At 39.4% G+C, this 72,089-nt stretch overlaps 1 non-coding gene and 1 pseudogene across 1 annotated transcript; both read right to left on the reverse strand.

Annotated features, from left to right (window-relative positions):
* Nucleotides 1-10,013: 10,013 nt before the first annotated feature.
* Nucleotides 10,014-10,208, reverse strand: LOC123462388. Its single transcript, XR_006638217.1, has one exon. It is a non-coding gene; the product is annotated as a U2 spliceosomal RNA (small nuclear RNA).
* A 17,554-nt stretch (nt 10,209-27,762) lies between these two features.
* LOC101609412 lies at nt 27,763-28,977 on the reverse strand (annotated as a pseudogene).
* Nucleotides 28,978-72,089: the final 43,112 nt, after the last annotated feature.

Raw genomic sequence — 72,089 nt, forward strand, 5'->3', positions numbered from 1 at the left:
ACACACTGTGACAATGATATAACTGAGAGACCAAGGAGAAGTAGTGTGCTACATCTGGCTTCTGTGACCTCGCTTAGTGGCTGGACAGTGGTGCTGCCATTTAAAATCAGACAGCCATTGTGACTCAGATGAGGAAGTAGCTGACTAACGTGCTATTTTTGCTTCTATATCCATGCTTGCTTAGCTATAGCCCCCACCCCCAATTCCTGGGAAGCCTCTACCCAAGGACATTCCAGAGATACCTAGCCACAAAGGCCCTGGCCTCTTATAAAAGATAGGTTCTGCAAACAGCTCTTGCAAAAGATAGGTTCTGCAAACAAGTTACTGACCAAAGATAAGTAGGCTGGAGTTCCCACACGTGCCCTCTCTGAAATTCCCATGCTCATCCTCTTAGAACCAATAATTTTAAAAGTTGCAATATGATGTAATCTTGGTGATCTTTTTTTCTATATAAACCCCTTCTCTCTGAGGGGTGGGGCTCTCTCCCTCACTACCGCTGTGCCGGACTGTGTGGATAGAGCCCAGGCCTAGGCTTGCAATAAAGAAACGTGCTGCTTTTACATTTGAGTGTCTTGGCTTCTGTGGCAGTTCTCTGGGTGACTCCTGGGTGACCAGGGGTCTTGGCTCCTGGTCACGGGTCTTGGCACAACAATAACTATGAGTGAAATATTATGGATCTTGCAGTGTTTTCTTTCTACCACCTTAGAATTTGCTTAGTGATTCCATGTCTTTCTGTATTTTTTTCTCCTGATTACTCATATTTCTCTTCCAAATCTGTACTCAGACTTATTTATACTCTTATTTAAATAACCAATAATAAATTAAGGTGATACATTCAAAAGCTTCATACTTTTTTAAATAAAAGAATTACTTTCAATGCAGAGGAAAAATTTTAATCATAGACACATATAGTTGCCAGTGCTTTTCTAATTACTACCTACAGATAAATCCATTCAATTTTCACAGTAGCATAATTATGTCAGTTTTAGAGATGAGGAAACCAAAGCACAAAGAACTTAAGGGCCTTTTCAAAAGTCACTAAGCCTGTAAATGGTGGGGCTGAGATTTGAGCTGGGCAACTTGGCTTCAGTATTTAGAGTCTCATAACAACATTATGCCATTAATACTGCCATTGAGCTATGTCTTCCAAATGTTGCTCCTTCTATAAAGTATCATGGTCTAAAAATTTTCAGATAGGCTTTCCTTTCAAACTCAAAGCAAGCCTTTCACAGCACTGAAACCCATGGTGATTCTTCTGTCTTTGCTGCATGCCCTCTTCTGGCTGGGCATTGGGTCTCTGGCCCTTTTTAGAGTTTATCTTTAGAAGCAATTTGACCAGAAGAACAAGAGTTCTTCCTGGTGGAAGTTTTAGCTAATTACTGTGCCAGTAATTAAGCCATTGTTTTCAGCTCCACACTGACCCTCTATAATTGGTATTGCTGGGATTGGAATTCTGCCAAATGTTCTTCATTGTTGACTGATTTCCTGTTAGAATCTGCCAGAGGGGGGTCGTTTGATGTTATGATCAGCATTACCCTTGCAATGTAATTTTGTCTGGTATCCAGACACAAAATATAAGGAGGCTGACCAGGCATGTGGAAGGGTAAGAGAATGCTTCCTAAAATTCTGCTTCATCTCCCTGCCTGAAAAACTATTAATAATTTCATGTTTATTCTTAGTCTTTTCTAAAATGTATTTGCTGTAACTTTAACTAAATTGCTGAACAATTATGTATTCTGCTGTTCATTTGATGTTATAAGTATTCTGGCAAGTTGCAAAAATATTTTTATGAATGTATATTAGTAACTCTCTGAATTTGTCACATATTTTGTGTACAGATAGACCCCAATGGTTTGTTTATTTGATAATTTTGACTTTACAATGATGTGAAAGCAATACACATTTATTCAGTATCAGATTTTGAATTTATTACTTTTCTAAGATAGCAATATACTACCACAGTTAGTGCAGTCAACAGCAGCTCCTAGTCAGTCACAAAAATGTAAGGGTAATCAACTGATATTTTACAGTGTCCTATTCTGCTAAGCTGTGATGTTCTGTAAATTAGGCACATAAAGAATATTTTTCTTTTTCTTTTTTCTTTTTTCAAGGTAGGGGTTCACTCTGGCCCAGGCTGACCTGGAATTCACTATGTAGTCTCATGGTGGCTTTGATCTCATGGTGATCCTCCTACCTCTGCCTCCTAAGTGCTGGGATTAAAGGTGTGTGCCACCACACCCAGCTCACATTTTTCAATTTACAATATTAGCATGGGTTTATCAGGACATCACTTCCTTTTAAGTGGAGGAGCTTCTGTAAACCTCATAAATACTGTTATACTCATTATTGTTGTGCCAAGACCCCTGACCAGGAGCCAAGTCCCCCGGTCACCCAGGAGTCACCCAGAGAACCCGGCCCATCAGGCTTTGCAAGCAAGGGCCTTGAACCACTGAGCAATCTCCCCAACCCCATGAAGTAACTTGTTCTGTTGAAATTAATTTCTCTGTTGACTTCCCAGTTTATTCTTAAAGATAAACATCTGTCCTTACCAGATTCTCTGTATTTAGAAATTATCACCCTGGGACAGACCAGGAGTCTTACAGAGAGGGATAGATAAAATCCTTTAGTAATTGATGTGATCATATTTGTAGTACTGTTCCTCAGAGGAAAAAAAAATTCATTTCAATCTCAGAAGTTAGTTTATTCACTAATGCTTCAGGATTGAGACCCTGTGTATAACATCAATGCAAAAATATGTTGTAAGAAACTCACATCTTGGCAAAGTTACTAAACAGGCCTATGGTTTCTAGTCCTGTTCTAATGCCTTCTGTCCCCAAGCATGCACCTATGGCATCATGGGGTGTGCCCTATGATCAACTAACTGAGGAGGAGAGGACAATGGCATGGTTTACAGATGGTTCAGCATGCTATGTAAGCACCTCCCAGAAGTGGACAGCTGCAGCATTACAACCCCTTTCTGGGACAACTCTGAAGGACTGTGATGAAGGGAAGTCTTCAAATGGGCAGAACTTTGGGCAATGCACATGATTGTGCATTTTGTTTGGAAAAGAAAATGGCCAGATGTGCAGTTATACACTGATTCATGGGCTGTGGCCTATGGTCTGGCTGGATGGTCTGGGACTTGGAAGGAGCCCAATTGCAAAATTGGTGAGAAGGACTTCCTCCTTCAGTTATTTCTTCCTGGAAGCAACCTCAGAGACCCACCAGAAAGGGATTTCTGTAGATTACTAAACAGATCAAGTTGACAACACCTTATCCATCACAGTACTGAAGACACACTGGTGAATAAAAGAGCTGTGTAGCTTTTTTTTTTCAAATACTTATTTGAGAGAGAAAGAAATGGGCACACCAGGGCCTTCTGCCATTGCAAACAAACTCCAGATGCATGTGCCACGTTGTGTGTATAGCTTTATGTGGGTACTGGGGAACTGACCCAGCCATCAAGTTTATAAGCAAATGCCTTTAACCACTGAGCCATCTCTCTAGCCCACAGATGTTGCTCTGATTCTTACAGTTGAGTAGAATATGCCTGGAAGCTATATTTGCTTTCTGGTAATGCAGATTGTTAAATATGAAAATAAGAAGGAATCTCATGGTATTCCAGTCCACATTCTGCAATGACACAGAGGAAAGCAGAGACAAGGCTCAGGTCAGATCAAGTCAATGGCAGATCTAGAGCAGAACCAGTGTTTCAGCTTCCTTGACTCTTGGGATCATTCCTGTTGATGCTAGATGCCTCCAGGCTGGTGAAGAGATGGGCCTGGAGCATAACACGGTGCCTCTGCGTGCCACTGGGTGCACCTTCTTACTCTTGGAGCCCCAGTTCACTTCTAAATCAGGTTGTGAGTGTGAAGCAGACATTGTGTGAACATTATTTCATTTTAAAACTCCAGTAAGGTACATTTGCATTACATTATCCTACAAATGCAAACATTTAGAATGCAAACTAGCCACACATGATTATTATTTTTTAAATAAATGAGCTTGCTTAATCGATAAGACATATATGCCAGCATTATAAATGATACATCTTTGTAATCATTCTGTATTGTTTCAGCTGGCTGGGAGAGAACTGCCAAGGCCTGGGAAGAATTAGCTTTCATGAATTATGCATCAGTCAGTGTAGTGCTGTCATTATTTATAGTGCTTCAGGTTAGTCATGGTGCTGGCTATTTGCCTTAATGAGGATGGGGATAATAACGTGGCAGTGTATTTATTTTATTAGTGTGAGCTACTGTTTACCTAAATAAAACTCATGGTATTTTTGGGAATATATATCTTTAAAAATAGTCATAGCTATGACACAGAAATATTTATTCTACTTTTGGGAGCTTAATATATGTATATAATGTGTTATATATATAATTTATAAGAAATATTTTAGCCTATAATAAGTATGGTTAGTCCAAAAGAGCTCTATTTATACTTAAGATGTTATGATGGGATTGAATAAATATTTCTAAGCCTGGTTTATCTTGGAATTTAAAAAATAGTACTTACAAGATAAACTATGACTAGGAAGATTAAGGTCTATGTTAGTTTTTTATCGCTATGATAAAAGACAGTTGATAACTTATAATGAGGAAAGGTTTATTTTTAGTTCTTGGTTTAAGTCACTGGTCACTTGTTGCTATTGCTTGGTCCTGTGACAGCATGGTTCATCATGACAGAAGTGTGTAGTGAAGGAAGATGTTCATCTCATGGGAAGTGAAACAGAGAAAGGATGTGGCCCAGGTCTCAATAGTTACTTCAGTGGTATGACCAACCCAGGATCTAAATTCTTTTATAACAAAATATTTATTTTATTTATTTGCAAGGAGAGAGAGAGAGAGAGGGAGGGAGGGAGAGGGAGAGAGGGAGAGGACAAACATATGGGCTGCCAGGACCTCCAGCCATTGGAAATGAACTCCAGATGCATACATAACTTTGTGTATCTGGCTTTGTGCAGGTAGTAGGGAATTGAACCCTTGTCGTTAGGCTTTGCAGGCAAACACCTTAACTGCTGAGCCATCTCTTCAGTCCACATTTGCCTTTCTGAACCTGGGTTATCACACTTAGTACAATGTTTTCCAGATCCATCCATTTCTCCGAAAATTTCACAATTTCATTTTTCTTTATAGCTGAATAAAACTCCATTCATCAGTTGAAAGGCATCTAGGCTGGATCCAATTTCCTAGCTATTGTGAATAGAGCATCAATAAACATGGATAAGCACATGTCTCTACAGTAATAAGTAGAATACTTAGGATATATGACAAGGAGTAGTATAGCTGGGTCATATGGTAAATCTACTTTTACCTGTCTCAGAAACCTCTACCTGGTGCCATCATATTTAAAACAATTTTTATTTATTTTTGACACTTTCTTTCTTTCTTTTTTTTTTTTTTTTTGGTTTTTCGAGGTAGGGTCTCACTCTGGCTCAGGCTGACCTGGAATTCACTATGTAGTCTCAGGATGGCCTTGAACTCTCGGTGATCCTCCTACCTCTGCCTCCCGAGTGCTGGGATTAAAGGCGTGCGCCACCACGCCCGGCTCATTTTCATTCTTGTATATAAAGTATTTTGATCTTATGTCCCTAAGTACCCTTACTTATCCTAGTAACACAATTATTCTTCCCTATTAATTTTCATCTTGCTTTCATGCCTTTTTTAACCCATTAGGGTTGTTTGCATGTTATAGGTGGAAGGTTATTTACCATTGAATGGGCAATTTACTAGTGGCTACACCACTAATGAACCCAACTCCCCTCTCCCAGCAACAATCAGCTATCATTAACTACATGGGAGGTATGGGGCCTCATGTACCCATCCCCCCATTCATGGTGAAGTATTGACATGCTCAATCTTGGCAGGGAGTTACAGTTGCCATGAATTCATGAATGTTACATCCATGTTGCATCCAGAAGACCGTATTTTGTAGCCCAATTTCGTGTTCTCATACTGTTATGTTCTTTCCAACTTGTCAGCCCCTAAAACAAAATAGACTATTCCCATTGCTCTTGCTTGCCAACTAAAACTAGATGGTAAGTCCCTATTGCTGAAGACACCAGGAGCTTTGGTTGCAGGATTCAAAGAAACAACTAGAACTGAGCTGGAAGCTTCCTTTTGGCTGGCTTTCTTTTTACCAGAAGGCCCGGTGAAAGCTGCTGAGGGAGAAAAGCCATCAATAGGTCTATGCAGAGGTGGGCCTTGGGTACTCCAATTCTGACATGCCAGGCAGGACCTGCCCATTGGTGCAATAGTGGCATAAATGTTATAGGTGTGTAGCAGTTACTTTTCTCATTGGGACATAATACCCCACCAAAAGCAGCTTATGGGAGAAAAGGGTTTATTTCTGCTTATAGTTTGACAAGGAGGTTTTATCATGGTGCAGAAAGCATGGCAAAACAGGCAGCCAGGGGCATCACATCTTGTCACAGCAGCAGTAAGGAAGTAATCTGAGCGAGTTAGCTCTGAACTCTCAGTTCAGACTAATAAACCTCAAGATCTTCACTCCCTGACAGTAATATCTCCTCCAGCAAGGCTCCACCTCCCAAAGGCTCTACAACCTTCTCAAGTTGCCACCAGTTGAGAAAAAGTATTAAAAACACATGAATGCCTTTAATTCCAACACTTGGGAGGCAGAGGTAGAAGGATCGCCATGAGTTCAAGTTCACCCAGAGACTACATAGGGAATTCCAAGTGAGCCTGGGCTAGAGCGAGACCCTGCCTTGAAAACCCCCCAAAAACCAAACCAAACCAAGCCAACCAATCAAACAAGCAAAAATGAGCCTGTGAGGGACATTTCATTTAAACCACCACAAGAAGTAATTAAGCACTTTCTAATTTGGATTTGAGGCCTGCTTCACTAGAATCATTTCCTGCCTGGTACTGTGAACCTAGACAAAAATTTAGATCCCTGGAAAGAATCTACTACTGTGATTATGCTAAATGGGCAGCTCATCAGACTGACTGCCTTCTAAATATTCATTGTTTGCATAGTTTAGTAATGCTTGAATCCTTGATCATAGAGGTTTCTCACTACAATGGGCAGTGGTTAATGCAGAGATGCATAGTTGGCAAAATTGCTGAGAATAAGTGACCACTGTGTTCTCAGCCTCAAACAGGACATTTAAACCACATTCTGCAAGGCTCATCTCAGGGATGAGGTATACATACATATACACATACATACAAACAAACAAACATACATATATACATATAAAGATTTTTATTTATTTATTTTTTAGAGGCAGAGAGATGAGGGGAGAGAGAGACAGTGAGAGTGAGAAGGGGAATGCCAGGACTTCTAGCCACTGCAAATGAACTCCAGACACATGCACCACCATGTGCATCTGGCTTATATGGGACCTGGAGCATCAAACCTGGATCCTTAGGCTTCACAGGCAAGTGCCTTAGCCACTAAGTCATCTCTCTATCCCATGTTTATATATTTTAAAGCCAAGTTACAAGTTCAACTGGGAGATTGGTCTGAGTTTTTGTCAGTCCTGCAGTTTCTTCTTGCCTGTGGTTGTAAACCGCTCTACCTTCTTTCGAGTCATATTCACCAGCTTAAACCATCAAACTGTGCTCAGAGCATAGTACAGGGAAACTTGCCTGTGTTTAAAGTGTAAGCCCTTGTTTCTTTGTGACACTCAGACAACAGGCACTGCTATAACCCATGTTTTTATTTTGGAGAAAATTCATACATTGGCTGCATAGAAGATTCATCATCTCAGACATATACTGGCCTCTCAATACCATTGAGCTTTCCTTTCACAATTCTCTACAATCATGCCTGTTCTCAACAGCAGTTACTGAAAATTCCTTTATCCTCTTTAAACTGGAGACCTCTGCATTTTCATCACTGGGTGAAATTTGATTTAAAAGCTTAAATACATAAAATCATAAATGTTGCACACATGGGGTACTACATAATAACTTAGTATTTATGTAAATTGTACGTTCAAGTCAGGGTAAACATATATACCACCTTCTTTATTTTGAATATGTTCAATATTATTTTTCTTAGCTTTTTAAAAAATAAATATTTTTATTTATTTACTAGAGAGAGGGGGGGAAGAGGCAGAAAGAGAGAAAGAGAATGGGTACACCAGGGCCTCCAGCGCCTGCAAACAAACTCCAGATGTATGCACCACCTTTTGCATCTGGCTTATGTGGGTACTGTGGAATCAAACCTGGGTCTTTTGCAAATGCTTTAACTGCTAAGCCACCTTTCAGCCCCTCTCTCAGCTTTCTTTTTTCTTTTTTTTTTTTTTGATGTAGGGTCTCACTCTAGCTCAGGCTGACCTGGAATTCACTATGTAATCTCAGGGTGGCCTCAAACTCTTGGCAATCCTCCTACCTCTGCCTCCTGAGTGCTGGGATTAAAGGCATGCACCACCACACCTGGCCCCTCTTTTAGCTTTTTGAAATACACATTTTTAATCTCTATAGTCTTCTTGTGTGATAGCATATTAGAACTTTTTACTTCTATCTCATTATAGATTAGCACCCATTGACTACCCATTCCTTGTCTCTCTCCTCCCCCACTCTCCCCAGCCTCCTGTACTCTTAACTCTATGAGATTAACTTTTAAATTATATATGTGAATGACATCATGTGGTACTTTTCTTGCTGTGCCTCACTTATTTCATTTAACATAATGATCTCTAATACCATTGATGTTGTTACAAATGACAGGTTTCATTCCCTGTTATGGTTATATAGTATTCCATTTTACAGATATATCACATTTTCTGACTCTATGCATCCACTAATAGACACCTAGATTGTTCCATTTCTTGGCTGTTATGGGTAGTGCTTCAGTAAGCATGAGAGTGAAGATGTCTATTTGGTATGTTGGTTTCACTTCCTTTATATCTTTATATATGTGGATATTTACCCCTTAGTGGGATTTTAATTTTTAGTTTTTTTTAAAAATTAATTTTTGGGCTGGAGAGATTGCTTGGTGGTTAAGGCACTTGACTATGAAGCCTAAGGACCCAGGTTCAATTTCTCAGTACTCATGTAAGCCAGATGCACATAGTGGCATATGCATCTAGAATTTGTTTGCAGTGGCTAGAGGCCCTGGCATGCCCATTCACTCTCTCTCTCAAATAATAAATAATTAAGTAAAAATAAAACATGTATTAAAAATAATTTTTATTTATTTGCATGTTTTTGAATGTGTGGATGTGTGTGTGTATGGGTGCACCAGAGCCTTTTGTTGCTGCAAATGAATATCAGATGCTTGTGCCACTGTTTGTTTTTCTTTTCATCACAGAATATCAGTTCTTTAGTTGTCACCAAGGGATCAGTGAGTTGTGTCACTTTTTGTGTCCAGCTTACTATGGTGGCTTGGGAATTGAGTCCAGGCTTTGTAAGCAAGTGCCTTTAACCACTAATACATCTTCCCTACCCTATGGAACTTTTAGATCATGTGGTAATTTTTTCTTAAAAATTTTTTTTATTAAAAATTTTTTTCAAGTAAATTATTTACTTACTTGAGAGAGAGAGAGAGAGAGAGAGAGGGAGAGAGGGAGAGAGAGAGAGAGAGAGAGAGAGAGAATGGGCATGCTAGGGCCTTCAGCCACTGCAAACAAACTCCAGAAACATGTGCCACCTTGTTCATCTGGCTAACATGGGTACTGGAGCATTGAATATGGGTCCTTTGGCTTTACAGGCAGGCTCATTAACCATGAAGCAATCTCTCCAGCCCTCTTTTTAAATTTTTGAGAAACCACTATACCATTTTCCCCAATAGGTGTACTATTTTACATTTCTACTAATAGTGTGTACAGATTCTAGTTCTTCCATATCTTTGCAAGGGCTTGTTCTCCTGGCTTTATTACTAGTAATCCCTCTTTTTTGAGAGAGGTTCTTTTCATGGACATAATTAGGTTGAGAATTTTTTCATGTACTTGTGTATGTGTCTTATTTTGAGAAATCCCTATTTAGGTCTGCTTCCCCCACCTTCTTCCTCTCTTCCGTCACACAAGATTTTATTACCCCTGAGAGGGCCATACCTAGAGATATTGCAATGTCAGGTTTGTGCATGAAGTAGATGTAGAAAGCTCCTTTTCCATCTCTTTGCTCCATCTCCAAATATCCATTTAACAGGTTGTCCTCAGATAGAGGACATAACAGATATTAAAGTGATAAGAAGAGATCCCACATTTGTTCTTAGCCACATGGCTGAGAAGCTACCACTGTTGGTGGTGGAAGCTAGGCCTTGGGCATACCAGTGAAGTGCTCACTCACTGAGCTATATCCATACCCTCCTTGTTCACATTAACTAGACTGTTTATTATTACTTATCGACATGGATTTGGGGTTTACTTGGGTATTGTGGATATTGTCAGGTGTCATTCTTGTGATTGTTTCATTTCTTGTGCAGAACATTTTAGTTTGATATAATCCTATTTGTTTAGTTTTGCTTTTGTCAGAGACTTGTGTATCATGGAGGAGGGGTATCCAGGTTATGGCTTTCCAAGGTTTGCTCACAGCTTGGGATTTCTGGAGCAGGTTTGTGAGAATTCCTTAGTGAGGAATTGCTCCATTTTCTGATCTCTTCATTGATGGCTCTTCATCCACTTATCACCTTAGCACTTGAGAGGAGGCCAGTCCAGCCTAACCCTTGAGTCCTCTTTTTATTCTTTGTATGGTAACATTAAGCTTTTGTTCTTCACTTTGTATGTAGTTTAGGGCATGTAGAGGAAGGTAGATTGCTTGTTCTGAGGACTGGTTGGTTGCCCTGCACTCTCTTGGAGAAGCATCTAAAGAAAGAGGAAAGTAGGGCCAGAGAGATGGCTCAGCAAAACCTAACGACCTGAGTTTGATTCCCTAGTACCCACAAAAATCCAGGATCACAAAGTGGTGCATGCATCTGGAGTTTGTTTGCAGTGGCTAAAGGCCCTGGTGTTCTCATTCTTTCTCTTTGCCAGGCATGGAGGTGGATGTCTTTAATCCCAGGATTGCTGTGAGTTTCAGAACAGCCAGAGAGTACATAGTGAATTCCAGGTCAGCCTGGGCTAGAGTGAGACCCTACCTTGAACCACCCCCTACCTCCCCCACAAAAGAATTAGGATGAGCTAGTGAGGAAGTTTTGGAGTGCATTTGGGGGTATGTTGGACAGTGCAGTTAGACCAACTGTGTTTGCTCACTGCTGTTAACTGAAGCTGCCTCCTATAGACATTGCAAGGTAAGGTAATAAATTTCTTGCTAATTACATTTAGAAGGAGTGCATGGCCTACTCTATGTCTTTTCTACCTTTCTCTTCTTGAAAATAAATTAATAAAAATATTTTTAAAAAGAGAAGACTTAATAGAACTTTACTCAGAGCTTGGGTTGAGGAGATGGCTGTGTAAGTATCAGGATCTGAGTTGGATCTCCAGCACCTACATAAAAAGTCTGGCATTGGGCTGGAGAGATGGCTTAGTGGTTAAGTGCTTGCCTGTGAAGCCTAAGGACTCCAGTTCAAGGCTTGATTCCCCAGGACCCATGTTAGCCAAATGCACAAGGGGGTGCATGTGTCTGGAGTTTGTTTTCAGTGGCTGAAGGCCCTGGCATGCTCATTCTCTCTCTCTCTCTCTCACTCAAATAAATAAAAATGAACAAAACAAATTTTTTTTTTTTAAAAGTCTGGCATGGCTGCTGTGATGGTTTAAACTGATTGTCAACTCCAGAAGATCTAGAATCATCTAGGAAATAAGCTAGTGAGCATGCTTGTGAGGGATTATTTGATTAACTTGTTCTCTGGGCACACCTGTGAGGGGTCATTTTAATTATGTTAACCGAGGTGTGAAGACTGTTAGCAGCACCATTCCGTGAGTTGGAGACCTGGACTGGATAACAAGGAGAAAGCTAGCTAAGCACTACCATCCATTAGTCTCTGCTTCCTGACTGCTAACACAGTGGGACCAGCCCTGCTTTATGATCCTGCTGTCATGCTTCACCTGCCATTATGGACTGTAACTGGAAATAAACACTTCCTCTCTTACATTGATTTTTGTTAGGCTTCTATCCCAGCAACAAGAAAGGTAATTGATATCACATTTGTCCATAACTGAAGTAGTAAGTGGGGAAAAGACAGGATGATCACTAGGGCTTGCTGGTCAGCCAGTCCAGTTAATACAATGGTAAGCTCTAGGTTCAGTGAGAGACTGCAGATGAGTGATCGAGGACACTGGATGTCCTCCTCCAGCTTTCACATATGTGCATAAACATGCACATCACTATATCTACTATATATACCAACAAAAAAAGTAAGTGAAGTTAGTTAAATTAAAACATTAATCATACATTCCCCCCCCCCGGAAATAGCATCTGTTTTTAATACATGTTAAGAAAGTTAATATATCAGCAAATCAGAATCTTTACTTTTAGTGAAAAAGTGAAAAATGAGGCATCATTCTTGAAGTTACATTGAACAGATAAGCTGCTCTATGGGTAGAAATCATTAGAAAGGTTGGAGAGTACCCAATGCAAATGAAGCAATGCTCAGTCTGTTTAATTAAAAAAACAGATGGATTATCTGGCCTGCTGACAGTAAGAAGCTGTCACAAAGAGGGTGACACTTCCTTTTACTCAGGAGGAAATGGAAAGTGACTACTTATTGAATAAGTTTTGTATTTTTATCAACCTCTTCAGATTCTGTTCTCAGCATGGTGCTATTTTTAAAACCAGATCAAATAGGAATCAGTGAAGATTAAGGGCAGAGAACCTAAGATCTGTTAAAAATCTGATGCATTTCTAAGTTGACAATGTCAAGTGTGCCATTAAGGACAGAATTCAAACTATATCTCATATTTAATTATTTTCTTGTGTCTTTTGTTTTTGATATGTATACTAGAAAAGCAAGTATCTTTTTGTGTTTTTCAAATTGATGTTACTTCAGAAGTCCAGCATGATGTTGCACATCTTTAATCCCAGGCTCAGGGCAGCCTGGACTAGAGTGAGACCCTACCTCAAAACAAGTAAACAAAAATAACAACAAAAAATGATGTTATTTGAGAACAACTTGTTCATTTGGAAAGTACTCATGGTATAAGAGAATCACTTTTTTTTTCTGGAATTGCTGCTGTATGAAGAGGCATTTTTTATTCTCTTAGCTCTTTCAAATTGTCCATACATTTCAGTAAGCTGCTAATTATTCATTCATTAACCTAACAAAGTATATATATATATGTATTTATCTTTTTGCTTTTTTTTTGTTTTGAGGTAGGGTCTCGCTCTAGCCCAGGCTGACCTGGAATTCACTATGTCATCTCAGGGTGCCCTCGAACTCAGAGCAATCCCCCTACCTCTAACTCCCAAGTGCTGGGATTAAACACATGTGACATCACACATGGTCAAACAAATATATTTTGATAGATATATATCTTGCTCACATTGAATCTATTAGTGCCGAACAGACATCATCAAATAAATCTACAAATGGAATTTAAATTACAATTATGGTTTGTGCCATAAAGGATAGTGTACAGTTATTCTGAGGTACATATCTAAATGATGAACAGAAACTAAGTAAATACGAAGATGGTAGGAGTGATAGGAGTGACAGGGCTACTGGAAGGAAGCATTCAATGCTGAGAGTGCACTGTGGGCATATGACCAATGGTGAAAGGCACAATGCAGGGTTCAAATTACTGAGAGACATCCACTGTGGCTGGAGGACAGAGAAGGCTGTGTATTATGAAGGGACATGATGGGTGTGAGGCTAAGTCTTGACCTGGAAGAAATATGAAGGCTAGTTAAGATTAGTTGTTTTATAATACATTTTAAATATTTTTATTTATATATTAGAGAAAGAGAGAGAGAGAATGAGTATGGGAAAATTAGGGCCTCTTGTCAGTGCCAACTAATCCCAGACACATGTGCCACTTGGCGCACCTGACTCTACATGGGTATTGAAAAATTGAACACAGGCCATCAGGCTTTGCAAGCAAGCTCCTCTAACCACTGTGCCATCTCTCCAGCCTAAAGATTAGTTTTTATTCTAATAGAAATGGAAAGTCACTGAGGTGCTATCAGCAGGAGGGTTCATATGGAAAGATTTGCCTTTTTTTTTCTTTTTTTTAAAATTTATTATTGTCCTATTGACAATTTCCATAATTATAGACAATAATCCCTGGTAATTCCCTCCCTCCCCTCACTTTCCCTTTGATATCTACTCTCCATCTTATCCAATCCCCCCTCAATCAGTCTCTTTTATTTGGTGTCATCATCTTTTCCTCCTATCATGATGGTATTGTGTAGGTAGTTTCAGGCTCTGCAAGGTCATGGATATCTAGGCCATTTTTTTTTTTCTAGGCCATTTTTTGTCTGGAAGAGCATGTTGTAAGGAGTCCTACCTTTCCTTTGGCTCTTACACTCTTTCCGCTACCTACACATATATGAACCCAGATTATTAGGCTTTGCATATAAGTGTCTAAGCTACTGAGCCATCTCTCTAGCCCCCTCTTCCTTATTTATTTATTTATTTTTGTTTGATTTTCAAGGTAGGGTCTCACTCTAGCACAGGGTGACCTGAAATTCACTATGTAGTCTCAGGGTAGCCTTGAACTCATGGTGATCCTCCGACCTCTGCTTCCCCAGTGCTGGGACTAAAGGTGTGTGCCACCATGCCTGGCTTCCCCCTCCCTTTTTTTTTTTAAATTTTTTATTAACATTTTCCATGATTATAAAATATATCCCATGGTAATTCCCTCCCTCCCCACCCCCACACTTTCCCATTTGAAATTCCATTCTCCATCATATTACCTCCCCATTACAATCACTGTAATTACATATATACAATATCAACCTATTAAGTATCCTCCTCCCTACATTTCTCTACCCGTTATGTCTCCTTTTTACCTTACTGGCCTCTGCTACTAAGTATTTTCATTCTCATGCAGAAGCCCAGTCATCTGTAGCTAGGATCCACATATGAGAGAGAACATGTGGCACTTGGCATTCTGGGCCTGGCTTACCTCACTTAGTATAATCCATTCCAGGTCCATCCATTTTTCTGCAAATTTCATAACTTCATTTTTCTTTACTGCTGAGTAGAACTCCATTGTATAAATGTGCCACGTCTTCATTATCCACTCATCTGTTGAGGGACATCTAGGCTGGTTCCATTTCCCAGCTATTATAAATTGAGCAGCAATAAACATGGTTGAGCATGTACTTGTAAGGAAATGAGATGAGTCCTTTGGATATATGCCTAGGAGTGCTATAGCTGGGTCATATGGTAGATCAATCTTTAGCTGTTTTAGGAACCTCCACACTGTTTTCCACAATGGCTGGACCAGATTGCATTCCCACCAGCAATGTAGAAAGGTTCCTTTTTTGCCACATCCCCGCCAACATTTATGATCATTTGTTTTCATGATGGTGGCCAATCTGACAGGAGTGAGATGGTATCTCAATGTAGTTTTAATCTGCATTTCCCTGATGGCTAGTGACGTAGAACATTTTTTTAGATGCTTATATGCCATTCGTATTTCTTCCTTTGAGAATGCTCTATTTAGCTCTATAGCCCATTTTTTGATTGGCTTGTTTGATTCTTTATTATTTAACTTTTTGAGTTCTTTGTATATCCTAGATATTAATCCTATATCAGATATATAGCTGGCGAAGATTTTTTCCCATTCTGTAGGTTGCCTCTTTGATTTTTTCACTGTGTCCATTGCAGTGCAAAATCTTTATAATTTCATGAGGTCCCAGTGATTAATCTGTGGTTTTATTGCCTGAGCAATTGGGGTTGTATTCAAAAAGTCTTTGCCAAGACCAGTATGTTGAAGGGTTTCCCCTACTTTTTCCTATAGCAGGTTCAGAGTTTCCGGTTTGATGTTAAGGTCTTTAATCCATTTGGACTTAATTCTTGTGCATGATGAAAGAGAAGAATCTATTTTCATCCTTCTGCAGATACATATCCAGTTTTCAAAACACCATTTGCTGAAGAGGCTGTCTCTTCTCCAATGAGTACTTTTGGCATTTTTATTGAACATCAGGTGGCTATAGCTACTTGGGCTTACATCTGGGTCCTCTATTCTGTTCCACTGATCTACATGTCTGTTTTTGTGCCAGTACCATGCTGTTTTTGTTACTATGGTTCTGTAGTATAGGTTAAAATCAGGTATGGTGATACCACTAGCCTCATTTTTGTTGCTCAGTATTATTTTAGATATTCAAGGTTTTTTGTGATTCCAAATGAAATTTGGATTGTTTTTTCTATTTCCATGAAGAAAGCCTTTGGAATTTTGATAGGGATTGCATTAAATGTGTAGATTGCTTTTGGTAAGATTGCCATTTTCACAATATTGATTCTTCCAATCCAGGAACAAGGGATGTTTCTCCACTTTATAGTGTCTTCTGCAATTTCTCGCTTGAGTGTTTTAAAGTTCTCATTATAGAGATTCTTTACTTCCTTGGTTAGGTTTATTCCAAGGCACTTTATTTTTTTTGATGCAACTGTGAATGGGAGTGATTCTCTGATTTCATCCTCTGTGTGTTTGTTGTTAGCATATATGAAGGCTACTGATTTCTGTGTATTTATTTTGTATCCTGCTACATGGCTGTAGGTTTTGATCAGCTCTAACAGTTTGCTAGTAGAGTCTTTAGGGTCCTTTATGTATAGAATCATGTCATCTGCAAATAATGATAACTTGATCTCTTCCTATCCAATTTGTATCCCTTTTATGTGTGTCTCTTGCCTTATTGCTATGGCTAAGACTTCCAAAACTATATTAAATAAAAGTGGGGACAGTGGACACCCTTATCTTGTTCCTGATTTTAGTGGAAAAGCTTCCAGTTTTTCCCCATTTAGTAATATGTTGGCTGTAGGCTTGTCATAAATAGCCTTTATTATATTGAGATATGTTCCTTCTCTTCCCAGTCTCTGTAGGACTTTTATCATGAAGCAATGTTGGATTTTGTCAAATGCTTTCTCTGCGTCTAATGAGATGATCATGTGATTTTTGTCCTTCAACCCGTTTATGTAATGTATTACATTTATAGATTTGCGTATGTTGAACCATCCCTGCATCTCTGGGATAAAGCCTAGTTGGTCAGGGTGAATGATCTTTTTGATATATTCTTGTATTCTGTTTGCCAATATTTTGTTGAGAATTTTTGCATCTATGTTCATGAGGGAGATTGGTCTGTAATTTTCTTTTTTTGTTCTATCTTTGCCTGGTTTTGGTATGAGGGTGATGCTGGCCTCATAGAAGGAGTTTGGTAGAATTCCTTCTTTTTCTATTTCCTGGAAAAGCTTAAGAAGCAATGGTGTTAGCTCTTCCTTAAAAGTCTGGTAAAATTCAGCAGTGAATCCGTCCGGGCCTGGGCTTTTTTTAGTTGGGAGATTATTGATAACTGTTCGGATCTCCATGTTTGTTATAGGTCTATTTAAATGATTAATCTCATTTTGATTTAAATTAGGTAGGTCATATAGATCAAGAAAATCATCCATTTCTTTCAGATTTTCATACTTTGTGGATATATGCTTTTATAGTATGTCCCTATGATTTTTTGAATTTCTCTGGAATCTGTTGTGATGTTACCTTGTTCATCTCTGATTTTATTAATTTGTGTCTCTTCTCTCTTTCTTTTGGTCAGATTTGCTAAGGGTTTATCAATCTTGTTTATCCTTTCAAAGAACCAACTCTTTGTTTCATTAATTCTTTGGATTGTTCTTTTTGTTTCTGTTTCATTAATTTCTGCCCTAATCTTTATTATTTCTTCCCATCTACTGATTTTTGGTTTGCCTTGTTCTTCTTTTTCCAAGGCTTTAAGGCGAAGCATTAGGTCGTTTACTTGCGACCTTTCTAATTTCTTAATATAGGCACTTAAGGCTATAAATTTACCTCTTAGAACTGCCTTCATTGTGTCTCAGAGATTTTGATATGTTGTGTTCTCATTATCATTTGACTCTATAAATTTTTTGATTTCCTTTTTGATTTCTTCATTGACCCATTCATCATTTAGTAGTGTATTGTTTAGTTTCCATGATTTTGTGTATGCTCTATAGCCTTTCTTGCTACTGATTTGTAGTTTAATTCCATTGTGGTCAGATAGAATGCAAGGAATTATTTCAATTTTCCTGAATTTGTTAAGATTTGCTTTGTGTCCTAATATATGGTCTATTTTAGAGAATGTTCCATGTGCTGCTGAAAAGAATGTATATTCTGCAGCCTTTGGATGAAATGTCCTGTATATATCTGTTAAGTCCATTCCTTCCATGACCTCATTTAGTCCAGATGCCTCTCTGTTCATTTTTTCCTGGGATGACCTGTCAATTGATGAGAGTGGGTGTTAAAGTCACCCACCACCACTGTGTTTGGTGTTATCTGTGACCTTAGTTCTAATAGTGTTTGTTTGATGAATTTGGGAGCCCCCATGTTAGGTGCATATATGTTTAGGATTATAATGTCCTTCTGTTGGAGTGTGCCCTTAATCAATATAAAGTGACCTTCCTTATCTTTCTTGACTAACGTTGGACTAAAGTCTACCCTGTCCGATATTAGGATAGCAACCCCTGCTTGTTTTCTAGGCCCATTTGCTTGAAACACCGTCTTCCAACCTTTCACCGTAAGATAATATCCATCCTTTGTAGAATGGTGAGTTTCTTGGAGACAACAAATTGTAGGATCCTGCTTTTTAACCCAGTCTGCGAATCTATGTCTTTTCATTGGGGCATTGAGGCCGTTGATATTAAGAGATATTATTGAAAGGTATATATTTATGTTTGCCTTTTTTTTTTTTTTGTGATTCTGGTTCTACCTGTGCTCTCTTCTGTTAACTAGTATTTGAGTATTGCTTGTTTTTTCTAGGTTCCTTAACTGAGTGCTTTTCCTTTTCTTCAGCATGGAGGATTCTATCAAGTATTTTCTGTAGAGCTGGTTTTGTCTTCAAATACTCCTTTAACCTGCTTTTGTCATGGTATATCCTTATTTCTCCATCTATTTGAATTGTGAACTTTGCAGGACAAAGTAACCTTGGTTGACAGTTGTTATCTTTCAGAACTTGGAATATATCCCCCCAAGCCCTTCTGGCTTTAAAAGTTTGTGTTGAATAATCTACTGTAATCCTGATGGGCTTACTTTTGTAGGTAACTTGATTTTTCTCTCTAACTGCTTTCAATATTTTTTTCTTTGGTGTGTGTGTTTGGAAGTTTGATTGTAATATGGCGAGGAGAGGTTCTTTCCAGGTTTTGTCTGGCTGGGGTTCTAAAGGCTTCCTGTATTTTTATTGGCACCTCTTTCCCAATTTGGGGGAAATTTTCTTCTATGATTTTGTTGAAGACACCTACTATGCCTTTTGAGTGAAATTCTTCTCCTTCTACTATGCCCTGAATTCTAATATTTGATCTTTTCATTGTGTCCTGAAGATCTTGAAATTCCCACTCATACTTTTCTATAAGTTTGTCTTTCTCTTTGTTGGCCTGTATTAGATCTGCCACCTTGTCTTCTAGCTTAGATATTCTGTCTTCTCCTTCATCCATTCTACTCGTGATATTTTCTACAGATTTTTTTATTTCATTAACTGTGTTCTTCATTGCTAATAATTCTGACTGGTTTTTCTTTATTATTTCTATTTCCTTATTTATGTCTGTATTGCCTTCTTTATTTCATGAAATTGGTGTCCTGCATCTTCTTTGATTCCTTTGATTTCCTCTTTAAGTTCCTCTTTGACTCCTTTGATTTGTTCTCTGACTTCTTTGAACATATTTACAATCATTCTTTTGAAATCTTTTTCAGGCATTTCCTCTAACTCGTTCTCACTGGAGGTCATTTCTGATGCATTAATATTTTTAGGTGGATTTATATCGTCTTGCTTTTTAGTGTTTCTTGTGCTATAATGTATATGTTTTTGCATCTTGGATTAAGTTAATGCTTGCATTTTCTAGCTAGCTGGGTATTCTTAGCTGTATCAATTGATTTGATGTTATATATTTTCAGGGTAGGAGCTTAATATGTTAGGTGTGGCTCTTAATACTCTGAGAGTATCTACAAAGGTGCTCCTACGGGTTGAGTTTTCCTGCTATGGGAGTATTCAAGTAGGCTGAGTGGAATAAAACACCGGTAGATCTAAAAGCTAACTAAACACTGTACCCATTCAGTGAAAACCAGCCCCAAGTATGTTTGCCAGAGTAGTTATTATAACAACCAGATCCTCTATCAACACAGAGGTTAAGATTTCTGGTCTGTTGAGGGATCCCATTCAGCTTGTGACCAAGTGAGACCCTTCCCTGTTGCAAACCCAGTTACCTTGGATGAGTTTCGTCTCAGTCAAGTTGCTGCCTGGGTCGTTGGGCTGCTGTTCTGATTTCTGGAGCTGGGCACTGGCTTTTCCTGCGGGGCAAACCAAGCCTGGCAACTGTGGCCCTGCAGATCAGCACCCCCGCTGCTGGAACTACTGCTGCTTCTGGGTCTGCTGTTGTTGCCGCTCCTGGGTCTGCTGCTGCTGGGGTCACTGGTACCGGTTCCGGAGGTGCTGATGTTGCTGCCGAACTCTGCTCCTGCTTGGGTCCCGCTGTCGGCTCAAGTTGGCTTAGCTGGGTCCCGGACTGCTGCTCTGTTCGCTGGAACTGGGCTCAGGCAGAGGGGGAGGGGAGGGAGCCACAGCTGCTCTGGTTCTCTCGCTGTTCCGCGTGTTCTTCTACCTCACGTTCTGCTCCTCCGCTGCTCATTGCCGTTCTCCCTTCACGTTTCCTGAGTTGCAGAGAGCGTGGTGTGAGTGTAAGCTCCCGCACCTGGCTTTTCCTGTGGCTGGAGCCGAGTCTGGCGGCTTTCTGGTGTGCCCCGCCACCGCCACGGTTGGCGGAGCTGCCGGGGCCACTTTTGCCGGCCTTTGCGGGCTCTGGATGCTCTGGATCTCTCCTACTTCTCTGCTGCCGCTTCAGTTTCCTATACACCTCACTTTTTAGTAAAAGTGTGTATTTTGCTGAGGTTTTTTGGTCTTTTTTTCCCCCAGGCTGCTTTGGCGTGGTACCTACGCTGCCATCTTAACCAGAAGTCCCCCCTCCCTGCCTTTTTTTTTTTTTTTTTTCTGATGTAGGGTCTCACTCTCACTCTAGCTGACCTGGAATTCACTATGTAGTCTCAGACTGTCCTCTAACTCACAGCAATTCTCTTATCTCTGCATCCCAAGCACTGAGATAAAGGGAGTTTGCCACCACACCTGGCAAGATTTGCCTTTTGATGAGATCCCTCTTGGTATATGTGGAGAATGGAAGGTGGTGGTGGTGGGGCAGGTGGAGAAGGAACCACCTCTAAAGATAAGTTAGGAAGCCCCTTGGAACTCAGAAAAGCCATGGCAGGAGCCAAGGTTGTGCTGTGTAGGTGTGCTACTAATGCTTTCATAGTGCTGCTTTCTCATCAGGATTCATTAGAGGAAGAGCCTATTGATGTTGTTGATAACAAATGTAGATTAAGGACATTTCCCAGGAAGCATGAAGGCTAACTCCTTCATGTGGGATGTAGCAAGTCACTGGATGGGCGGTTTGGGTTTGAGCCTATTTTTCCCTCCTTAACCTAGTGCAATTATTGTGTGACACTTGCATGTTTACTCCTTCAATTATTGTACTCTGTTCTTCAAATCTGTTCCAGGATTAGAGGTGAATGAAAAACAAAGTAACAGAGATCATCATGTACTTGATGAGAGCCTTCCAAAATTATTTTTGTGTAGCTCCTCAACAGCTTTACCAGCATGGTTTCCAAAATACAATGTTTTACTTTAGCCTAATATTAGTTTTTTTCTTTAATATTTTATTTATTTGAGAGAGGGAAAGATAGAGAGAGAATGGGCATGTCAGGGATTCCAGCTATTGCAAATGAGCTCCAGATGCATGTACCACTTTGTGCATGTGGCTTACATGGGTCCTGGAGAATCAAAGCGAGGTCCTTTGGCTTTGCAGGCAAATGCCTTAACTGCTAAGCCATCTCTCCAGCCCAGTTTTTTTTTCTATTTTAATGCAATATGACATATGTATACAGTGATAGAAATATTAAGATATAATTAGCATTCTTTTTATATAAATTTAAAAACTTTATTATAATTTTTATGTAATCCCCCACCCTCTTTTGTATCCTCTCCCTTATACTATTCAACTGAGCCTCCTCTTTATAAGTATTACCTGTTCTATTTTGATATCCCTTTCCCTCCCCTTCATTATTCATGACAATATGTTGATAGGCCCAATATTATGCAGATAATGACAGATGCTGTGAGGACATGAATGAAACAACTTCTATGTGTCTGGAAGACAGTGTTCCAAAGCATTCTTCCCCATCCTTTGGCTTTTTCATTATTTCTGTTACCTCTTCTGCAATAGTCTCTGAGCCTTGGAGGTTGTGATAGAGAGGTCTCATTTAGTACTAAACACTCTTCTTAACACTTTAATGAGTTTTGAGTCTTCTCTGAAGTTATTGCCATCTAAAAAGAGAATTTTCTCTAACTCAAGGTGAGAGTCACACTCATACATGGGCATAAATATAGATTTTTAGAGGGCAATTTAGTGGGCATAATATATACATTTAGCCAAACAACTGTAGTTTGTTATCTTCTAGGGTTCATGAACTCCCTAGCCATAGGGTTTTAACTAGGTTTTCATTTAATACTATAGAGTTTTTCAAAGGTAATTTAGTGGGTATAATATATATATTTATCCACACAACAGTAGCATGTTACCCCCTAGGATTCATGAATTCCCCAGATGTAGGCTTTTGAGTAGGTTTTCAGTACCAGTCATGAACTCCTTCCTGTAGAGTAGTCCTCAAATCCAATCAGTGAACAGTTGGTTTCCCTCAAACAGACATGCTACCATTGTACCAGTTGGCATATTTTGCTTGGCTGACAGTGGTAAAGCTTACAGTTCACTGCTGGTTAAGATTGTTAATGACACTTCTCTCCCAACAGTCTGCATAGCACTTTCAGCACTATGACAGCTTAGCAGACTCAGTGTTCTGCAGCCAAAGCATGTGGTATCTTCAGCAGTAAGGTCTTACCAATCTAGTCCTTGTGGGCAACTGATAGCATTGTCAGTAGCCTGTATTGTTTCTGGAGCCTCAAGAGCCTCCCTGACCAATAACTCATGGGGCAGTAACTCCCCTGTCACTTGGATTTTCCTGTAACAATCTATGGCTACTGGATGCAGCGTTATCAACTCCCTCAGGGTATTTCTCCCCACATTCTATGCTTTTAAAAATTAGATAACAGATCGATCCAGGGAAAGTTCCTTAATGGCAGAACAAGCTGTTCCCCCTTTCATAGATCCATGCAGAAAGAGAAGGAACTACCATCAGCACCACCAAAAGCAAGCCCACACCAGGAACCACAGGCAGAGCTCAAGCCCTCTGCATACCTACCATTATAAGCCTGACATAAATCTCTTCCTCCCATAAACTATAAAACAATTAGCTACTGAAGTAGGTTTCCATGTGGCATATTCATAATATCTTTAATTTTGATTACTCCTCATCCCACCCCATCCTCCTTCCATCGCTCTCCCCTGAGCCCACTTAGACCTTTCAACACCCTGATATTCTGCTCCTCTATGTACATATCTACTCTTCTCTCCCCTGAAGCCCTCCTCTTCCCTCATGGCCCATTCCTACCTTCCTGGCCTCCACCACTGACTTATATTCCAGTTCACATATAAATCCAAAAACTTGAAGCCAGGATTTGCATATGAGAGAACATGTGGTACGTTTTTTCTGAGACTGTGCTTGTAGGACTATTCATTTTCCTGAAAATTTCATAATTTTCTTTTCTTTAGAGCTAAGTAAAACTCCATTGTGTATATGCACTACATATTCATTATCCATTAATTAATTGATAGACATCTAGGTTGATTCCATTTCCTAGCTATTGTGAATAGAGCAGCAATAAACACAGATGAGCAAGTATCTCGATAGTAACATATTGAGTCCTTAGGGTGTACGTCCAGGAATGGTATAGCCAGATCATATGGTAGATAGTTTTTAGCTGTCTCAAAAATTTCCACACAGTTTCCCATAACAGCTGTACCAGTTTATAATCCCACCAAAAGTGGATGAGGGTTCCTCTTTCTCCACACCTGGGTCAGTATTTATTGTCATTTGATTTCTTGATGATAACCATTTAGACCAGTGTGAGACAGAATCTCAAAATAGTTTTACTTTACATTTGATGTCTAATGATGTAGAACATTTGAAAAAATATTGACCATTTGTATTTTTTCTTTTGAGAACTCTGTATTCAGCTCTATAGCCCATTTTTATTGGGTTTTCTGATTTCTTCTTATTCAAGTTTTTGAGTTCTTTGTATATCCTAGATATAAATATACTGTCAGACATATAGCTGGCAAGGATTTTCTCCCATTCTCAGGATGCCTCTTTGCCTGATTAACAGTGTTCTTTGCTGTACAAAAGTGTATGTGTATATGTATGTATGTATGTATGTATGTGTATATGTATATATGTGTGTATGAACTATTTGTGCAGTGCTGGGGATTGAGCCCAGGTTCTTGTGCATGTTAGTCAAGTGCTTTACCACTGAATAACATTCCCTGCCTGTACAAGAGCTTTTGAATTTCATCAGGTTCCATTGGTTGATTGTTGGCCTATTTTCAGAGACAGTAGAATTCTGTTCTGAAAGTCCTTGCCTAGGACTACATGTTGAAGTGCTTCCCCTAGTTTTTCCTCTAGCAGTTTCATAGTTTCAGGTCTGACAGGTCTTTGATCCATTTGGAGTCAATTCTTGTGCATGGAGAGACATCAAGATCTACTTTTATTCTTCCACATATAAATATCCGGTTTTTGTGGCACCATTTGTTAAAGAGGCTATCTTTTTCCAATGAGTATTTTTGGCTGTAGCTACATTGGATTATATGTCGATCCTCTATTCTGTTCCATTGATCTGTGTGTGTGTGTGTGTGTGTGTGTGTGTGTGTGTGTGTGTGTCTTTGTGCCAGCACCATGCTGTCTTTGTTGCTATGGCTCTGCACTACACTTTAAAAATCAGGTATCATGATACTTCTAGGTTTATTTTGTTTCTCAGGCTAGCTTTGGCTATCTTAAGTTTTTTTTTTTTCTTTTTCTTTCTTCCAAATGAATATTAGAATTTTTTCTTACTTTCTGTGAAGAATGGCATTTAAATTTTGATGGGGATTGTATTAAATATGTAGATTGCTTTTGGTCAGACAACCATTTTCATAATATTGATTCCTCCAATCCATGAAAATGATATGCCTTTCTATTTCCTAGTGTCTTTGATTTCTCTCTTAAGAGTCTAAAGTTTTCATTGTAGAGGTCTTTAATTTCCTTAGTTGAGCTTATTTCAAGGTTTTTTTTTTTGTTGTTGTTGTTGAGGCAAAAGTGGATGAGATTGTTTCCCTGACTTCATCCTCAACACATTTGGTATTAGCATATAGGAAGGCTGTTGATTCTGTGTATTAATTTTGCATCCTGTTACTTTGCTGAAAATGTTTACTGGCGGGGTTGTTAGGGTCCCTTATATATAGAATCATATCACCTAAACATAAAGATAAGTTGACTTATGTCTTTCCTTTTTCTATCCTTTTAGTTGTATCTCTTGTCTTATTATTCTAGCTAAGACTTCCAGTACTATATTGAATAGTATTGGATAAAATACTTACCCTTGTCTTGATTTTAGTGAAAATGCTTTGAGTTTCCCTCCACTTAGTATAATGTTGGTTATAGATTTGCCATATATAGCCTTTATCATGTTGAGATATGTTCCCTTTATTCATGACTTTATCATGAAGGAAATGAAGAGATGTTGGGTTTTGTCAAATGCCTTATCTGCAACTATTGGGGTTATCATATGATGCAATATTTTCATAGTATCCCATCTATCTTAAAGTCTTACCAATACCTTCTTATTAATTTATCTTGATCTATGTTGATATGTTCAAATTCCTCCACCTTATCTTAATGCTCAGATATTCTGTCTTTTCTTTGTACACTCTATTGGTGAATTTTCCACATTGTCTTATTTGACTTATTCTTTAAAAAATTTAAATGTTTGTTATTATTATTACTAACAAGATGTTTCATATGGATACATTATGTGTTAGTACCCTCTTTTCTCTCGTCACTGCCACCATTCCATTGAGGATGCTCCTCAGTGGGATTGCAGGTGTTCTCTGTGGGGTTGTGGTGTCTCTGTCTCTCTCTCTCTCTCTCTCTCTCTCTCTCTCTCTCTCTATCTATAGTTTAATCTTTATTTGAGGTAGGATTTCACTCTAGTCCAGGCTGACCTGGAATTCACTCTGTAGTCTCAGGGTGGCCTCAAATTCATGGTGATCCTCCTACCTCTGCCTACTGAGTGCTAGGATTAAAGGAGTGTGCCACCATGCCTGGCATTGTTTATTTATTTATTTTTTTGAGGTAGTTTTTTGCTCTAGCCCAGGTTGATCTGGAATTCACAATGTAGTCTCAGGCTGGCCTTGAACTCACAATGATTCTTTTTTTTTTTTTTTAATACTGTTAACTAAACTACAGACTTTATTTTGTTTTGCTAGATTTCACATGCATTGATTTGCATTGTACAGACTTACACAGTTTTAGCAACAGAACTAAGATACAAAACTATTTGCTCAGCACAAAGGAATGCTTGTTCCATCCCTTTAGTTATGTATGCCGTATAACATCCAGTCTGTATCTGCCCAAACATTAATTTGTTATTCCTTTCCATAATTCTGACATTTCAATAATGTTACATAAATTCGACCATACAGTACATGTCCTTCTGAAACAAACTTTCTTCATTTACTGTAACATTTCCCCTAGGTCCATTTAAGTTGTATGTGTGAGTGGCATAGTTCCTTTCCACTGTAGAATGGCATTCCATGGTAGGGAAAATTTGTCTAATCATTTATTTATTGCAGGCTATCTGGGTTATTTCCAGTTTTGGGTTATTACAAATAAGGCTGCCATGAAATTTTTGTGCAAGTTTTTTTGTGCCAACACAGGTTTACACAGATAAATGATAAATGTCCAGGAATACAACTGCTGGATTACATGATTAGTATATATTTAACCTTACAAGAAATTTCCAAACTTTTCCTCAGAGTAGCTATATTATTTTACATTCCTGCCACCAACATATGGAAAATCTAGTCTGCATACTCGACATCATTTAGCATTTTCACTGTTCTGTTCTTAGTCGTTCTAATCAATGCATGTCATATCCCATTGGAGTCTTAATTTGCATTACCCAATGACTAATGAAGTTCAATGTATTTTCATGTGATTATCTGCTATCTATACATCTTCTTTGGTGAAAATGTCTACTCATGTTCTTTTCTCATTTCCTAACTAGTTTTTGTTTTTTTCTTACTGTTGAGATTTTGAGTACAATGTTTTCCAAGCTAATCAGATACTACATGATTTGCAAATAATTTGTCTTTAATATTTTTTACAGAATAAAAGGTTTTAATTTTGATGAAGCCCAATATAGCTACCCTTTTCTTATGGGTTGCGCTTTTGAGTTTAAGAATTTATCTCTTAAAGATATTTCTTATATGATTTTCTCTTAAAAGTTTTTTTCAGAGATAGGGTCTCACTTTAGCCCAAGCTGACCTAGAACTCACTCTGTAGTCCCAGGATGGCCTTGAACTCACAGTGATCCACCTATCTCTACCTCCCAAGTGCCAGGAGTAAAGGCATGTGCCACCATGTCTGGCTAAAAGTTTTACATCTTACATTTAAATCCATGATACATTTGAAATACTTTTATAGAAGGTGTAAGATTTTGGCTGAAGTTCATTTCCTTTTCCTTTTGCTAGCTGGTGGGGTTCAGTTGCTTCAGCATGGTTTGTTGAAAAGGCTATCCTTCACTGAATAGTTTTACACCTTGTCAAAAATCATTGAGCATATTATTGTGGATATACTTATGGACTCGCCTTTCTGTTCCATTGATCTATGTGTCTTTCCCTCTGCCAATACCATACTATCTTGATTAATGTAGCTTTATAATAAGTCATGAAGTTGGGTCATGTGAGTCTTCCAACTTTATCATCTTCAGAATTGATTGAGCTTAATAGTTTTGTGCTGGGTATTTTCATTTTTCCACATTTTCCTCCTGCTTTATTCTAGAGAAGAAAGTTCTTCCATAAGCTCTTCCTTTTCTTGTTGCAACTCCTGCAAATGCTGCTGGTTTTGTTCCAATCTGTCCTCCAGCCATTGTAAGAGTGGCCCACTGACTGCTGACATTTGACTGCACAAATTCTTGGTAAACACTGAGCCATTATGGATCTTGGTTACTGAGTCCAGATGTGTAAGACTGTGAATCCTTCTATAGGCATCCTGTTCTTCCTGGCACAGAATTTTGGGCAGCTCTACTACTGACTCAAGGCACACTTTCCCAATGGTAACATGAGGTACAATATGGATAGGGATTTCAATTCTCTCATACTCCGAGCTCTTCCAGGCCTGTATTGATTGGAAGCAAGTGTACAGTACCCGACCAGTCTTTGTGTTTTTATCTTCTATGAAACATGAAAAAATAAGTCCTACAAAGCCTTGATCCATCATTTGGTACATGGCTTGTGTTCAAACATCAACATATGAAGGCCAAACAGTTATATGAGGGTGGGAATGATACCAGCCCACAACTCTCATAGGGCGACCTGTTAGTTCAGCTAACCTTTCTGCCTCTGTTGAAGCTGCAGACAGCTGCTCTGGAGAAATTTCTACTCGGTCTTTCCTCTTATCAGAACTCCGCAAGATGATGACAGAATGAATGTGAACAATTCTGATAGTATCAACCTTTTCAGCAACTGTGCGCATTTCAGCTCCAGTGCAGTTAAATTTGGAGTTGCTCGTTGTGTCATCATTCAACTCCCCTATACATAGACCCATCACCTCCTCCTTTTCTGTGCTCAGAGCGTGGTTGAGACAAACTAGGAAAGCGTCAGACTCAAGATGAACCGCCTGCACCACCTGCACCGCCATCTTGCTCCGCTCCCCTCACGTCCGCTTTAGGCCCTCTCCACAATGATTCTTCTACTTCTGCCTCCCGCGTGCTGGTATTAAAGGTATGCACCACTACACCTGGTTTCTATTTTTTATTTCCAGTATTTCAGATTGTTTTTTCTTCATTTTTTTCCTCTCTCTTTACTGAAATCTTCATTAATATACTTTTTTTTTGTGTGTGTGTGTGGGGGGGTCATTTTGGCTTACAGACTCTAGGGGAAGCTGCATGATGGCAGGGGAAAATGACAGCATGAGCAGAGGGTGGACATCACCTCCTGGCCATCATCAGGTGGACAACAGCAACAGGAGAGTGTACCAAACACTGGCAAGAGTAAGCGGGCTATACACCCATAAACCAATCCTCAACAATAAACTGCCTCCAGGAGGATTCAATTCCCAAATTGCTATCAGCTGGTGACCTAAGCATTCAGAACACATAAATTTATGGGAGACACCTGAATCAAACAACCACACACAGAAAACATGAAATAACATTAAATTAAAATTTAAGTAAAAGTTATCTAAGAAACTAACTTTTTAGATGTCTACTATGTTACATTTATTTCACATTGAAAGTTCCCCAGTCTTTTTGTGAAACTAATTTTTTTATTAGTTATAGACATACTTAGTTTATATGCAGCATATGTTGGTACCATCCTTTCCCTCATTGCTATCCCCCATCCAAAGGGACCCTCCTCATTGGGTATGCCAGTCATCCCAATGGAGTTCATTCATATCTTTTATTAATGTCCTTATCCTTATTTCATTAAGCTGATTTTCTGTGTTCTCTTGTGAGTCCTTCATGAGTTTGTTTCCTTCTTTGATCTTTTTGAACATTCTTATAAATGTTATTTGGAGTTCTCTGGCATTTCATCTATTTCACTCTCACTGGAAACCATCACTGTGAGATTCATACTTTTTGGAGGAATAATGTCTTTAATTTTTTGGTATTTCTTGCATTACTGTGTTGGGATGTATGTATGTGCAGTTATTTTGTCTTTTGGATTTTCTTTTTGTTTTATCATCTATATTCCCATATGTATAGTTCAGGAGGTCTACCATCAGCTTAGGAGCTCAACATGCCTGATATGGCTTATATATTAAACCCAAAATAGAATATTAACAGCAGAAGTGCCCATAGCTGGTATATATGCCCACTATGCAAATGCCATGCCAGTGATTAACAACAATGCTCCCTGAATATGTCTCCCATAAACTCATGTGTTTTGAAGCAAATTCCCCAGCAGAGAGTGAAGTTGCACCAGATAAATGGGATGACCATTATTATTATTATATAGAGAATTTAATAGGTATAGGCCCTCTTGTAGCCCAAGATTAGTGGGAGCTTGATAATGGAGAGCTGAATCATTTTTTTGGATATGATTCTGTCTTGTTTCCCAGATCCAGCTATGGGTTCCATTCCACTGAGAGGTTCCATTAGCCAAATCAAAAGCAGTTGATTACTCACCATGGCTGTGTGCCACTATTGCACTTGTGTGAGCATCATGTCAGGTTTGCTGTTGAGTAGCTTAGACCACGAGTTTCTTGGACAGACGTTTGTTGGTCATTTTGCCCCAGTCAGTCATGTAGCACCTTCTGGCACTAGATGAGCTAACTGTCTGGGGACTGACTCTCTTCCAGATTCCAGCCAAGTCACTCCATGTTCTGTACCAACAGCATATGGTGTCTTTGGGAGTAGGGTCTTACCACTAACCTTTGGTTGGTCATCAAGTACTCTGAGAGAAATCTGTCTTATTTTGGGAAACCTTGTAGGTCTTTCTGATCAAAAGCTTATCATGCATGTTAACTACATGCTGGTACTGGGAGTTATAGGCCAGCCCAGAGGAAAAGAAGGGAGAAAAAGATAGGTAATATAAGAGAGAAAGGGAGAAGAGGGAGGGAGAGAAAGAAAGAGAAACAGGAGAAGATTCAGGTTAGTCTTCATCATACCCTCTCCAGGGCCCTATGATTCAGGTGTTCTCTCTAAGGACCCGATTAAAGTTCAAACATTTAGTCTGTCTTTTAGGATATAGAATTTTATGGTGCCATTGTCATTTGGATCCAGTTTTGTGTGCTCCCCCTTATTCTCCCCTCTCATTCCACCCTCCCTATTGCCCAGTTTTCGAGATGCTTATTAGACATGTCAGCATCTCAGGCAGATTCAGATTAGGAGCCACAGATGAGTGAGACCATGTGATGATTATCTTTCTGTGATTGGGTGAGTTCACTGCTCCAAGTTTAACCATTTTTCTTCAAATTTCATTGTGTAATTTTTCCTTATTGCTGTGTAGAATTCCTTCATGTAGATATACCACATCTTGGGTATCCATTGATCTAATGATGGACATGTGGGTTGATTTCAGCTCTTAGCTGTTACAAATTGAGCTGATATAAACATGGTTGAGCAAATCTCTCTGAACTGAGGCATGGAGCTTATAGGGTACATGTCCAGTAAGAGAATAATTTGGTCTATTGGTAACTCTATAGTCAACCTTTTGAGGAGTCTCTATATTGCTTTCCATAGTGGTTGTACAATCTTACATTCCACCAACAGTGAATGAGGGTTCCTATTTCTCCACATCCTCACTAGCATTTGTTTTCATTGGATTTTTTAATGTTTGGGGTAAGGTGGTATCTCATAGTTGTTTTAATTTGCATTTCTCTGATGAGTAAGGATGATGAATTATTTGTAAGTGTGTATTTGCCATTTGTATTTCTTCTGCTGAGAACTCCCTGTCAAGTTCTTTGCCCCATTTTGTGAGTGGGTTGTTTGACTTTATTTTTTAGGTTTTTGAGTTCTTTGTAGATTCTAGAAAGCAGGGCTTTTTCAGTTGTACAGCCGGCAAAAACTTTATCCCATTCTGTGGGTAATTTATTGGCTCTGCTTATTGTATTTTGTCTGTGAATAAACTTTTCAGCTTCATGAGATCTCAATAGTTGAGTGAATGTTTAAATTCCTGAGCTACTGGGTGTTTTTTTTTCCCCCCCCCCAGGAAGTCTTTTCCCATTCCTATATCATGAAAAGTTCCTCCTATTTTTTTTCTTCCAGTAGTTGCAGAGTTTCCAGTCTTATATTGAGGTCTTTGGTCCATTTACACTTTATTTTTGTGCATGGCAAGATGTGTGGATTGAATTTCATTTTCCTGCATATCGTTATCCAGTTTGTCCAGCACCATTTGTTGAAGATGCTGTCTCTTTTCCAGCCTACATTGTTAGGGCCTTTGTTAAATATCAAGTAGCTGTAGTTACTTGACCAAAAGTCCAGGTTCTTGATTCTGTTCTATTGGTCTATAATACTGTTTTTAATGCCAGTACCCTGATGTTTTTATTATACTGCTTTGTAATATAGCTTTAGATCAGGTATGGTGATGCCTCCAGAGGTATTTTTTTTGCTGAGGATATGCTTGGATATGTGAAGCCTACTTCCATTCCACACGAATTTTGAGATCCTTTTTTCTATCTCTGTGAAGAAAAAGTTGTGATTTTTTATTGGTATTCCATAAAATCTGTATATTACCTTTGGTAAGATTGCCATTTTCACAATGTTAATTCTGCCTACCCAGGAGGATGGGAGGTCTTTTCATTTTCTCAAGTCCTCTTCAATTTCTTTCTTGAGTGTTCTTATGTTTTCATTGTATAGGTCTTTCACATCCTTGGTTAATGTTATTCTAAGGTATTTTTTTTTTTTTTTGCTATTGAAAATGGGATCATGTCATTTATTTCTTTGTCTGTGTTTTTGTCTTTTGCATATAGAAAGGCTACTGATTTTTTGTGCATTGATTTTGTATCCTGCTACTTTGCTGAAGGAGTTAATCACCTTTAAGAGTTTTGAGATGGAGGTTCTCAGGTCTCTTATGTATAGAATCAAGTTGTGTGAATAGGGCTAATTTAACTTCTTCCTTCCCAATTTGTATCCCTTTTGTTTCTTTCTCCTGTCTTATTGCTTGAGCTAGGACTTCCAGTACTATGTTGAAGAGCAGAGGTGAGTGTGGACACCCCTGTCTTGTTTCTGATCTCAATGGGAATTCCTTCAGTCTCTCCCCATTAAGTATTATTTGGGCTTTAGGTGCTTTATATATAGCTTTTATTATGTTGAGACATAAACCATCCATGCCTATTCTCTCCAATGTTTTGACCATGAAGTGATGTTGCATTTTGTCAAAAGCCTAACCCGATTTTTATTTGCTCAGTTTTCTTTTCTTATTTTAGTTTACAGCTCCTTAATTTCTGCTCTGATCATAATTATTTATTTCTTTCTGGAGCTTTTTTTGAGTTGGATTTTTCTTGTCTTTCCAATGCCTTTAGGTAGATGGTTAGGTTGTTGATTTGGAATCTCTCTGTCTTTGTTATGAAGGCATTTAGTGCAATGACTTTTCCCCTGAGGACAGCCTTCATTGTATCCCATGTATTTTGGTACATTGTGTTCTCATTGTCATTCACTTCTAGAAATTTTTAAATTTCATTTTTTATTTTGTCCACTACCTATTTATTGTTTAAAAGTGTGTTGTTCAATTTCCAAGATCTGGTTGCATTCCTGGGGCATATTTTGTGGTTAATTTCTAGCAATATAGCATTGTGATCTGATATCATGCCTGAAATTATGTTGATTCTCCTAAACATATGGAGGTAGGCTTTATGGCCCAGTATATGAACTATTTTAGAGAAGGTTCCATGGGCTGCTGAGAAGAATATGTAATCTGTGGATTTTGGTTAGAATGTTTTGTAGATGTCTGTTAGGTCTAATTAGTCTATCATTTTGTTGAGCTCTCTTACTTCCCTGTTAATTTTCTGTTTGGATGATCTATCTATTGATGATAGTGGAGTATTGAAGTCCCCAGCTATGATGATGTTGGTGGTTATTTTTGTTTTATTGTCAAGTATGAATTGTGGTGCACGTTTAGTGCATAAAGATTGATGATTGTGATATCCTCTTGTTGGATCATTCCCTTGATAAGTAAGAAGTGGCCTTCTTTGTCTTTTTTAAATTACCTTTGGTTTGAAGTCTATTTTATCTGTTATCAGTATGGCTATGCTTGCTTGTTTCTTATTTCCGTTTGCTTGGAATATCATTTTCCACACTTTCACCCTGAGGAGGTGGCTGTCTTTCGTGGTGAGGTGTGTTTCTTGAAGACAGCAAATTGAGGGGTTTAATTTTCTGATCCACCATGTTAGCTTATGTCTATTGATGGGTGAATTAAGGCCATTAATATTTAGGGTAATAACTGTGAGGTTTGACTTAACCCCTGCCATATTCTTGTGGTTTATGTAATTTGGTGTTTTCTTGGACTTTGTAGTTTTTTGTGCCTTCTCTGAGTTTGGCTATTGTGATCTGCTTTTTGTGAGCACTTGAGATTGGTTATTTGATTATTCTGTGTGGAGAATTCCCTGAAGTACTCTCTGTAGTTTTGGCTTTGTGTTCATATAGTTGTAAAGCTGAGTTTTATCATGGAAAGGTTTTCTTTCACCATCTATTATGAGGGATACTTTTGCTGGGTAGAGTAGTTTAGGTTGGAAGCCATAAGTCCTTAGACTTTGCAGTGTTCCATTCCAGGTCCTTCTGGCTTTCAGAGTTTCCACTGAGAACTCTGAAGTAATTCTGATGGGGTTTCCTTTATATGTAATTTGTTATTTCTTCCTAGCTACTTTTAGGACTTTCTCTTTGATCTATGTTTAGAGTCTTAATGATAGTATGTCTTGGAGAATATCTCCTTTGGTCCAGTCTGTTTGGAGTTCTGTTAGCTTCTTGTAACTTGATAGAACTTTCTTTTGAGAGTGGGGAAGTTTTCTTCAATAATTTTGTTGAATAAGTTCTCCATGCATTTGGTCTGAATTTCTTACCCTCCTGGTATTCCCATAATCCAAATGTTGGGATGTTAAGGGTATCCCACAGTTCCCTCATGTCCAGTTAGCAAAAAAATTTTGAACTTATTAAAATATTTAGACTCAATCTGTTTCTTCTGTTTTGTCTTCCAGTTCCGAGTGTCTATCCTCCATTTGACTGATTCTATTCTTGAGAGCATCTATAGAGTTTTGGGATTGTTCAGTTTAGTTTGTATTTTCTACTGCTTTTTAATGTATAGTTTCTATCCCTCTGTTAATTTCCCTTTTCACATCCCTTTATGATTTTCTTAATGCTTCTTGTAATTCATTCTTGCATTTTTTTTATGTCTTCATTGAGTTTAGCCAGCTGGTTGATTTAATCTTTTTGTTTTTACTCTCCTTCAGGTCATTTAACTATTTCTGGAACCCTTCCTGGTTCTTTTCTATTAGGTCTACTTTAGCGAGTACGCCATTCATACAATTATTGGCCCTTTGTTGAGTTTCTGTTAATTTCTTGGCCAGGGCTGCATAGCTTGTATCTTAACTTTGGGTATCTGATCATATTGTCTCTTCTATGTTTTAATTAAAGACATCTATTGTGGGCCTGGACAATCTTGTTGGATTTATTTGAATTTGATTTTTTGTGCTATTCCTTTTATGCTGTGGTCTGACCATCATAGTGGCTCAGAAAGTCTAGGGCAGGGACTCTAGCCTGTTGTCCTGGGTCTGCTCATGGGGTTGGGAGGTAGTGGCAAGTGTCCTGGCATTTGTGTACTTGTGGAGCTTGGAAAACCTAGGGTGGGGATGCTGCCTGCTGGCCTTGGTCTGCACATGGGGGTGGGGAACAGCGGTGAGAGTGATGGCATTTGCAAGTGTGTGGAGCTGAGAAAGCCTAGGGTGGGGGATGCTAGCCTGCTGGCTTGGGTCCACTTAGCCTGCAGTTAGTGCAGGAAGAATCTGTGCCTGGGACTGTGGCTAGGACAGCTGCTTGAGGGGGTTAGGGGACTGGTGGTCTACCTGACAGCATGGGAATCAGTGGATTCCCTACTTTGCTCCTCCACACCCTCCCACTGGAAGTCTGCTAGAATCAGCTAACCCCTAAATGCACCAATGAACCTTAAGTTTTTTTTTTTTTAATTTTATTTATTTATTTATTTGAGAGTGACAGACACAGAGAGAAAGACAGATAGAGGGAGAGAGAGAATGGGCGCGCCAGGGCTACCAGCCTCTGCAAACGAACTCCAGATGCGTGCGCCCCCTTGTGCATCTGGCTAACATGGGACCTGGGGAACCGAGCCTCGAACCGGGGTCCTTAGGCTTCACAGGCAAGCGCTTAACCGCTAAGCCATCTCTCCAGCCCAACCTTAAGGTTTTTGCCTTTCCTTCCCCATGAGGTGAGGTGAGGTTAGGCAGATGCCATCTGGACTAGAAGTCAATTTTTATTTTTCTGAGACAGGCTCTACATATCGCAGATGGCTTTGAGCTCTTTTCTACTTCAGCCTGTCAAGTGCTGGGATTACAGGTGTGCGGCACCGTGCCTGGCTTCTATTCTGAGCTTTACACCTTTTAAATTAAGTCAACTTCCTAAAAGATGGGCCTATGATAGTCAGAGAACTTCTTATATTTAATTTCAACATACAAACAAGGGTGTTGACCTCATGTAGAGGATATGAGTTAGATTGTTTTGTTCTGTCTACAGCTAAAGCTGTCTCCAAAATGCCAAACTATCACTTAGATAGGTAGATATCACAATATCAGCTTCTCTTTTCAAGTTATAAAATTGAAATTTAGACTGCAATTAGTTTCTACCCAACCCAATGTTCTTTTGCATTGTACTCAATTAGCCATTCTTAAAACAAAAATGGGTCTGGGAAAATGGCTCAGTCATTTATGGCACTTGCTTCCAAAGCCTGCTGACCCAGCTTCAGTTCTCCAGCATCCACATAAAGTCAACTGCAAAAAATGGTGCAAGCATGTAGCATTTGCTTACAATGGCAAGAGACGCTTGTGCCTCACTGTGCATATGTGCACACACACACGAGTAAAAATATTTTAAAAACTGGAAGCTGGGCATGGTAGCACATACCTATATCCCAACAGCCAGGAGGCAGAGGTAGGAGGAGTGCCATGAGTTTGAGGCCAGCCTGAGACAATGAATTACAGGTCAGCCTGGGCCAGAATGAAACCCTTCCTCCAAAAACAACAACAACAACAACAAAAAAAAAAAAAAAAAAAACAACCAAACAGCAACAATAGCAAAAACACACAAAAAAATGGAGCTCAGATGTTACGTAATTTTTCATGATCAAATTATAATTCAGGTCTTCTTGATTCTCAGCCTGTTGCCTGTGACTACAAGACTACAGGCCCAGTGATAATCAATAAGAAAGACTGAGAATAATAAAAGGCCTAGATTTTTAGGAAGATAGATTTAATAAGGTGAGAAGAAAAAAATGGAGTAATTACATGGCACAAGCCCTTTCTAATATTTATTTATTATTTATTTATTTATGTACAAACAGAGAGATATAGGAGACAGAAAGTGAGAATGGGCATGCCATGGCCTCCAGCTACTGCAAACAGACTTCAGATGCATGTGCCACTTTGTGCATCTGGCTTTATGTGGGTACTGGGGAATTGAACTCTGGTCTTTAGGTTTTGCAGGCAAGTGCCTTAACCACTAAACTATCTCTCCAGCCCACGAGCCCTTTCTAAAGGCTTATTATATTATCTAATAGGCAGTTCTTGTCAGATGAAGTGGGGAAGAAGAAGCAGAATCCTTCCTTCATTAAAAAAAAATTATTATGGTTTTCCACAGGTAACAGGTTGTAAGACTCTATTGCTGAAGACTTCACATGCCTAGGTGGCAAGGTCACTGAGAAGTCAAATTGGTGCTGAGCTGAAAACCTTCTCTCTGTAGACCAGCCAACTGAAAGCTGGAAAAAGCTGTACTTTATGCAGTCCTATGGGAGACAGAAGTCATCAGCAGTGAAAACAGCAGACACTGGGAGTCTCAAGTTGGGCCAGACAGGCCAGATGACTGAAGGAGTGCAATAGTGGCATAGTTCTCTGGGGGAAGCCAGAGCATTGAAACATCTCCATCACACCCTCCAAGGCTCAGGGTCCATTGTGGAAGAGGTGGCTGAAGGAATGTAAGAGCCAAAGGGAGAGTACCACTTCTTACAAGGCAACTGTCCAGACAAAAATTTGCCTCTATATCCATGACCTTACAGTGCTTAGAAAATACCTCACAAGACCCTCAAAATGAGGAAAAAAAGAGGATGACATAAAAATAAAAGAGAGACTAGTGGAGAGAGGGAGGGTATATGATGGAGAGTGGAGTTGTGAGGAGGAAAGTGGGAGGGGAGGGAATTATCATGGTTTATTGTCTGTAAGTATAGAAGCTTTCAATAATAGATGGGTGACAAAGAAAAGAGAATTCACAAATCTAATTTTGCTTTCATTTCTTCTGTACAGAAAATGGCCTTATTATTGTCACGAATAGAACAAATATTTAAGGTAGAAATCTAAGTCCCTATGAAAGTGAAGAGATTATGAGGTTATCTACTAACTCTAAGGTACTTCAGCCTCCACACTGACCACTGAGAGGCCTAATACCTAAGTAAACTCCTGCCAGTATTTAGTTGTTTTATTTCAATAATGCTGCTTCCCATGAAGCCAAAAATCACCGATTCAACAAGGTAAAATGAAGGCACCACTACTTTGTAGATGTTCAAGTTGTTCAACCCAAGGTTGAACAGTTGGTGGATTTATTCACTGGCATTATGTAATAGAAAAAGAATGAAAGAGATGAGTTAGGACATCTGCCCTGACCATGATTACAATCATGACTCATATTATCAGTCCTGCAGATTATTGAACAGATTCATTTTGTGATCCTGGAGTCAGGATGGTAACTAGGAAAATAAACTGATACTAAAGAGGATAACAGGTGCTGAGATATGCTGACAACTACAGATTGGGGAACTGAAAGACACTGAAGTTTTCAAGGTTTAGAGAGACTGGGATATGGGAGAGATGGGACTTGGTTCAAATAATCATCTGAAGTCATTTTTAATGACTGATCTTCTTGACTCAACAAACTTTTATTTGTCATCACTATGTGCATAATCCCTTTAAGACACATTTCAAGTCTCAAAGGTTTTAAACTGAAGAATTCTAGTACTCAAATGTAAGCAATTTTACTCAGAAGACCACATTAGGAAAAATAAATATTTGTTAAGAATATTTCAGAGCTGGGGTGTAGCTTAGTGGTCACCAAGTGTGCATAAGGCCCTGAGTTTTGTCCTCAGCTCCCCTTACACACATGCTATGACACTAAGAGAAACACCTTATTTTCTTCTGCTTTAGAAAGCCCTGTGCTTTGGATTCTCAGATTGCTATAGTGAATTTCAAATGTAGCAGTGTGAATATGAATAATATAATATAATTTCTATGCATCTCATTTTCCCTGTCTGCATACTGGCAGTGTAGACTTGAATTCTCTTTACTCTGTCTGTCTATCTTTCACCATCAGATCCAATAATTTTCTAAGGTAGCTTTGAAAACAGTTATATAAAAATAGCATATCTTGTACTCCAAACTTCAAAGGGTGTCTTGACCTTACTACACCTTGAAATTTGGCCAGAGGTGAACAGATTCAATCTCTCAACTTGAACATGAACCCATAAGGAAAGTCAGGCCATAAAGAAAGAAGCTAGGACCCACAAAAATAAGGCTCAAAAGAGGAAAGGTCACAAATGTGCCTAGAGATTAATGGGTCCAGTGTAGTCTTTATGATGCTTTTTATCATGAGCTACTGCTTTTTCCTTTGTCAGCTAACTTAAATATATATGAAATTACTCTTTGGATATTCAACCTCTGAGTTTAAATTACAGTGATGATTTTAAAAAGCTTTTTGACAATTTTCACACATGTATATAATGTAGTTTGATCATAATTGTCTCCTGTTACTTTCTCTTGGTCCCCCTCCCTTACCTCTCCCACTGAACTCCTTCCTCTTTCAAACTAGTGCCTCTTCTACTTTGATGTCACTTTTTTGCTTTCCTTCATTATCCTGATAGAATATTAATGGACCCAATATTGTGCAGGTCTTGTGCAGTTAAATATAGTCATAGTGAAATAATCATTTTAATAACCAATTTAAGTCTTGATGACATTGTGTCAAAGTATGCTTCCCTATTATCTGGTTCTTTAAAAAAGTATTTTTATTTAATTATTTGAGAGAGGGATAGAGATACAGAAATAGGCAGGGAGAGAAAGAGAGAGAGAGAGAGAGAGAGAGAGAGAGAGAGAGAGAGAGAGAGAGAAACAGAGAGAGAATGGGTGTGCCAGGGCCTCCAGCCCTGTAAATGAACTCCAGATGCATGTGCCCCCTCATGCATCTGGCTTATGTAGGTTCTGGGGAATCGAACCGAGGTCCTTTGGCTTTGCAGGCATCTCTCCAGCCATCCTATCATCTGTCATTTTTACATACATTTTGCCTCCTCTTCTGTAATGTTCAATGAACTTTGGAGGGCTTGATAAAGATGCCTCTTTTAGCACTGAGCACTCAACAGTCACTTCTCAGCACTTTGATGAGTTTTGAGTCTTTTCAGTAGTCACCACTAATTGCAAACAGAAGTTTTCTGACCAACACTGAGAACAACTTGATGGGCACAACAAATCAATTTAATCAATCAACAGTAGTAGCTTTTCCCCAGAGGTTCTGGCCATTCTAGTCATAGACTTTGGGCTAGGTTTTCAATACCACGGATGAATTCTGTTCTATGGATCCAGCCTCAAATATAACTAGAGAGTAGTTGGTTACCCCCATCACTATTATCAATGTTGCTTTTAAGTTTTTAATTATCTATTTACATTTATTTCTTCATTTAAAAATATTTTATTATTTTATTTTTATTTATTTATTTGAGAGAGGGAAAGAGGCAGAGTGAGAGACAGAGAGAGAGAGAGAGAGAGAGAGAGAGAGAGGGAGAGAGAGAGGGAGGGAGAGAGAGAATAGGTGTGCCAGGGCTTCTAGCCTCTGCAAATGAACTCCAGATGCATGTGCCACCATGTTCATCTGGCTTAAAGTGGGACCTGGAGAATTGAACTTGGGTCCTTAGCCTCCTCAGGCACTTGTCTTAAACACTAAGCAATTTCTCCAGCCCTATTTCTTCATTTTTAAATTTTTTTATTTTTTTGAGATAGGTTCTCACTCTAGTCCATAATGACCTGGAATTTACTCTGTAGATTCAGGCTGGCCTTGAACTCACAGCAATCCTCCTACCTCTGTCTCCCAAGTGCTGGGATTGAATTAAAGGTGTGTGTAACCATGCCCATCTTATTTTTTATTTATCTATTTATTTACTGATTTATTTATGAAAGAAGGAGAAAGAGAGAGCATGACAAGGCCTTTAGCCACTGCAACTGAACTCCAGATGTGTAATGGTTTGCTTAGGTGTTCTCCATAAATTTAGGTGTTCTGAATGCTAGGTTTCCAGCTGATGGAGATTTGGGAATTAATGCCTCCTGAAGGGAGTGTATTGTTGGGGTCAGACTTATGGGTGTTATAGCCAGTTTCCTCATGTTGGTGTTTGGTACATTCTCTTGTTCCTGTTGTCCACCTTATGTAGGCCAGGGAGTGATGTACACCCTCTGCTCATGCCATCATTTCCCCCTGCCAACATGGAGCTTTCCCTCGAGCCTGTAAGCCAAAATAAACTTCTTTTTCCCACGTGCTGCTCTTGGTTGGGTCATTTCTACCAGCAATATGGCTTGACCTATTCAGAAGACAGATGGATCCTGGAGAATGACAGTGGATTATTGGAAATTTAATCAGGTGGTGACCCCAATTGCAGTTGCTGTACCAGTTGTGATTTCTTTACTTGAGCAGATTAACACATCCCCTGGTACCTGGTATGCAGCTATTGATCTTGCAAATGCTTTCTTCTCCATACCTATCCATAAAGACCACCAGAAGCAATTTGCCTTCAGCTGGAAAGGTCAGAAGTACACCTTTACTGTTTTACCTCAAGGTTATATTAACTCTCCAGCCCTGTGTCATAGCTTAGTTCACAGGGATATTGATTGCCTGGCCCTTCCACAACGTGTCACATTGGTCCATTATATCGGTGACATTATGATTATTGGATCAAATGAGCAGGAGGTGGCAACCACTCTGGAGTTGCTGGTACAGCATATGCACATTAGGGGATGGGAAATAAATCCAACCAAAATTCAAGGACCTTCTGCCTCAGTGAAATTTCTAGGAGTCCAGTGGTGTGGGGCATGCAGGGATATTACTTCTAAGGTCAAGGATAAGTTGTTGTGTTTGGCCCCTCATACCACTAAGAAAGAAGCACAATGTGTAGTGGGCCTATTTGGAGACAGCACATTCCTCACTTGGGTGTGCTACTCCATCCCATATACTAATGACTCAGAAAGCTACTAGTTTTCAGTGGGCCTCAGAAGGATCTTCAGTAGGTCCAGGTTGCTGTGCAGGCTGCTCTGCCCTTTTGGCAATATGACCCAGTGGATCATTGAGGTGTCAGTGGCAGATAGGGATGCTGCTTGGTTTGGTAGGCCCCCATAGATGAATCACAGCTAAGGCCCTTGGGATTTTGGAGCAAGGCTCTGCCATCATCTACAGACAATTATTCTCCCTTTGAGAGACAGCTCTTGGCCAGCTATTGGGCCTTAGTGGAAACTGAACATTTGACAATGGGCCATCAAGTTACTATGCTACCTGAGCTGCCCATTATGAGCTGGATGTTATTTGACGCCCCAGGCCATAAAGTTGGATGTGCATAGCAGCAGTCTATCAAGTAGAAGTGGTATATACATGATTGGGCTTCAGCAAGCCCTGAAGACACAAGTAAGTTACATGAGAAAGTTGCCCAAATGCCTATGGTTTCTACTCTTGCTGGCCTACAGGTCTTGGCTTCAGAGGGGGGGAGTGCTTTTGCCAGGAGGCACAAAGAACATTTCATTGAATTGGAAGCTGAGACTTCCTCCAGGACACTTTGGGCTCCTGATGCCCTTAAGTGAACAGGCTAAGAAAGTAGTCACAGTGATAGCAGGGGTGATTTGACTACCAGGGGGAAATTGGACTGCTCCTCCACAATGGAGGTAAAGAAGAGTATGTCTGGGGTGTAGGAGATCCTTTGGGACATTTCTTAGTGTTATTATGCTCCGTTATCAAAGTTAATTGACAACTGCAACAACCCAATAGAGGTAATGTGATAAATGGCCCAGATCCTTCAGGAATGAAGGTATGGGTCACCCTTCCAGGTAAAGAGCCAAGACCTGCTATTGTGCTTGCTGAAGGTGGAAGAAATACAGAATGGGTAGTAGAAGAAGGTAGTTACAAATACCAGCTAAGGCCACATGACCAGTTACATAAATGAGGACTGTAATTGCAATGTTTCTGTCCTACGTTGATATGGAGTGTTTGTAGATATCTGCACCATTATTAAGATTATATTACTAGCTAACTGCTAAATTTATATTAGACCTACTATATTAGAGACTAAACATTCTTCACTGAACCTTAGTGTTGGGGAAGATTTGTGGTTCTGGTTGTATGTGGGATAGTTATACCATGTTAGATGGAATTATGAGCTAGTTACTGTTTTCATTTGGAAATTAAGTATGATATAGGAAGATATGGTCTGGTGTCAAGTTGACAAGGGGTGGATTTGTGATAGTTAAGGTGTTGTCAACTTGATCTGTTTAGTAATCCACAGAAATCCCTTTTGGGTGGGACTCTGAGGTTGCTTCCAGGAAGGATTAACTGAAGGAGGAAGTCCTTCCCCCAGAGTGAACCCTTCCCCCAGAGTGGGCAGCCCCTCTCAGAGGGGAACTTTATATAAGGAGCTTTGGCTGAAAGGAGCCCCTTCCCACTTGGCTGATGGAGCTGCTTGCTGCCTTCCAGTGTGGATTGAAGACCAGCAACAATTTAAGACCTGTGTGGATCAAAAACCAGAGGCTCCTTAGGAAGCTTCCAAGCCTTTAGTGCCAGATTGGGACTGCTGAGGCATCTAGCCACATGGACTGAGCAGCGACTGGGTTCCTAGATTCTCAGGCTTGCAACTGCTACTGGAATATTATAAGCTAATCCAATAAATTTCCTTTTTAGTATAATTCATTCTAGCAGTTCTGTTCCTCTAGAGAATCCTGACTGATACAAGATGCATGCACCAACTTGTGCATCTGGCTTATATGGGTCTTGGAGAATCAAACCTGGGTCCTTTGGCTTTGCGGGCAAGTGCCTTAACTGCTAAGCCATTTTTACACCCCCTTTGTCTTCATTTTTTTTAATTTTAATTTTTGTTTTTTTCAAGTAGGGTTTCACTCTATCTCAGACTAACCTGGAATTCACTATCTCAGGTTGGTCTTGAACTCATGGTGATTCTCCTACCTCTGCCTCCTGCACCACCATGCCTGGCCTTTCTTCATTTTTGAATCTTGGCTTCCATCTCCTGGAAATGACTCAAAAGGCATCTTGCCTATATTATTCAAACCTATGTTTTTTGAGATAATAACACTATCCTTCTTCCTCCTCCTTTTCCTATTATTAACATGGGTCTGAGGAGATGGCTCACTGGGGAAAGTGCTTCCTGTACAAGCATGAATACTTGAGCTTGGATCCCCAGCAACTATGAAAACTGAGCTTGGAAGCATGTGCCTGTAATCCCAGCTCTGGTGAGGCAGGGGCAGGAGGATCCCTAGCACTTCCTGTCTAGCTAGTCTAGATGAATAGGTAATATTTAGATCTTTCTCAAAAAATAATGTGAAGAATAATTGAAGAGGACACATAACATCAACCTCTGTCAATGCATGTGTATACACATGTATCCACACACATATGAATATGCATATACACATGCATAGCACACACATACATAGATAAAATAATATTATCAACAAAAAATCCAACTTATTTCTTGGGGAACATAGAGTGTTATACATGTTAAGAACTGTGAAGGTCTACTATAGTTTAGCTTGTTTACAAACTCACAAATTAGCCAGCAGTTTCAAGACCATTTGCAGAAGGCTCAGGATTCCTGAGTCATTTAAACAGAACTTTGTTACAGCATGAGCTTCACATTCACTTTTGTTCCCATTCTCCCTCAAGTTCTACAGGGGTCACATGGAGCTGGGCCCACATGGATGCTAAGTGATGGATTTACACCAGGAATGTATTCTGGGTTTAAAAATCCCAATCTTGGGCTGGAGAGATGGCTTAGTGGTTAAGATGTTTGCCTGCAAAGGCAAAGGACCCCAGTTCGATTCCCCAGGACCCACATAAGCCAGATGCACAAGGTGGCACATGCATCTGGAGTTCATTTGCAATGGCTGGAGGCCCTGGCATGCCAATTCTCTCTCTGCCTTTCTCTCTCAAGTAAATAAATTTAAAAAATGTTTTAAAAATCCCAATATTTTTTGAACCTTTTTAAGTTGACAACTTCCATAATTACAGAAACAAACCATGATATTTCCCTCCCCTCCCCACTTTCCTGTTCACAAAACCATTCTCCCTCATATCCCCCCCCCCTCTAAATTAGGCTCTCTTTTATTTTGATGTCATCATCTTTTCCTTCTGAGAGTCTTGTGTATGTAGTACCAGGCACTGTGAGGTCATGGATATCCAGGCCATTTTGTGTCTGGAAGATTGCATTGTAAGTAGTCCTACCCTTCCTTTGGCTCTTACATTCTTTCTGCCATCTCTCCCAGAATGGAGCCTTTGAAGGTGTGATAGAGATATTTCATTGCTGAACACTCCTCTGTCACTTCTCAGCACTATGATTCCCTTTGAGTCATCTCAGAAGTCACCACTATCTGGAAAGAGAAGCTTCTCTAACTGAAAGTGAGAGCAGCATTAACATATGAAACTGTAATCTCTTAAAAGGGACTGAACTTTGCCCTAGAGGGAGTTATTGTCATTATCTATTTTTTGCTTTTGTTTTGGGATTTTCATTTTTTTAATTTCTTCTTAAAAGAAGACTACTTGATGTATATGGGAACTGATTAGGTTGGTTAACTAGATGCTTAGGCCAAATGAATTGGAATGTGAAAATCTCCATGTTAAGTCATCTCCAAGATGGTCCACATTTCAAGTACAATGAACTCTAATGATCTTCAGAAAAATGTACTAAATTAGTGGTATAAATAGTCTTTTAAATTGTGAACAACTGTATTTCAGGGAATAACTTGTACTGACCTAGACTTAAGTTACACCCAACAGAAATAAATAAATAAGGGTACAGTATAACATATTCTCTGAAAAAAGGGTTATCAAATGTTCTGAGACTAGAGCTTCTGAATTAATTTTTATGTCACATTAGAGTATTGGCATGAGGCCCTGACTTCTGACCACATCAACACACTCTAATCAACTTTTCATAAAAACACTAGGAGTGATATCACCTTTCCTAGCAGAGTGACATTTTGGGCCAGTGACCAGGTGTAGTTGGAAAGCCCTAGGGACATCACATAAAGATCTATCAGTCATCCAAGATCCCAATTATTTAGTCATCCCGAGGGTTCAGGGTAGAAAGTAATGGGCAGGTATCACACTAAGTTATAATTATACTGGGCACTTAGGCTGAGATGATGTGATGACATTTTATATGAATACGAAAGTCAACAGGTTATGTTTGTACCAGATAATTGTGCAATATGGATAATGACAGGGTTTTAAGCACCTATGGCTTCTTAATATCATTGAGAAATTTTTAAGATATATTGACTGCTGTTGGGACACAGAACAAAAATTTCTCAAAGTATTGGGCCTTGGAATGCTGTGTATTTTATCCTGAAGAATATGGAAAGGTCCTCAGAAGCAGGGTGTCTCTGATTTCTCCTGGTTCTCCTGTCTCTCACCTTTTTCTACTCATCTAAAGCAAGTCAGAGAAATCAGGATTCATGTTCTCCAAAGGAGGTCATGAAACTAGTTTTGCTCCTCCACAGCAAGTTATAAAAGTTAGAACTCACATCAGGTGTGGTGGTTCATGCCTGTAATCCACTGAGATTTATAGGGTGAGGCAAATGGATCACCATGAATTCAGGGCCAACCCTTTCTACCTAGTAAGTTCAGGACAGCTTGGGTTATTGAGTGAGATTCTGTTTCAAAAACCAAAATGAACAGAACTCAGAACTCTCATTCTCTGAACTTCTTTCTCCCTTTTCCCTTGGAGAACCTTGTCCTAGAGGAGCCTTGCCCTGGGAGGACCCAATAAAAATAATGCTATAGAGAGAAACCAAGAAGAATGTAAAAAAAAAAAAGAAAAAGGAGGGGACCTTGTTAAGTTCCCTCAGGCATATTACCATGTAATACTCTGTTTTTCATCCAATCTTATTTTTACATGGTTGTGCATTCTTCAAACCATAGCATAAGTATATGTGTTTTTCCATAGAAGTTTGGGTCTTTGTTTCTGAAGGATTCCTAGTCACATAAAACTTTGGTCAAATAAAATTTTATGCCTTTATCTTGTTAATCTGTCTTTATTATAAAGATGTTGTTTTTGTACTTTGATATTGTTAAGGAAACAATATTATACCTTTCTACCTCTAACACAAAGTTCAGTTGTTTATTGAAAAAGAAAAATACTATTCCAGGGATTTGTGTCTTAAAAAAAAAAAGCAAACAATTATTCTAGAAGTTATTTGGCTTCTGTAAAGATTCTACATAGTAGTAATTGGACAATTAAGGAATTTAATGCAGGTGAATTATAAACTAATTTATCTATGAGCATCAACATCTTGAATCACAATTCTGGAAAATGCTTTTTAAATTAAGCACTTTTGATAGTGCCAACTGCCTTTGTAATTCATTATTTTTCTACCCTTTTCATCTTTAAAAAAATCTTTAAAAGCTGACTGCATGCTGGGATGCCATAAAATTTCTTTTTTAATCAGGCTATAATGATAGGGGTCACATTTCAATATCAGCAATATAAAATCAGTGTACCTCAGGAGCTTGGGTTTAATGTTTTACCTGCATAGCACGGGGTAACAGTTAATGTTTTTATTTTAAATAAAGGATTGGAATTAACTTTTTTAAAAAAGTGGTAGGTTCCTGGTAATGAATATATACTAATTGATGAGGTGAGAAAGAATGTTTTATTGTGATTAACAGTTAAAGATGAAGCTAGCTCAAATTAGTTTTATGGTAGTTCACATAACAGTGAATTAATGAACAATGATATGGTGGGACACATTGCTCACATTCTTGCCACCATGTGCACATGCCACTGTATTCTCAACAATCAGGGTGTATTATCAGTAGGAGGACAATTTGGGGGTGGATAAAGCTGTGGCATAACAGCTTCACTCTGTAAGAAGACAAAAGAAACATCTAGAGGCAGTAGTACAAAGGGACAAAAGAACAATGCCTGGAAAGGACAGCAACATGGTTTTGTGTTTTATTATTATCCTTGGTGTAGGCAAGATTGCTGTTTGTTAGGAATGTTGCTGGCAATAGGAAATTATTTCAGTGATGTAGAGCTGAATGTCTTTGGTTTTCTCTGAGCTATAGTGGTTCTAATTTGTGAAGACTGATGAAACATCCTTTTCATATCTATCCATTTTGTGGAAAAGTTAAGGCTTTTAAAAATCAGCTTATTATCTACCATCAAAATAAAGGCAATGGTCTGGAGAGATGGCTTAGCAGTTAAGGCGCTTGCATGCGAAGCCTAAGGATCCATGTTTGATACCCATGTAAGTCAGATGCACAAGGTGGCACATGCATGTGGAGTTAGTTTGCAGTGGCTAGAGGCTTTGACACATCCATTCTCTTTCTCTCTATCTGCCTCTCTCAAATAAATAAATAAACAAAAATATATTTAAAAAAATAGAGGCAATTCAGTGCTTTTAGAAACTAGGAGTTATTAAATGAAAACCCCAGGCCTCTGAGGACCCTAAAACATGTCAGTTATTGCTACTTCTCTTGGCTGTCCACTAGAACTAGATGGTGAGACCTGTTGCTGAACAGACCACAGGACATAGAGAAATAAAATGAGCTGAGCAGGAAGCTTGCTCCCTGTTGATGAGCTTTTATAGCACTGGAAGGTGCTATGCAGCATGCTGGGGAAGAAGAGTCTTGAACAGTAGCATTAACTTGTGGGCCCTGTGTGCCACAATAACTGAACTGACCAGCCAGGCAAGATGTTCTCACTGGTTTGAGTTGCAAGACTGTTACAGGCTAACCAAAATCCCAAGTAAGCTTGCTCTGACACTTTGAGACTTTATCAACTTGTACTCAATAATTCTTCTTTTCCTTACTTAAAAAAGAAAAACAAAAACAAAAACAAAAAGAAAAAGAAAAGAAAAGAAAAAAGCCAGGTATGGTGGTTTGCATCTTTAATCTAATCACTCATGAGGTTGAGTTAGAGGATTGTTGTGAGTTCAAGGCCAGACCCAGCTTTAGAGTGGGTTTCAGGCCAGCTTGGACTAGAGTGAAAACTTATCTCAAAAAAAAAAAAAAAAAAAAAAAAAAAAAGCTGGTGTGGTGGCACACCCCTTTAATCCTAGCACTCAGGAGGCAGAGGTAGGAAGATCATTGTGAGTTTGAGGCCACCCCGAGACTACATGGTGAATTCCGGGTCATCATCCTGAGCTACAGTGAGACCCTATCTCAAAAAACCAAAAGCCAAAAACCAATAACAAACAAACAAACAAACAAAAAAAAAAAAAAGAAAGAAAAAAAAGGAAGAAGAAGAAAAAAGGAGCAATTCAGGAAGCTTTTCCTTTCTTGTTTCTAAGATACAATCACATCTAGCTTATGTATTTATAAAGCATTAAAAGGTAAATATCTACAAGCAGAGTTTTTTTTTTTTTTAAGATTACCAATATGACTCCTGGAAAGAGGCAGGAACTTGAGAGTCAAGACATGGGAGTAGATCTGGGTTGGCCTCTGACTGGTTTATGACTCTGGAAAAATCAAAGAGCACCTCCAATTCCAGGACCATGGTGTTTTTTGAGGTTCAAAGGTTTCTAGCAGGGGCAATCATCTGCCTTGGAGGTGGGGTCAGGCTGCAGATCGTTGCTTTCCACTAATCTTGCTTCTCACAGAGCTTTAAAGCTTGTATCTGTCACATATATATTAAGCAATATTGGGTTAAAAAACTTACAATCCCACTAAGAAGGTTTGAATAATACTGGGTTTAGACTAAAAACCAAGTTGACCAAAAGTTTCAAAAATTGTATTCACTTGGAGAAAAAGGACAATGTCTATATTTTTAGTACCTGGTTGGACCTGGGACTCCATGTACATTTATTATTTATTACATACATACAGTGGTTGTCATGTGAAGTGAAAAGAAAATATAAAAGCATAAATCACTATATTTGTGTTACTGTGTCTTAGTGTCACTCCTGTGTTGCTCGTGATAACCACGACTGAAAACCAGGATGGACCATGTTTATGGGAAATAGTTGATTTATAAGATTTGTGAACGTAATAAGACATTTGTCTAAGTACAAGCTAGATATATTACTAAACATTCCAAAAAAATCCAGAATGAAAAGTCTGGCCATTTAGGACAGAGTATTATAGTAATTCAGTTTATCTAGAAAGCACAATTTAAGAACAAGCCCAGTGAGACTTTAAACTGCAGGAAGATAGTATGGGTAACATTTTATGATACCGGTAAAAATGAGAGCTTCTGAAAAGGATTCCAGTAACACACACACACACACACACACACACACACACACACACACACAGGGATTCCAAGAACTGACAAATGGGATTACATGAAATTTAAAAGCCTTTGTCTAGCAAAGGAAATCACCAGATGATTTTTAGAGTGTGAGAAAATCTTTGCCAACTGTTTGTCAGACAGGGGATTAACATATAGAATATATGCATAAATGCTAAAATTAAACACCAAAACCACTCATAAAATAAACCTCAATCTCCAAATCAATAAATGAGCTAAAGAATTGAATGGATGTTTTTCAAAGGAAGAAACACAAATGACCAATAAATATTTTGAAAAGCAGTCATGGTCGCCAGCTTTGCTCCAGCGCTGTCTGTTCCCCATACTCCCTCAGCTAAGTCATTAGTGAGTTTGGGTGTCAATTTTGCTCTGGTGCCCTCTTTTACCTGTGGTTCAGCACATGGACCACAGGTGAGTTCAGGTACCAATCATTTCTCCAGCTCCTTCTCTGTTCCGGGTGGATTGGCCATTGGTGAGACTGGGTTCCTGCTTTACTCTGGAGCCTTCTCTGTTCCCTAGGGGTTTCTACTGGTGGGCCATTGGTGAGCTTAGGGGCCAGCTTTTTTTTTTTTTTAATAAAAATTATACATGTATTAAGTAAAAATAGGGTACTATGCTAATAACATCATGTTAATAAATTTGACAACCAGAATGGGTGAAACATTTTTTTTTCAAGAAACACACATTACTTGAACTACCACAACTAAAAATTTTTTTTAAATAATATTAAATATACTAAAGAAAACTTTACATCCAAATGAACCCAGGGTAAATTCTCTCTGATATACAAAAAATATATTAATTTTTTTCAAAATTGATCAAATAAGAAGGAAATACTTCTCAACTAGTCTTTTAAAATATTTGCATTCGTTTATTGGCAAGGAGAGAGAAGGGGGGAAGGAAGGAATATTGGCAATCCAGGGCCTCTTGTGGCTGCAGACAACTCCAGATCTATGCAGCATCTTGTACATCTGGCTTTACATGGGTGCTGGGGAATGGAACCACAGGAATCCAAGCCAACAGGCTGTGCAAGCAATTGCCTTTACCCGCGGAGCCACCTCCCTTCAACCAATTTTATGAAATCAAAACAACTGACTCCCAAACCTGAAAATGACATCATAGGATAAGAACATTCAGAGCAATATTTCTCATGAATACAGACAGAAGAAAGAAAAAAAAAAAACCTTGGGGCTGATGGCTCAGCAGTTAAAGGTACTTGCTTGCAAAACCTGACAACCTGGGTTGGATTCCCCAGTACCCTTGTGAAACCAGTTGTACAAAGAGGTGTGTGCACTTGGAGTTCAGTTCCACTGACAAGAGTCCCTAGTACACCCATTTTCTCTCATTCTCTTTTTCTGTCTCTCTCCCTCTCTATCTCTCTCACACACATACACTCTCTCTGCTTGTAAATAAATAAAAATATTTTTAATGCTCATAAAAGCATTAATAAAATTGGAATGGTACATAGCTTAATAGCACATGAAACATGAGGCTCTGGGCTCAATACCAAGCACACATTAAAAAAAAAAAAAAAAGTAACAAATCAAAATCAGTGAGAAAGAAAGGGCAGGAGACCAGATCCACAGAAGTTTTATTACTGTGTTATTATAATTGCTCTATTTTCTTATTAGCTGTTGCCAGTCTCTTACCCAATTTATAGATAAATTTTGTTTTGTTTTGTTTGTCAAGGTAGGGTCTCGCTGTAGTCCAGGCTGACCTGGAATAATCTCAGAGTGGCCTCGAACTCACGGTAATCTTCCTATGTCTGCCTCCTGAGTGCTGGGATGAAAGTCATGTGCCACCACACCTGGCTAAATCCAAATTTAAAATTTTTTTTTTTTATTATTTATTTATTTGACAGAGCAAGAGGGAGAGAAAGAGAGAGAGAGAGAGAATGGGCACACCAGAGCCTCCAGCCACTGCAAACAAACTCCAGATACATGCGCTCCTTGTGCATCTGGCTAACGTGGGTCCTTTGGCTTTGCAGGCAAACGCCTTAACCACTAAGCCATCCCTTCAGCCCAAATCCAACTTTTAAAGGAGGTATTCCTGGGGGTTTTATTCTTTGTTGGTTGGTCTGTCTCATGTTTGCTTTGGGGGTAAGATCTCATGTACTGCAAGCTGGTCTTGAGCTCACTGTGCAGCCAAGGTTGGCCTTGAACTCTTTTTTTTTAATTTTTATTTTTATTAACATTTTCCATGATTATAAAATATATCCCATGGTAATTCCCTCCCTCCCCAACCCCACACTTTCCCATTTGAAATTCCATTCTCCATCATATTACCTCCCCATTACAATAATTGTAATTACATATATACAATATCAATATTAAGTATCCTCCTCCTTTCCTTTCTCTACCCTTTATGTCTCCTTTTTAACTTACTGGCCTCTGCTACTAAGTATTTTCATTTTCATGCAGAAGCCCAGTCATCTGTAGCTAGGATCCACATATGAGAGAGAACATGTGGTGCTTGGCTTTCTGGGTCTGGGTTACTTCACTTAGTATAATACTTTCCAGGTCCATCCATTTTTCTGCAAATTTCATAACTTCATTTTTCTTTACCGCTGAGTAGAACTCCATTGTATAAATGTGCCACATCTTCATTATCCACTCATCTGTTGAGGGACATCTAGGCTGGTTCCATTTCCCAGCTATTATAAATTGAGCAGCAATAAACATGGCTGAGCACGTACTTCTAAGGAAATGTGATGAGTCCTTTGGATATATGCCTAGGAGTGCTATAGCTGGGTCATATGGTAGATCAATCTCTAGCTGTTTTAGGAACCTCCACACTGTTTTCCACAATGGCTGGACCAGATTGCATTCCCACCAGCAGTGCTGAAGGGTTCCTTTTTTTCCACATCCCCGCCAACATTTATGATCATTTGTTTTCATGATGGTGGCCAATCTGACAGGAGTGAGATGGAATCTCAATGTAGTTTTAATCTGCATTTCCCTGATGACTAGTGACGTAGAATATTGTTTTAGATGCTTATATGCTATTCTTATTTCACCCTTTGAGAACTCTCTATTTAGCTCCATAGCCCATTTTTTGATTGGCTTGTTTGATTCCTTATTATTTAACTTTTTGAGTTCTTTGTATATCCTAGATATTAATCCTCTATCAGATATATAGCTGGCGAAGATTTTTTCCCATTCTGTAGGTTGCCTCTTTGCTTTTTTCACTGTGCCCTTTGCGGTGCAAAATCTTTGTAATTTCATTAGGTCCCAGTGGTTAATCTGTGGTTTTATTGCCTGAGCAATTGGGGTTGTATTCAGAAAGTCTTTGCCAAGACCAATATGTTGAAGGGTTTCCCCTACTTTTTCCTCTAGCAGTTTCAGAGTTTCCGGTCTGACATTAAGGTCTTTAATCCATTTGGACTTAATTCTTGTGCATGGCGAGAGAGAAGAATCTATTTTCATCCTTCTGCAGATATATATCCAGTTTTCACAACACCCTTTGCTGAAGAGGCTGTCTCTTCTCCAATGAGTATTTTTGGCATTTTTATCGAATATCAGGTGGCTATAGCTACTTGGGCTTACATCTGGGTCTTCTATTCTGTTCTACTGATCTACATGTCTTTTTTTGTGCCAGTACCATGCTGTTTTTGTTACTATGGTTCTGTAGTATAGGTTAAAATCAGGTATGGTGATACCACCAGCCTCTTTTTTGTTGCTCAGTATTATTTTAGATATTTGAGGTTTTTTGTGATTCCAAATGAATTTTTGGATTGTTTTTTCTATTTCCATGAAGAATGCATTTGGAATTTTGATAGGGATTGCATTAAATGTGTAGATTGCTTTTGGTAAGATTGCCATTTTCACAATATTGATTCTTCCAATCCAGGAACAAGAGATGTTTCTCCACTTTCTAGTGTCTTCTGCAATTTCTCGCTTGAGTGTTTTAAAGTTCTCATTGTATAGATTCTTTACTTCCTTGGTTAGGTTTATTCCAAGATACTTTATTTTTTTTTGATGCAATTGTGAATGGGAGTGATTCTCTGATTTCATCCTCTGTGTGTTTGTTGTTAGCATATATGAAGGCTACCGATTTCTGTGTATTTATTTTGTATCCTGCTACATTGCTGTAGGTTTGTTTTTTTAAATATTTTTTGTTCATTTTTTATTTATTTATTTGAGAGTGACAGACACAAAGAGAAAGACAGATAGAGGGACAGAGAGAGAATGGGCGCGCCAGGGCTTCCAGCCTCTGCAAACGAACTCCAGACGTGTGCGCCCCCTTTTCATTTGGCTAACGTGGGACCTGGAGAACTGAGCCTTGAACCGGGGTCCTTAGGCTTCACAGGCAAGCGCTTAACCGCTAAGCCATCTCTCCAGCCCTGCTTTAGGTTTTGATCAGCTCTAACAGCTTGCTAGTAGAGTCTTTAGGGTCCTTTATGTATAGAATCATGTCATCTGCAAATAATGATAACTTGATTTCTTCCTTTCCAATTTGTATCCCTTTTATGTGTGTCTCTTGCCTTATTGCTATGGCTATGACTTCCAAAACTATATTAAATAAAAGTGGGGACAGTGGACACCCTTGTCTTGTTCCTGATTTTAGTGGAAAAGCTTCCAGTTTTTCCACATTTAGTAATATGTTGGCTGTAGGCTTGTCATAAATAGCCTTTATTATATTGAGATATGTTCCTTCTATTCCCAGTCTCTGTAGGACTTTTATCATGAAGGGATGTTGGATTTTGTCAAATGCTTTCTCTGCGTCTAATGAGATGATCATGTGATTTTTGTCCTTCAACCCATTTATGTAATGTATTACACTTATAGATTTGCGTATGTTGAACCATCCCTGCATCTCTGGGATAAAGCCTACTTGGTCAGGGTGAATGATCTTTTTGATATACTCTTGTATTCTGTTTGCCAATATTTTGTTGAGAATTTTTGCATCAATGTTCATGAGGGAGATTGGTCTGTAATTTTCTTTTTTTGTTCTATCTTTGCCTGGTTTTGGTATGAGGGTGATGCTGGCCTCATAGAAGGAGTTTGGTAGAATTCCTTCTTTTTCTATTTCCTGGAAAAGCTTAAGAAGCAATGGTGTTAGCTCTTCCTTAAAAGTCTGGTAAAATTCAGCAGTGAATCCGTCCGGGCCTGGGCTTTTTTTAGTTGGGAGATTATTGATAACTGTTCGGATCTCCATGTTTGTTATAGGTCTATTTAAGTGATTAATCTCATTTTGATTTAATTTAGGTAGGTCATATAGATCAAGGAAATCATCCATTTCTTTCAGATTTTCATACTTTGTGGAGTATATGCTTTTATAGTATGTTCCTATGATTTTTTGAATTTCTCTGGAATCTGTTGTGATGTTACCTTGTTCATCTCTGATTTTATTAATTTGTGTCTCTTCTCTCTTTCTTTTGGTCAGATTTGCTAAGGGTTTATCAATCTTGTTTATCCTTTCAAAGAACCAACTCTTTGTTTCATTAATTCTTTGGATTGTTCTTTTTGTTTCTGTTTCATTAATTTCTGCCCTAATCTTTATTATTTCTTTCCCCCTACTGATTTTTGGTTTGCCTTGTTCTTCTTTTTCCAAGGCTTTAAGGTGAAGCATTAGGTCGTTTACTTGCGACCTTTCTAATTTCTTATTATAGACACTTAAGGCTATAAATTTACCTCTTAGAACTGCCTTCATTGTGTCCCAGAGATTTTGGTATGTTGTGTTCTCATTATCATTTGACTCTATAAATTTTTTGATTTCCTTTTTGATTTCTTCATTGACCCATTCATCATTTAGTAGTGTATTGTTTAGTTTCCATGATTTTGTGTATGCTCTATAGCCTTTCTTGCTACTGATTTGTAGTTTAATTCCATTGTGGTCAGATAGAATGCAAGGAATTATTTCAATTTTCCTGAATTTGTTAAGATTTGCTTTGTGTCCTAATATATGGTCTATTTTAGAGAATGTTCCATGTGCTGCTGAAAAGAATGTATATTCTGCAGCCTTTGGATGAAATGTCCTGTATATATCTGTGAAGTCCATTCCTTCTATGACCTCATTTAGTCCAGATGCCTCTCTGTTTATTTTTTCCCGGGATGACCTTTCAATTGATGAGATTGGGGTGTTAAAGTCACCCACCACCACTGTGTTTGGTGTTATCTGTGATCTTAGTTCTAATAGTGTTTGTTTGACGAATTTGGGAGCCCCCATGTTAGGTGCATATATGTTTAGGATTGTAATGTCCTCCTGTTGGAGTGTGCCCTTAATCAATATAAAGTGACCTTCCTTATCTTTCTTGACTAACGTTGGAGTAAAGTCTACCCTGTCCAATATTAGGATAGCAACCCCTGCTTGTTTTCTAGGCCCATTTGCTTGAAACACTGTCTTCCAACCTTTCACCCTAAGATAATGTCTATCCTTTGTAGAAAGGTGAGTTTCTTGGAGACAACACATTGTAGGATCCTGCTTTTTAACCCAGTCTGCAAACCTATGTCTTTTCTTTGGGGCATTGAGGCTGTTGATATTAAGAGATATTATTGAAAGGTGTGTTTTTATGTTTGCCATTTTTATTGTGTGTGTTTGCGTTTGTGGTTCTCCCTGCGCTCTCTTCTGTTAACTAGTATTTGAGTATTGCTTGTTTTTTTCTAGGTTCCTTATATGTGTGCTTTTCCTTTTCTTCAGCATGGAGGATTCTATCAAGTATTTTCTGTAGAGCTCGTTTTGTCTTCAAATACTCCTTTAACCTGCTTTTGTCATGGAATGTCTTTATTTCTCCATCTATTTGAATGGATAACTTTGCAGGATAAAGTAACCTTGGCTGACAGTTGTTATCTTTCAGAACTTGGAATATATCACTCCAAGCCCTTCTGGGTTTAAAAGTTTGTGTTGAATAATCTGCTGTAATCCTGATGGGCTTGCTTTTGTAGGTAACTTGATTTTTCTCTCTAACTGCTTTCAATATTTTTTCTTTAGTGTGTGTGTTTGGAAGTTTGATTATAATATGGCGAGGAGAGGTTCTTTCTGGGTTTTTGTGGCTGGGGTTCTAAAGGCTTCCTGTATCTGCATTGGCACCTCTTTCCCAATTTGGGGGAAATTTTCTTCTATGATTTTGTTGAAGACACCTACTATGCCTCTGGAGTGGAGTTATTCTCCTTCTGCTATGCCCTGAATTCTTATATTGGATCTTTTCATAGTGTCCCAAATATCTTGAAATTCCCACTCATACTTTTCTATAAGTTTGTCTTTCTCTTTGTTGGACTGCATTAAGTCTGCCACCTGGTCTTCTAGCTTAGATATTCTGTCCTCTCCCTCATCCATCCTACTGGTGAGATTTTCTACAGAGTTTTTTATTTCTTTAACTGTGTTCTTTATTGCTAGTAATTCTGACTGGTTTTTCTTTATTATTTCTATTTCCTTATTTATGTCTTGTATTGCCTTCTTTATTTCATTAAATTGTTGTCCTTCATCTTCTTTGATTTCCTCTTTGATTTCTTCTTTGATTGTTTTGATGTGTTCTTTGACCTCTTTGAACATATTTATAATCATTCTTTTGAACTCTTTCTCAGGCATTTCCTCTAACTCTTTCTCACTGGAGGACATTTCTGATGCATTAATACTTTTAGGTGGATTTATATCGTCTTGCTTTTTAGTGTTTCTTGTGCTATAATGTATATATTTTTGCATCTTGGATTAAGTTAATGCTTGGATTTTCTAGCTAGCTGTGTATTCTTAGTTGTATCAATTGATTTGATGTAATATATTTTCAGGGTAGGACCTTAAGGTATTAGGTGTGGCTCTTAAGACTCTCAGAGTATCTACAAAGATGTTCTTAGGGGTTGAGTTTCCCTGCTATAGGAGTATTCAAGCAGGCTGAGTGGAATAAAATACAGGTAGATTCTAAAATTTAACTAAACACTGTACACATTCAATCAAAAACAGCTCCGAGTATGTATGCAAGAGTAGTTATTATATCGACCAGATCCTCTATCAACAAAGAGGTTAAGATTTCTGGTCTGTTGAGGGATCCAAGTCAGCTTGCGACCAAGTGAGACCCTTCCCTGGTGCAATGCCAGTTACCTTGGATGATTTTGGTCTCAGTCAAGTTGCTGCCTGGGTCGTCGGGCTGCTGTTCTGATTTCTGGAGCTGGGCACTTGCTTTCCCTGCAGGGCAAACCGAGCCTGGCAAGTGTGGCCCTGCAGATCAGCACCCCTTCTGCTGGAACTTCTGCTGCTCAAGCTGCCCCTGCTGGGTCTGTAGCCACTGCTGCTGAAGGTGTTGCTGCTAGACCCACCGCTGCTACTGCCTCTGCTGCTGCTGTAGCTGCCACTGCTGGAGCCACCACTGCTGCTGAAGCTGCTGCTGCTGCTGTGTCCACTGCCGCTGCTCCCCCTGAAGCTGTTGCTGCTGAGTCTGCCGCTGCTGCCACTCCTGGGTCTGCTGCTGCTGGGGCTGCTGTTACCGGTGCTGGAGCCGCTGATGTTGCTGCCGAACTCTGCTCCTGCTTGGGTCCCGCTGTCAGCCCAAGTTGGCGTGGCTGGGTCCCGGGCCACTGCTCTGTTTGCCGGAGCTGGGCTCAGGCTGTGGGGGAGGGGAGGGAGCCGCAGTAGCTCTGGTTCGCTCACTGCTCCAAGCGTTCTTCTACCTCGTGGTCTGCTCCTCCGTTGCTCACTGCCGCTCTCCCCTCACGTTTCCCGAGTTGCGGAGAGCGTGGTGTGAGGGAGAGTGCCCGCACCTGGCTTTTCCTGCGGCTGGAGCCGAGCCTGGCAGCTTTCTGGTGCGCCGCAGCCGCGGCAGTTGGCAGAGCTGCTGGAGCTGCTTTTCCTGCCTGTGCAGGCTCTGGATGCTCTCAAACTCTTGTACTTCTCCCTGCCGCTTCAATTTCCTATACACCTCACTTTTTAGTAAAAGTGTGTATTTTGCTGAGTTTTTTTGGTCTTTTTCCCCCCTAGGCTGCTTTGGCGTGGTACCTACGCTGCCATCTTAACCAGAAGTCCCGGAGCCAGCTTTTGTCTGGCACCCCCTCTGTCACCTGGCCTCGCACAGATTGGCCATTAGTGCATTTGGGTGCAGCTTTTCTTCATCACTCTCTCTTTTCCCCTTGCACTCTTACATCTTAGCCATTTGGGGATCGGGTACCAGCCTTTCTCTGGCACCCTCTCTGGTGATCTGGTGATTTCAGGTGTTGGCTTTTCTTTGGCACCTGCTCTGCTGCCCCTGGCTCTCTCTTTTCTATCAGTGGTTGGTGAGTCCTAGTGTCACCTTTCCTTCTGCACCCTCTCCATTCTCTAGGCTGTTGCCTATCAAGTATTGGTGAGTAGAGGTGCTGGCTTCTCTTCAGCATCTTCGTCATTCTCCCTGTGATGCTGATGATCCAGCACTGTGACAAAGACTCCCATGTGGGTCAGGACACAGCTGCATCTGAACTGAGGTCACCTCACCTACTTCATTCACAAAGCAGTATCAAGTATCTTCAAGACTAAGCTGCAAGCACCATGAATCAGATTGGACACACACACACACACACACACACACACACACACACACACACTGTTCCAAGTACTCACTTGACACAGGAGTGCAGAAAATTCTGACCAAATACTATCCCAACCTGCCTAAGTCTCAATGCAATATGGATAACATGAACAACCAAGTCAGTTTATCTGTCCCAAGAACTACTAATCCTGCAGTAAAGGATCCTCATGAAAACTACTTAGAGGAAACACCAGACAAAGAATTCAAAAGAATGATTATAAATTTACATGAAGAACTTACAGATGTTATGGATTAAACATGCAAATCATATCGTGAATGTGGTGGTTTGATTCAGGTGTCCCCCATAAACTTAGGTGTTCTGAATGCTAGGTTCCCAGCTGATGGATATTTGGGAATTAATGCCTCCTGGAGGGAATGTATTGTTTGGGTTGGGCTTAAGGGCTTTATAGCCAGGTTCCCCATGCCAGTGTTTGGCACACTCCCCTGTTGCTATTGTCCACCTTATGTTGGCCAGGGGTTGATGTCCACCCTCTGCTCATGCCCTCGTTTTCCCCTGCCATCGTGGAGCTTCCCCTCGAGCCTGTAAGCCAAAATAAATCTCTTTTTCCCAGAAGCTGCTCTTGGTTGGGCGATTTCTACCAGCAATGCGAACCGGACTGCAACAGTGAATAAATTCAAAGAGGATGCAAATAAATACCTACATTACTTCCAAAAGAACACAAATAGCTGAATGAAATAAAGAGAAAAAAACCAGGATATGAAAATGGAACAGAATAAAGAGATGGAAATCCTAAAGAAAAACCAAGTTGAAATGAATCTGGAAATATGAGCTACAATAAATCAAACAAAAGGCTCCATGGAAAGCTACACCAATGGAATAGCTTAAATGGAAGACAGAACTTCAGGCCTAGAAGACAAGATAGAGGAATTGAATCAATAGTTAAACCCTATGCATAGGGCTGAAGAGATGGCTCAGCAGTTAAGGAACTTGCCTGCAAAGCCAAAGGACTCAGGTTAAATTCCCCAGGATTCATGTAAAGCCAGATGCACAAGGTGTCACAAGCATCTAAAGTTTATTTGCTGGCTTGAGCCTCTGGCATGCCTATTCTCTGTATATATCTGTCTGTTTTGCTCTCTCCTTAAAAATTAAATAAATAAAAAGAAAAAATCTTTCTCTTACTCTTTCTCTCTCTCTGTGCCTCTTTCAAATAAATAAATAAAAATAAATAAATAAAAGAAATAAAGAGTGAACTATAGTGAAAAAAGTGAAATTAAAGCAAAGAATATTATCCCTTTGCAATCCTTTCAAGTAGTATTAATGTTTGAAAGTTTATATGTACAAAAATATTTTTGTCATTGGATATATCCACTTCATAATATCCATTTTCTTAAAGAAAATATTTGAGGGCTGGAGAGGTGGCTTAGTGGTTAAGGCACTTGCCTGAAAGCCAAAACACCCAGGTTCGATTCCACAGGACCCATGTAAGCCAGATGCACAAGATGCTGTATACATCTGGAGTTTATTTGCAGTTGCTGAAGTACCTGGTGTACCGATTCTCTCTCAATCTGCCTGTGTCTCTCTACTTCTCTCTCAAATAAGTAAAGTTAATAAATAAAAAATTAAAATAAACAAGAAAAGATTAAAAAATTCTTTCCTACTAAATAATGTTTGTGTATATGCACACTAAAGAGAGAAACAAGAACAACTGTAGCTGTTGTTTAAGGGGTGAAGATTGAAGGTCCATGTTAGTGTGATTTGTGGCTGGTGTTCTGTGCACTTGAGTAAATATTCCATAACAACAACAATAACAATAATAATACTGACAGAAAAATTAGGATTTAGTTGACTTAACTTTGGAAAAATCAATAGTAGTTCCTAAAATAGAAGGAAATAGGAATAATAGCTGACAGGACTCTATTGAGGAAAACAATATTTAAATAACTACTGTTCCACTTTTGCAGTCCTCTCTCAGCCTTTGGCAAGGTGAAACCAGATTCAACTGGCTGCAGGTTTGTTTTTAAACAGGAGTGAGAACAAATATCAGTGATTACACATGATGTGAAGATAAATTATCAACTGGGAGAAACTTCCAGAAAATAGTAACCAACTTGTCTCCCTATCACAAAAGAAAGGAAAAGGAAGAAATGCAATTTAATATACCCTGGCTGTGCAATCACTTTCCTTTATTTTTACTATTAGGGATCATCAGAATGAAGCTATCGATTAGATGAATGTAAGGAAAGAAACATGACAGACATTGGTGACATGATGAGTTTTATTCCCTCATGGCCCATTGGTTTTTCTTAGTTTCTTTGATTTCTGTAGACAAATGGTTAAGAGGAAGTGGTATAGTTTCTGCCTGTTGCCTATTTTCTGTGTCCCCCCACCCCACTCTTTCTATCCTATGCACTGAATCACATTTGGACTCTCAAGCTTTAAGTGTGACTTCCAAATAAGCTCTCTGACTATGATATGATAATGGTTATTGCTATATTTGAGGCAGTTACCACATTTTCCAGCTGATCAGAGAGCCTTATACATAATATGCATATGGTGAAGAAAATGCTTTGAGTATCAACTAATTCCAAAACCTGTAACTTTTATTTTTAGAGTATTTACTTCTATTTGTTGTAAAGAAAGAATTTTCTTTAGACTTATTGGTTTATTTTGGTCAGAGAAGCTTCTTTCTGCAGATGGTAATGACTACTAGGGAGACTCAAAACTGGTCAAAATACAGATAATAAGAGACTGTTCAGTGCTCTTAGTACTAAATGAGAAATATACATTTCTTCCTCCAAAGCTCAGGAACCACTGTGGAAGAGGGATTGGAAAAATTGCAAGAGCCAGAGGATGGGGGAGGAGTGCTTTGGAATGCTGTTTTCAGGACAAAACATGACCATTACATTCATAACCCTATAGGGACTGTTGTTACCTGCACATGACTTGCACAATATTGGGCCTTCTGTCATGAATGGTGGAGAATGACAGAAAATTAAAGAAAAAAAAAAAAGAAAATTATAGATATCAAAGTAGAAGAGGGACTATTTAGAAAGAAAAAGGGGTTCAGTTGAAGGGATTTAGGAGACAAGAGTGCAAGAGAAGGACAATAGAAGTACATTATGTACATGTATGAAAATTATCAATAAAATTTTAAAATGCTTCAGAAGGTGAGTTAGAGTTGCCTTTTGTACCAGGGTCCAGTTCATGTGGATGTTATTAAAATACTATATAGTCAAATTAACTATTGAAAAAATGCATCAATTTGGGAGTACCAATAATTATAAGCAAATTGTGTTTAAATTTTAGTCCTTTCCTCTCACAGTAAATTAATCATTCAAAGAAAATATTGTGGTTGTAATTTGAGGATTCATTTTATAGTTATTTACAACTTAAAGCAATAAAGTGTTAACATTATGTTTTGAAAGGTGCCTAAAGCTTTTCTTATTCAGGAACCTTCCAGACTGTTAGGGAGACATGCAGGGGCTAGATGACATTGTGAGGCATAAGATGAAGCAATAGTGTAGTGTGTGCTGCTGAGAAGCCACTGTTTTTTGGCTTCAGGTGACTTCTACATCAAAGTCATAAGAAGGATTTGGAGGGCGAGAGGAGGAAAGGGTGGTGACAATTATTTATATCATAGAGTTTTAGGTACTCAGAAAATAACAAGATATATATAAGATTATTAGATTTGGGATAAAATTTGCCTGAATTTGAATTCTGATAACTTCAGTGTCCTTGGTGAGATATTTTTCTTTTATCTGCCTCAGTATTTTCATGTGAAAAATAGACGTAGTGATAGTATCTTCATTATTGGATTTTTTTGAGGATGAACTATATGTAAATCACCTTTTCAAGAATCAGATGGCTGTGCCTACATGGGCTTATGAATCCACTCCTGTCTCTTTTTCTACATGTCTCTTCTTGTGTCCATATAAAGTTGTAGTCATTCTGGTACTGTGATACCTCTGGCATTGTGGCTGTTGCCCAGGATTGCTTTGGTTATCTGCAGTCTTCTGTGCTCCATTTTGTCCACTTTAATGACAGAAATCTGACAGTCCATGCACACGGGAGGCCTTTCCATCTTCTGAAGTGTCTTTCAATTTTTTATACAGTGGTTTATAGTTTCCATTGTAGAAGTTTTCTACTTCTTTAATTAAGTTTATTCCTAAGTATTTAATTTATTTATTATTATTGTGAATGCACTTGTTTTACTTTGGCCCAGAGGTCATGAATGCTTTGATAGTGAATTCTTAGCTTTTCCTTTATTACTATCTGAAATTAATTTATCATTTGTGTCTCCCAGTCCTAATACATTTCTTTTGCTTAATCTATTAGTGTTGCTTTGCAGTTTTAAAATTTTATTTATTTAGCTTTTCATTTCCAGAATCTTTATTTGTTTATTTTTTTTTTGCTAAATTTCTCATCAATCTACATCCTGTATTTTCTTTCTTTCTGTTCTTTTCCTTTCCTTTCACTGCCTTTCTTTCTTCCTTCCTTCCTGCCTGCCTTCCTTCCTTCCTTCCATTCTTTCTTTCTTTGAGTTAGGGTCTTGCTCTAGCCCAAGCTGATCTAGAACTTACTCTGTAGTCTCAGGCTGGCCTTGAACCCACAGCAATCGTCCTACTTCTGCCTCCCAAGTGTTGGGATTAAGGGTGTGTGCCACCACACCCAGCTACAATTTGTATTTTCTTCCTTACTTCATTTGTATCAACTTTTAAGACACCTGTGATTAAGCAGGGAAGTATAAGCTTCGCCCCATCCCCACTGTGCCTCATTTTTCTGAAGGAGTCACAGATCTATCTAAATATGCCCAAAATTTTCATTATTTCATTTCAGAGAAGGGGAGAGTGGAGAGGTAGCAGGAACTGGCATGGTAGGGCCTCTTGCCACTGCAAATGAACTCCAGACACATGTACCACTTTGTTCATCTGGCTTTACAGTGGGGGGGGGGGATCAAATCCAGGTATTCAGACTTTGTAAGCAAGCTCCTTTAACCTCTGAGCCATCTCTCAATTGAGATGCCCATTGTTTGATGAATGGATAATGAAGATGTGGTATATTTACACAATGGAATTCTTCTCAGAAGAAATGACAAATGATATAAAGAAATTTGTAGGAAAATGGATGGACTTGGAACAGACCATACTAAGTGAACTCACACAAGCACAGAAAGACAAATGCCACATGTTCTCCTTCATCTGTGGTTCATAACCTGGAACATCTTGATGCTGGCATACCTGACAGGCAACTTGAAGAATAGATAATAGGTCTGGAAGGTTTGGGAAGAGGGGAAAGGAGGGTGATGAGAGACACATACAAAACTAAATCCAAAATGTATTGGTACCTAGAAAACTCCTTCTGTATAGTAGACTAAAGGATATAACCCTCAATAGGAACATGGGGGGATCTTATGGTAATAAGGGCCCTGGAGAGGGAGGGATTCAACTTAATCTTAAAACATTTGGCTCTGTCTTGTAACTCCTAGTACCAGAAATCAGTTACAACCCATACTGAGCTATTGATCAGAGAGACCTATAAGGTCCCAAACAAGATGGGCTTCTGTCAATGCACTTGATTACCTGCCTGAGGTAAAAGGTAAGACCCTATTGCTGAAGACACCACATGCTGCAGTCACAAGTCACAGAACATTGAGAGATCTGGCTGGAATCTGGAAAGAAACCAGTTCCCAGATGGTTAGCCCATACAGTGCTGGAAGGTACTACATGAGCTTCTATAGAAAAATAGTCAACAATGTTGTGATCAAACAGGGAACACTGCTGTCTGAAAGCAACCAGCCTGACAAGACATTAACACCTGTACAATGGTGGGACTCAGCCTAGGTGGATAACCAATGGCTTTCTGATTGGCTAAGAGATCTGCTCAGTGGAAAGGAACTCATAGCTGGAATTGGGAACTGAGTCACAGTCCTATGGTGACCAACATTATGGTCTCCAGTGAGAAGCTCCCACTAGTTTTGGCCAAAAGAGAAACTACACACATCAAAATCTCTCTAAATTATCAATGTTTATCTACTTTTGTAGCTGAAAGTTGAAAAGCTGAAAGTGAAACTACTGAGTTAACTAAAATTAAATTAAAATTAAAAAGGCCAAAGTGATAAATTAGCAGTTAAGGTGATTGCCTGTAAAGTCTAAGGACCCATGTTCAATTCCCCAGATCTCACATAAGTCATACATGCAAGGTGATGCATGTGTAAGGTTGCACATGTGCAAAAGGTGGCAGCACATATCTGAAGTTTGGTTACAGCGGCTAGATGCCCTGGCACACCAACTCTCTCGCTCATGAAAAAATGCCAGTCTGTTGAGCTTGACTCAAAAAAACTAAATTAAAAGAGAGCTCATGGTTAGAGCAACCTGAGTTGATATGCATGTTTTGAAAAATGTTTTGGATCCATGTAGATCACACAAGCTAACTCATCTAATGACTAGATTTTGATTTGTTGAAACTCAGCTTCTCTCCTTATCCCTCTCCTCAGCTATGAAACTATAAAATGAAAGTAAAATCTCAGCTCAAGAGTTTTTTAGGAGCTATCCTAGGTCTTTGGCCCCTGAGTGAATAAACTCCTTTACTTAAACTCACAGTGGCCTTGGAGTGATCTTTTCAGACAATTTCCCACATCTCTGGAGTCCCTAGCGAGATCTTCTTTTGCCAGGAGGGGCTGCTGCTCCTGGGCCACCCAGCCTATCAAAGCTCTCTGGAACTGGGAAGCATGTGCTCCTGATGTGATACCGGGATCCCCTTCCAGTTGGCCCAGGAGGGCTTCAAGACCCTGGACTTGGAGTTCCTGAATGGAAGGAGATGAGTTGAGCCATATGTCCACACCAGGTAAGAACTCCTTGGAGATTGGAACTAGTCAGATACAGCCAGTGTGGGCTTGATCACCTATAGGAGATTGCATCCAAAGCCCTGATGTGATACCAGGGTGGCACTGGTCTCTACAGAGATTGCATCTGAAGCTCTGATAGCATACCAGAGTGGCACTGGTCTTTTCTGGTCCTCACTGTAGTTCTGAGGTGAATTTGCTTCTTGAAATGATTGATGTGATTCTGAGTTGACATTGGTTATTGATCTCTGGAGTAATAGACAGAGGGATTTAAAATGGGAATATATAACTTTTGAATGAATGAATGAATGTGAGTGTATGAATATAGATGTGGCTCACAGCCCTAAGGCTGCAGAGTGATTTCTGTACCTAGAAGTGCATGCTCAGGAAAGCCTTGTCTTTGTATTTGTTCTGCAGCCCCAACACAGTGGGAAGTTGTCCACAAAGCCCACTGTCCTAGACTGCATGATCAAAAATAAACCATACTCCAAAAGGGAATATTCAAGAGATTATGACAGTAAGATGACACCAGGAAAGTTAAAGGTCTCTGTAAATTCAGATGGCCAACTTTTAATATGAAATGGCCCCCAGAGCAAACACTGAAAGTAACTAGTATTATACAGAGGGAAAAATGCAAGTTTCTCCTACTCTTAAAAAGTTGTAAAATGAGACTATCAGAGACCTGCCCTGTAACTCTGAGAAAAATCCAAAACTCTCCCTGGAATTAAAAAAAAGCTCAGCTAGAGTCAGACCAGAAGCTTCAAGGCCAGAGATTGTTGTCCCTCCCTCCCACCAACACATAGATGATTCCAAACACATATCCAATAATAAAGTACTAAAAGGCAGGGCTTGAGTGTGGATAGGCCCAAGCTTATGAAAAGGGGGTTGCTGATGCTTTTGGAAGAAAATCCCTGAATGTGAGTGGAAGCCACTCAAGCCCTAAACCTAACCATATAGCTACCAAAGAGGAGAGAGAGCTCCTCTACACTTGAAAAGAAGGGTTATGCTGTCTGGCTGTGTTCCCCAGGGGCAAGAAGTCAATCAGGAATAATTAGGTGCTGGGGCCAGTCCCAGGCAGGTGCTAGAAACATGGGGCTGGGGTGGGGGGGGGACTCATCTCTCTTACTCTCACAAGCTGTAGCTGGGGTGAATCTCCAGGGCAAAAACAAAAGTGAGTGACTACACTTGAGCAGATACCTGCAACATGTCACTTAGTGCTTTCCTCTGAAGGCTTTGTCTGTGCAATGACCAGACAGCCCTGGGAGTAGGAGGAGGAGCATGACACACAAGTCTCATTGTTGGATAGGGAGGCCAAGACACAGGCCTATGGGTTTGTGCTTCCCCCAGGGGACTCTCTGATGGCACTTCTTCATTGCCTTCCCTGCCTCACAGAGCCAGGGGGTCTGCAGGTGCAGTAAAATCTCAGGGTCTTGGCTCCAGCATGATAAAGGGTGAGTCCCAAGTTGCTGCAGACAGATGGGAACTCCTTTAAAAAATTTTTAATGTAATTGTTTAGAATTTACCTATTGTTCTATGGAACTGCTAACAGATAACAGCCTGAAGATTTATGTTTAGATTCAGAAGTACCCAATACTGAGTTTGTCAGAGAATTTCTATATTTTTCTAGTAATGTTCTCAACAGTCTTTAACTGCTTTCATACTTTAAAACATGTGTTTCAAGCCGGGCATGGTGGTGCATGCCTTTAATATCAGCACTCAGAAGGCAGAGGTAGGAGGATTGCTATGAGTTTGAGGCCACCCTGAGACTCCATAGTGAATTCCAGGTCAGCCTGGGCTAGAGTGAGACCCTACCTCAAAAAAAAAAAAAAAAAAAGTGTTTCAGAAAGCTTATTACCATGGGATTTTTTTAATATTCATGGAAAATGTTAATAAAAATTTAAAAATTAAGAAAAAATAAATAAACAAAAAATTTTAAATGGAAAAAAAAGAAAAAAAGGGGTTCAAAAAATCAGCAAAGAATACAATCTATGTATGTTCTGGCAAGAACCTTTTGAGGACAATAGAAAAAACTTATATAGTCATATTAAAAAAAGTCTTAAGGTAAGGACAATGAGAGTATTGGTTGGTAGCTACAATGAGATAAACTGGCAAAACAGGATAAACCGGAGCTTAAAATTTAAATGTTGGATGTTAAATGTTTGATAAAAAAGAGTTGTTACATAGATTGTAAGGTAAAAGAATGTTGATGAAGGTATGATTAAGTTTAAACAGAAGGCTTAAAGACAAAGTTTATTAACTAAGTATTAAAGTGCTTGATCAGATTACAAACTTCTTGATGTATACAAGATGACTATTAGCCTAGGGCTTATGTCAGAGTAACAAAGGATGGCCCAGGCTGGTTGCAGGATGTTATGGTATTCAGGTTATAAATTTAAAACTTTAACTCACTGATGTTAATCTGGTTATGATAATGGTTGTAAACGACTGGCTTTAATGTGCTTAACCAAGTTAGCTATGTTTCTCTAGTTGTCAATCTTTTAACTAAAAATAAAAATCCTACAAAACTAGATCTTAAGGTTAAAATTGGTTTATTAGTATATAATTCTCTTATAAGATTATTACACCTGAAATCCCTGTAATTTTGAGTTAGTTCCTGTCTTGTTCATGCTGGTTCTGCTGGGTGATTATCATTGAAGTTATTGTCCTATAAAGTCCTATAAAGGGTGATTTTGTCACTTTGGCTTTGTTCTTAGGAAAACTGAGTAAGCACCCCTTTCCTAAGGAAACCTGCTATATACAAACATTGTTAATATAGTTTGTGTAAGCCTCATATATTCTTTTTTTATTAGTTATGTACATACTCAGTGTATAAACAGTCATGTCGGTACCATCGTTAGCCTCCTCCTTGTCCTCTCCCCACCAAAGGGACTCTCTTCATTGGGGAATGTGGGTCATGCATTGTGGGATTAGCCATCAATTATGGGGAAGAGGCAATGTCTCAGTGCATAATGACTCAGCATGTGTCTCTAACAATTTTTCTACCCTCCTCTTCCACAAAATTACCTGAGCCATGTTGGGTTTGTTTTAGGTCAGTGCTGAGGTCTTGGGAGCCTCTGTGTCTCTGGATGTCTGGTTTTGTAGGAATTGAGTGTTCTCTGTTTCTATCTCCTTCACCCTTGTGCTGGTACCAGGTTTACCAAGAAAGTAGCACTCTTGCTCATTTCCCCAATTACTCTATAGTTTCAGCTGGGTTTCTGGTGAGGTGCAATGGGCTGAATCTCTCTTCAGGTTCTGTGTCCATCTGAAAAAGAGAAGCAGATTCTCCAATGGAGAGTGAAGTCAGCACAGGATAAATGGGAAACCATTGTTATTTTAGAGGGAATTTAATAGGTGTAGTCCCTCTTGTAACCCAAGATTGGTGGGAACTTGATACTGGAGAGCAGACTCAATTTTTGGATATGGTTCTGACTTCTTTCCCAGTTACAGCTATGGGTTCCATTCCACTGAGTAGATTTGTTAGCCAATTCAAGAGCAGTTGGTTACCCACCATGGCTGTGTGCCACTATTGCACTTGGGCGAGCATCATGTTAGGTTGTTTGCTGATGAGTAGCTTAGATTATGAGTTGCTTGAACAAATGTTGGTCATTTCCCCCCACTCACTCATGTAGCACCTTCTGGCACTGGACAAGCTAACTGTCTGGGGGCTGACTCTCTTCCAGATTCCAACCAGGCATCTTTATGGCCTTTTCCAACAACTTATGGTTTGTTCGGCAGTAGGGTCTTACCATTAGCCTTTGGTGGGTAATCACGTGCTCTGGCAGAAATCTGTCTTCTTTTGGGAAACCTTGTAGGTCTCTCTGATCAACAGCTCATTGTGGATGTTAACCACATTCTGGTACTGGGAGTTACAGGCCAGTGCCAAGGGAAAAGAAGGAAGAAAAAGATAGGTAATAGGTAACTCAGTTTTCCTAAGAACAAAGCCAAAGTGACAAAATCACCCTTTATAGGACTTTATAGGACAATAAGTTCAATGATAATCACCCAGCAGAACCAGCATGAACAAGACAGGAACTCTCAAAATTCCCACAATTCCCTCATGTTCTGTTCACAAAAAAATTGAATTTATTGAAACTTCTGGACTCATGAACTGTTTCTTCTGTTTTGTCTTCCAATTCTGAGTTTCTATCCTCCACATGGCTGACTCTATTCTTGAGAGACACTACAGAATTTTGAATTTGTTCATTTTGGTTTCTATTTTCTACTGCCTTTTAATATATAATTTTCATCCCTCTGTTGATTTTCTTGTTGTTTCTTGTTATTCATCCTTGTAGGGAATAGGGGGGAATGAGACAAAGCAGACTGGTGTAGTGGCAGGGTGGCAGAGGTGGGGAGGATGAGATTGTGTGGTAGTTCTGTGATGCTGAGGGGTGAGAGATGGGACTACTGGGTCCATGTAGCATGGCGTGGATGGGATTTCCAGGTCCTGTGACACAGCAGGGCAGGGTGATGGGACTGCTGTACCTCAGATGATGTGCGGGGGTAGGTGAGGGGCCGATGGGCGGCAGTGCCAGTGTTGGGAAGGGGGAAGGAGGGGTGAACATTAGGCTGCTGACCTGGGTCTGCTCAGCCTGCGGGTCATGCAGAAGGACCTGGTCTGCACACAGTGGGGCAGCGGGTGGGACGGCCATCAGGTGTGGCGTCCCCAAGTGGTGGGAAAACTGAGGGAAGGGAACACTAGCCTGCTGATACAGTCCAGTAGCCTATGGGTAGTGTAGGGGGACCTGGGAGCATGGCAGCTGGGAAGGCAGCTGGGATTGTGGCTGGGATGGCTGCTTGAGGGAGTTGTGGGACTGGTGGGCTACCTGAGAGCATGGGAATCAGCAGATTTCTTACTTTGCTTCTCTGCACCCTCCTACTGGAGGTTTACTAGTATCTGCAGACCCCTAAAAAACCTCAAAGAACCCCAAAGATCTTCCTTTTCCTTCCCCGTGAGGTGAGGTGTGGTTAGGTGGATGCCATCTTGACTGGAAGTCTCCTGGTACTTCTGGCAGTCATAAATATTGCTTTAAAGATATCTGATTACAGAATTACTTTATGTATGTTAAATTCAACAATGACTAGGCTTTTCTCTGTGTGAGATCAAACAATCTCAGGCAAGGTTGTACTTAAATAATTGTATCATTCCTGGTATCTTAAGTTCATTGCTTATATATTGATACTTAGGACATGTTCCCTAATCTAGGATACAACCTCATGTTCAAATGATCTTCAATGATGCAAAATGATCTTAAACTCTGCTGTTATGCTTCCATTTTGGGGGT

The sequence above is a fragment of the Jaculus jaculus genome, chromosome 7 (genome assembly GCF_020740685.1).
Source record: "Jaculus jaculus isolate mJacJac1 chromosome 7, mJacJac1.mat.Y.cur, whole genome shotgun sequence".
NCBI classification, from domain to species: Eukaryota; Metazoa; Chordata; class Mammalia; order Rodentia; family Dipodidae; genus Jaculus; species Jaculus jaculus.